We start from the raw sequence: 72,089 nt of genomic DNA on the forward strand, positions 1-72,089 counted from the left end.
TATTAAAAAGAAAATGGAAATATTGGAACCAGCTTTTGAAGGTAATTCCAAATGTTTTTCTTTTGGCTGACAACATAGATTTCTTCACCCCACCCCAGCCAACCTGTCTGTTCTTGCATAACCTCTTAGGCCTCCCCTCTCCTCTTTATTAGACATTACTCATTAGACCTTCCTCCTTTACTCTCACAGAGCCCCTCTTGCTCATCATCATAGGACTATCCTTCCAGACTTTCCTTTCCCAAGGCTATTTGCATTCCTTTCAATTAGTCCTAAATGAGGTCTTTCTAATCTAGTGGTTTAGGTTAGAAACAGAAACATCCTATTATCCAAAAGGGAGACCCTTCGCATGACAACTTCCAGCTGAAAAAAGATGATTAATGAGTGACATGAATACCTCTAGATCAAGCAAGCTGTGCTGTTTTTGATACTGGGTGGAACTATTCTTTTTTCTTTATTCCTTGTACCAATTGCATAATTTACTTAGAAAAGTCTGGGCCCATCTTTACAGTTATTATTTTATTATTTAACATTTATATCTCTGTAGCACTCAGAGCTGCAATCACACTTCCATTGTTATAGGTGCTGTACAAAACAAAGGAAGACACAGTCCCAGCTCCAGAGGGCAGGGTAGAGGTGGCCAAGTGTTCCTGGGATATGACCCAGGCCATTATAGTCTGGCAAACTTATGCTAAACCAAATGGTCAAACATGGTCATTTTTAAAAGACAATAACATTCCATATGTGGGAAATCAAGTCATTTCCATTAAGTGCATAAATGCCTACAACCCAATAGGAACATCCAAATTCAGGATATTATTAAGGCAAAGCTGATAGCCGAGGGTGCAGTGTCTTTCAGATAATTTTGTTCCTATTGATCTGTGAGTCAGGATGCAGCTACCTAGACCTGTGCATAAATACTAGTGCAATGGAGGAGCACTCTGATTCCAGATTCTCTCCAGTATGGGTGCACTACTCCGCTCTTTTCCAGTTAGTGTACATTATTAAAAGGTTGATCCTTTTAATATCTAGGAGTAACATCTACAATGTACCAGGAGCCATGGTCTCTCTCTCTCTCTCTTTCTCTCTCTCTCTCTAGGTTCTGCACCCACTAATTCTTTCAGACACACCAAAATATCCCTTGGATAGCTACCAGCATGTGTTCCATACCAGCCTTCAAGCCTGAGCCTCACAACTCACAGTCACTGTCCATCCTGCTTCCTTGTCTTGGGTAAAATTTTGATGTGATCTGAGGAGCCAAGAATCCTGATTAAGGACCCAATCCTACTGAAGTCAATGGGACTGACTTCAGTGGGAGTCAGATTTGGCCCTTTCTCTTTCTCTGATCTTTGAAACGTGCACATGGGTTTCTGCAAAGCCCATTGTGCCTCAGCACATCTGCTCTGTATCCAAGTAACTTTTAAGATGACTGCAAACAGTCCAGCTGCAGGAGGTGTACAGCCAGCCAACTTGCTGTCTCTTTTTCCATCTGCTTTGTGGCTCTATCAATACGCTAACCCCTTAAGATGGGGGCTCAACATAGTCGATTTGCTTTCCATTCTGGGTATATGTGTCCGTCATCCTCAGGCAACAACTGAGGGATTTGCACCTCATCTTCACTCTCTAACACTGCTCCCGATTCCTAAAGAGAACAGAGCGGAGTAACCAGGATCTCACTTGCTGGCAACAGAATAATGTTTTGTGCAGAAAGCGCTTTTTCTTTATGCTTCTATTTCGACTGTAATGGACAAACTCCTGGAGTTTAAGGGCTGGCATCCATGGAAACATAATATTTGAGGCTGGAGTCGTAGGAAAGCTGCGTGACTATAAATGCTCTGAAAAAAAAAATCCTTGTCATTATTTTAAGTGGAGGAGGTGGAAGGTTTCTGCTCCAACAGTTGTGTTGTTTGAAACAAATAAATGTGCATGAGGGCATGTGTATGCTGAACTAACTGTATCTCTCTAGACAGGTTCTGTGCAGGATACCGTTGCATGCAGAAAAAATTCAGTAAGAAATATCACCACAATATCAATATCTCTGTCTGTACGTCCATTGCCCCTTACTCCTTTTAGTGGAGATAATGCAGTGATAGTAATGGTGGAATACCTGTATTTTTCCCCTGGCACCTCATGCAAATTTTCTCCAAAAGAGGGGGAGGCCAGACTTTCAATGGGTTCAATTTAGGACTGTATTTCTCCCTCCCATCTTTCTCTCTGTCTAGCTATACATATCTGGGCACTTATCACCATGTTAATCTGATATGAATCTGATCACTGGTATGTTACCATACAAATAGGCTTAGGCTCCCTCCATTCCATGTCATCAACTTCTGGACTTTCTGCAGGAAGGCCAGGGTGACAGAGCTCATTCTACTTGAAGGAGCTAGCAAGTTAGCCTTGCTCCTCTCTGAAGTCTCTCCAAGACTGCTTCTGCTGAGCAGTTAGCTTGCCTTCCCGGTCTTCAGCAGCAGGAGTGGAAAAATACTCCTTCACTGGCATGTTGGGTAATTCCTTTTCTCATACTTATTTCATTCGACCAATACAAAAATCTCCCAGCAAACTGTATTAACTGAAGCCAGCAGGTTTCTCACAATTCTGCTCAAGACAGTGATCTCCCACAGCCTGGTTTGGGTTGACTCACAGATTACACAAGGGGTATGCGCCTAAAAATCACCATAGAGTGGTCTCCAATCAGACACATTTAAAGTCACCATACTACGGCACTGAGATACTCCCCATATTTCCTATTCCAAGTATTAACTCTTCAGGGCATGAGCCTTGTCTTCCCATGTGTTTGTACAGTGCCTAGCCCATAAGAACCCTGATCTCGCTCATGGGCCCTATGCATTGTCATAAACAACAAGAACTAAGAATATTACTGCTTTATGGAAAGACTTGTCTTTTTAAAATGGAAACCACTGTATCTGTTTTAATACAGTACACTACAGAAAGAGCAATACATGCTCTAAAGCATGGTTTATCCTTTCTTATTGTCATAGATATCTTTAGCACTACAGGCTACTAAAATTTCCAAGTGGACACTTCTTCTCTCATACATTTCCTGAAGGCCTCAACTTTCAGATGTTCAGCTTCTCAATTCAAGGGGGAAAAGAATTCCGTTTCCCATATTTTAACAGCTGACACCAAATCTTTCATTCTGTGGCTTCAACCTAAGTTCCAAAGTTATCTTAGTGATTTAGTCATACCTCTGGTTTATCCCCCCCATCTGGAGAATGTGCTTCTTCTCTCTATTTTGCTCTGCAGATACTCTTTGGTTTGGCCTCATGGAAGAATCTTAGTAAAAAAAAATGAAAAAAAATAAAGCTTTATAATCCTCTGTTTTTCTAACAAATGAGCCAACGGTATTTCAATTTCTTATGTCAAAATTCCTTTTGTACGCAAAATTAGGGACTGTGTTGTATCAAAAAGATATTCACTGCTCTCTAAAGGCAATAAAAGTCCAGCATACTTTAAACACAGATACAGCAGAGGCCCTGAAGTGGAATAATTGACAGACCTGGAGATGAGGTACAACAGCAAGGCCTTTCTGAGAAGTTAGGGGTGCTCATCAATATTGGGCCAAGTGACTAATAAATTAACCATCACCCCAAGGAAGGGTTTTCAAGTAGGTTAGAGTTAAAGAGCCAGATTCAGTCTTTTGGTAAGAGGAAACAATTCTGTTGCCTTCAGAAGAGTATCACATATATACACCAGGGGTAACATTTTCAAACACTTTTAAATCACTAATGAGCCTAAGTCCTGTTTTCAAAAGTGACTTAGGCACCTTCAGCTCATTGACATTCAATGTTACGTAGGCTTCTAAGGCCCAGACCCTCAAAGGTATTTAGGCTCCTAACTTCCGTTTGAAATCAGGATCTGGGCTTATGTGCTACGTCACTTTTGAAATTGGGACTTGGGTGCTTTTAAACATTTTATCCCAGGTCTAAATTTGGCCCAAGAGCTCTGGCTTAGCAATATGTGGTATATACCAGAGGTTCATATTCCTGATATTGGCATTCATCTCAACCCCTCCCCCGCAAAAATCTTCAAAATGCCAATCTTGCCCATTACAGACAACAATTGCCAGGAGCACTGATGACTATATTTTGTTGAGGGGACTGACATTTTAAGATTAAAGATGGTGAAAGCCGATAAAACAGCTGCAAGTGGGTAGACCAATCTGCCACACAATAGAATGCGGTCAATCAGTTTACTGCCAGAGCCATGAGTTTTCCTTTAACATTGTTTGAAGACAGCCAGTGTAAAGGAGCTCATTTGTCCATGTATAAATTCCAAGTAATTCTTGACAGCTTTCTGTAATACTAAATTCAAAGGAAACCATTAAGCATCCATCGTAAGGTTGCAGAGTGGAAGTCACTAGGAGAATGTAAATGCTGGGTAAGAAGAATGAAGGTTCCAACAGAAATATTAATTCAGCTGCAGCGGACATAATGGATGTTTTATAGTATATGTTTTCTGACATATATACACTATATTAAGTTGCACAGTTAGATAGAAAAAAACAACCCTGACTATATGTACAACGTAAATGAATTAACATAGCTGTTGGAACCTTAAATTTAAAAGCAGCCACATCCTATGAAAATTCCACTGCCAGTCAATATATCAGTATTCCCCGTAGGGTCAGAATATCTTTTCTTAATGGATTCGTTATACCGCACTTCCTCTCTCATTGCTTGTTTTAACTCTGAGATCTAGCAGCTTTGTTTTATAGGTGCCAAGATTTTTCAGTTAGAGGAATTACCTTCCAAAAATCCAGCATGTGCTACTTGGTTTCTGCCTTTTAAAGGTAGATCTTTTCTAATGCTGCATCTGATTGATGGGTCAGTGCCCATAATGAGATGAACATCGGGCATATATTTGTCCTTGCACATTGTCTCCCCTTTCACCATTAAGCACTGGCAAGGATGAGACATTTGAAATGAAAGAACGTCTTGTAAAACTTCTAAAGCCTCAATTTTATGCTTTAGGGAACATTTTAAAGACTTTAAGATGACAGAACTAGTTGCAATGATGTGAAAAATAAAGCTTTAAGGAGGGACTGCAAATAAAACCTGGGCATGTTAGTCACGTCCCATTATGCTTTGCAGATCAGCATTACCTAAAAGGAAGAAATTAAAGCAATGGAAGATTTGGGAGAGGTGATTTTTGTGGTGTAGTGGACAGGAGTCAAGACAGTTGGGTTAAATTCCTGGTTATTCCACTACTTTCCAGGCAGCTTTTGGCATGCCACTTCCCTCTCTGTGCCTCAATTTCCCCATCTGTAAATATGGGATAATGATATTGACCTCCTTTGTAAAGCGGTTTGAGATCTACTGATACTAAGTGCTGTGTAAAAACTTATTAAATATTCTTCACTATATGGTTGACCAACCATCAGGTAGATCAACAAAGACTCTTTTTAATTAGGGGTTTACAACCTGTGATCTGCAGACCCCTGGGGTTCTGCAGACTATGTTTAAGATTTCCAAAGGGGTCCATACCTCCATTTGAAAATTTTTAGGGGCCCGCAAGTAAAAAAAGTTGACAAGCACTGGGCTACATATAAGAAATGGGATAAACACCAAAAAACACCCAAGACATGGGCTTAAATGTAGCCAGAGCTGGCTCAAAAATTAAATGAAAAAACAAAATTTCCACACACAAAAATTAAACAAAATTCAAACCAGCCTCTGAATGAAGAGCAGCTAGAGCTGAACTGAGGCAAGACTGAGAAGATACTGGTAAGTGGGGGAAAGTGCTTCAAAGAACTTGTCTTGTCTATAACATCCTCCACTGGCAAGGGCTTTGTCAAGTCATTCCATAGTTTTGGGGACCTTTTTGGTGCTCACAGTGGTAATGAAGACCCAAAGAGTCATGGTGACAAAAAAAAATTCCACTTCTATCTTCAATGAGCTGGAATGTTATGTCTCAATCAATCATACACAGACCTGGACACTCTGATCCAGGCTTTTATGACCTCCAGGTTTGATTACTGCCTCTCCTATCTCACGATAAGGCCACATGCCCTGAGAGAGCTCCAACTGGTACCAGGTGTAGTAATTTGTCTACTCAGCAACACAAATTACAATAAGCGCATCCTCATGCTCCACCATCTGCACCAGCTCCTTATTGAATAGATCCAATTCAAGGTTACTGTCCTGAGAGTCAAAGCCGAGAATGGGCTTCACAACAGCTACCTAAGAAATATTCTATGCTTCTGTGACCATGACCTATCATGGGAACTCCAGTCCCTTGGTACCATCACTCTGTTGACCAACAATAAGAGGCTCATGACTTGTGAGACAGAAGTTTCACAGCAGCTGGACTTAGCCTAGCCTGATTTTCAGAGATGTTGAACATCCACAGATAGCATTAACCTAAGTGCCAGTTAATCTGATTGTTCAGCACTTCCAAAAATCAGTTTATTTACTAGGTGCCTCAATATGGAGTCAGATGCCAAACATTAGGCATCAAAATCTGAAAATTTTAGCTTACGTAATTATTATCCAAATAATCTTTCAAACAAAATTACACCCATGTGTGCAAAAACTTATCTTTTCTTACCACAGATGTTTGTGAATCTTAGTCATCACCACACTGGCATTAATCAACTATTCACCGTTCATTATTTTCAATTTAAAGATAATGTTTAAGAAGTAAGAATAAGATCGAAAACTGGGTTTCAGCCTAGATGTTAACTCCTTATTACCAGGAAAAGTCTCTAAAGTTGCTAAGGTTGGACATGCTATATAAATCAAATAAGTAAAATAAGAGATCTCTGTGGAATGGATAAGACTCTTTTTCCATGCTGTTTTTTCCATCAATGCTGGAGTGCCTCAGAAATGAGAAAGATGCACTAAATAGCAATGACTATTTAGAGACTCCTTATACATGGATCATTGGCAGAGCCATTACAGTGGGTCTATCATGCAGTTACCTACTAAAGGCCTCTCCAATAGGACTGTCATTGGCATAATAAACCCCGAGTCTGTGTATCACAGCCTAGGAAGAACTCTTTAATATGTGACCAGTTACTAAACAGTCAACCAGCCACATCAGCTCCTATGGCTCTCATTAGCCAGAAGATACCAGTCTATGAATTCTTGACATCCCGTCAAGGTATCTTAAGTATCAAACTCCACCTCACCAGCTTCAACTGGGTTCATGTCAGATCTCATAAACTAAACACGGATAGGTCTGGTGTGTGAATGGGAAGAAGCATTGGAGGACTACAAGTGGTGTTTGTAATTCAGTCGCTGGCAGATTCAGATTCCTTACTGAGTCAGTATCTCAGCATAGCAACAGGAACACTCCTGTCTTTAACAGTAAATGTGACGCTGATTTCCTAACCCAGGGTGCCCACCCATATAGGATAGGGCCAGAGAGGCAGAAAAACTTTGCAAGGTTCCCCAGCAAATCCATATAAAGTACAAGGATGGGCTGGAGGGGATCTGCATTTTCAGTTGACTGGAAAGTATTTCTGAATGTACATGAATTTGGTGAATAGTTTCGGGCTAGATTCACAAAATGGATGGAGGAGGTGCTGCCCACCTTATAATTTGTAGCCCAGCGGTTAAAGCACTCAGCTCAGGAAAAGGATTTGAACATAGGTCTCCTTACTCTCAGGTGACTGCCTTGACCACCAGGTACAGAGCCATTGTCACTCTCTTGCTCAATGACTATTCAAATATTTTATACAAAGTGGAACAGCTTCAACAGGAGAGACTGAGAGATTAACTCCAGCGTAGATAACTCAAATTAACTCACTGTGAAGACATAGCCTATGTGGTACTGCTGACCACTTGCCCCTTCCCTGCTGCACTGGCTAGGTCTCCCTAAAGTTGTTCAGTGGCAGCCAAAGAGAGGACAAAAGTCTGGTGGATCTTCTGGGGACAGTATCTCAGGATCCCCTCACGTTCCCACTCTGCTGCATAACCACTTCCCTGAGAGCAGTCACAAAAGGGCATCCTGGGTTGCTAGGGAACAGGGGATGGCACTGTGGACATAAAGGAATAACTGTTGAAAAACTTTATTGCATTCTGGAGCCTGACCAAATGGCCTGCTGCATCAGGTAATGGTATGGGCCCATGTTTAGGACTCTGCATTACCACACAAGAATCCTTCACTGGATTTGTGAACTCCATTCTCTTGTTCTCACAGGAGGGGAACACTGTGGAGTTCACAACAGACTTCGTTTTCACTGACCCAAAGGTGGTATTTTATAGTGAGCTAAATCTCGCACATTCATGATCTCACTGTAGAACCTTAAGTGGAGACAAGGCACATGTAGTTTTTGGTAGCTAGGCAAGACCAGCATCATATCCCCACCTGTGGTTGACGTTTCCTAGTTTACCCTGCGGTAGAAATACAGGTGCCTTTGCTCCATTTGGTTTTACAGTGGGCTAGCAAGTGCCCATTAGTTATCCTGTGGTAAAAACACGAGGTTTTTTGTCAGTGAAGACATAGCCTATTTTGTAACATAGACACTCCACACACATCGATTCTTAGTAGGAGCTTGCTCTTGGGCTCAGCATGAGGATTGACTATATTAGCATTTACAGTCCCGTTAGTTAACTCTAATCAATTGACAACTTACAACACATCTGAAAACTCTTATCTAGGCAGGGTCACTAATCTCATCTCCTATGGAGTGACAGGACAGGAAAGAAGTGCCCTGCAATGATCGTGGAGTAACATTAATACAAGTCGCTGGCAGGCACAATACATGGTTGAACTGGAATTTATTTATAGGCTTTTGTACAGCGCTTATTATTCACTTACAATTACCCCATGGGGATTTTGCTGAAGACTTCAGGTTCCTCTTGAAGTCCACTGAGGCTGCCTTAAATCTCTCTTCAAATCTACCCAGGGCTCCATAACAGATAGCTAAGGAACCCTTTACATTTTATTGATTGCAGCAGCCTGTACATTTCATCATCTTCCGGGCAGGGACCTGTCTTGTTATCCATTTGTAAAGCACCAGCTGCACTTTCGCACATCATCCAAATCCCCACTGAAGTCAAGGGAAAGACTTTGAATGCTTCGAAAGGTTTTGGCCCCAATCCTGCTTCTACTGAGTCCAGTGGTGCTGGGTCAAGCTCTATATAAATTAATATTATTCATAATGACTGTCACTAATTGTATCGGTAATTTTCTGTTGCACCCTTTATAGTTTATCACTATAAAGTACCAAAAGTTGTCTTTTATAATGAGTATGCTGAAGATGAGTTGCTTCCTTCGAATATTTTGCATAGGATAGAGAAAGGAGACAAGTGCCATTTTTCCACAGTTCTTTTCCATACTAAACTGTCTATGAAAAAACTAGAGAGAACATTTGGATACTGACCTGATGCTATTTCTCTTCAGGAAATGAAATAGCTTTTTGGATACTTTAACACCAAGATGAGCGCAGTTTGGATTCAAAACTGTAGACATAGTTTGCCATCTTGTGGCAAACATGTTTTTAAAAACACTGCACAGGGTCTTTGCTGATTAAATAGTCACTTACCATCACCCTTGGGCAAAGTCTAGTCCAAAGTTTGGACTCCAATAGAAGGAGGCACATTCTGGTGTAAGCAAATGAATTTCCATTTACTTCGGTGTGCTGTGGATCAGGCAGACTAAGAATTCTTACTATTTCTTTTTCTTATGTGCATGTATGTGTTAGCAATTTTTCTGAGAAATAAAATTGTCTGAGATGAAATAATGACTGCAGTGCTGTGCAAATCTCATCCTGTTCATTTGGGGCCTTATTCTGCCACTTCTGTTCTGCGGGCTATTGGCTGGAGGAGTCAGGGAGGAGTTCAGAGTCAGAGGGGTGTCTGCGTTGCTCAGAGGACTCTAAGGCCTGGTCTATGCTATGAGTTTATGTCAGATTTAGCTGCATTAAATCCGTATGAACCCTGCACCCGTCCACACAACGAAGCCATTTTTTCAACATAAAGGCTCTTAAAACTGATTTCTGTACTCCTCCCCAACAAGGGGATTAGCGCTGAAATCAACATCGCCGTTTCAAATTAGGGTTAGTGTGGATGCAATTCGAAGGTATTGGCCTCCGGGAGCTATCCCACAGTGCACCATTGTGACCGCTCTGGACAGCACTCTGATTTTGGATGCACTGGCCAGGTGTACAGGAAAAGCCCCGGGAACTTTTGAATCTCATTTCCTGTGTGGCCAGGCGAGCTCGTCAGCACAGGTGACCATGCAGAGCTCATCAGCACAGGTGACCATTCAGTCCGAGAATCAAAAAAGAGCTCCAGTATTGATCAAACGGGAGGTACTGGATCTGATCACTGTATGGGGAGAGGAATCCGTGCTATCAGAACTACGTTCCAAAAGACGAAATGCCAAAACATTTCAAAAAATCTCAGAGGCCATGAGGGACAGAGGCTACATCAGGGACTCAACACAGTGTCGCATGAAACTTAAGGAGCTCAGACTAGCGTGCCAGAAAACCAAACAATCAAATGGACGCTCCAGGCAGAGCCCCAGACATGCTGCTTCTACGCTGAGCTGCATGCAATTCTAAGGGGGGCCGCCACCACTACCCCACCGTGTCCGTGGACTCCGAGGATGGGATACTCTTCACCATGGCTGAGGATTCTGCAGATGGGGAAGATGAGGAGGAGGATGAGCTTGGGGAGAGCACACAGCACACTGTTTTCCCCGACAGCCAGGATCTTTTTATCACTCTGACTGAAATACCCTCCCAACCCAACAAATCCGGAGAAGGGACCTCTGGTGAGTGTACCTTTTTAAGTATAATACATGTTATAAAAGCAAGTGTTTTTTAATGATTAAGTAGCCCTGAGGACTTGGGATGCCAGTGCTGCTACTGGAAAAGTGGCCAGTACTGCTACTGGAAAAGTCTGTTAACGTGTCTGGGGATGGAGTGGAAATCCTCCAGGGACATCTCTATGAAGCTCTCCTGGAGGTACTCTAAAAGCCTTTGCAGAAGGTTTCTGGGGAGAGCAGCCTTATTCCGTCCTCCATGGTAGGACACTTTACTGCGCCATGCTAGTAGCAAGTAATCTGGTATCATTGCATGACAAAGCCTGGCAGCGTATGGTCCCAGTGTTTGCTGGCATTCAAGCAACATCCGTTCTTTATCTCTCTGTGTTATCCTCAGGAGAGTGATATCATTCATGGTAACCTGGTTGAAACAGGGGAATTTGATTAAGGGGACATTCAGAGGTGGCCGTTCCTATTGGGCTGTTTGCCTGTGGCTGAAAATAAATCCTCCCCGCAGATAGCCACGTGGGGGGGGGGGGGCGGGGCATTGGCGCTAAGCTGTTCGTGTTTGGCTAGCAGGGATCTTCCTTGATACCAGCCAGGCAGTGAGGGGAGGGGAAAAGTGATCATCCCAGAGAACTGGATGGGGGGAGGGGGTTAGTTTGGTTTCTGCTGCTGCACGTTAACAGGAAAACTGCAGTAGTAAATGGCCAACTCAACGGGCTTTGCTTGGTATGGGAAAGGAGGGGACTGCTGTTATGAAGGTTGCAGAAGCTGAAAGACTATGGCTTACCATGGCCCCCTGCAAGCCAAATTCTGTTGTCCGGCCCTGCGTGTGGAATCTCTAGCACCAAAGCCACAAGCACTCAATATAAGATGCAAAATGTGACCTTGTACCAAAATCACATGTGCTGTATAATGTGAATAGTGTTGTTCACCATGAAAGAGTATAGCCATTGTTCTGTAAAATGTATCTTTTTAAATACTTCACTCCCTTTTTTTTCCCTCCAGTAGCTGCAAATGTTTCAAGCCTCCCGCCTCCATCCCAGAGGCTATCTCAGATAAGATAGCGAAAAAACGCATGCGCGATGACATGTTCTCTGAGCTCATGCAGTCATCCAGCACTGACAGAGCTGTGTGGAGGGACACAATAGCAGAGTACAGGACGGTGGCCGATGAATGTGAGAAGAGATGGTGGCAGGAAGATCAGAGGAGGCATGAGGAAATGCTGGGGATACTGCGGGATCAAACAGACATACTCCGGTGTCTGGTGGAGGTTCAGAAACGGCAGCAGGATCACAGACTGCTGCTGCAGCCCCTGATTAACCACCCTCCCTCCTCCCCAAGTTCCATAGCCTCCTCACCCAAATGCCCAAGAACATGGGGCGGGAGGCCCCGGGCACCCAACACTACACCCCAGTGGACAGCCCAAGCAACAGAAAGCTGGCATTCAACAAGTTTTAAAGTGGCCTTTTCCTTCCCTCCTACCCTCCTCCCACACCCCACCTGGGTTACCTTGTGAGTTATCTCCCTATTTTTATAATCAATTAATAAAGAATACATGTTTTTAAATGATAGTGACTTTATTTCCTTTGCAAGCAAGCCGTGATTGAAGGCGGGAGGGCGGGTGGCTTACAGGGAATTAGAGTCAACCAAGAGGGCGGATTTTCATCAAGGAGAAACAAACAGAAGTGTCACACAGTACCCTGGCCAGTCATGAAACTGGTTTTCAAAGCTTCTCTGATGTGCACTGCTTCCTGATGTGCTCTTCTAACTGCGCTGGTGTCTGGCTGCATGTATTCAGAGGCCAGGTGATTTGCATCAACCTCCCACCCTGCCATAAATGTCTCCTTCTTGCTCTCACAGAGATTGTGGAGCACACAACAAGCAGCAATAACAATGGGAATATTGGTTTCGCTGAGGTCTGAGTGAGTCAGTAAACTGCACCAGCGACCCTTTAAACATCCAAATGCACATTCTACCACCATTCTGCACTTGCTCAGCCTGTAGTTGAACAGCTCCTGACTACTGTCCACGGTGCCTGTGTATGGCTTCATAAGCCAGGGAATTAAAGGGTAGGCTGGGTCCCCAAGGATAACTATTGGCATTTCAACATCCCCAACAGTTATTTTCTGGTCTGGGAAGTAAATCCCTTCCTGCAGCCATTTAAACAGACGAGAGTTCCTGAAGATGCAAGCGTCATGAACCTTTCCCAGCCATCCCACGTTGATGTTGGTGAAACGTCCCTTGTGATCCACCAGTGCTTGCAGCACCATTGAAAAGTGCCCCTTGCGGTTTATATACTGGCTGCCCTGGTGGTCTGGTCCCAAGATAGGGCTATGCGTTCCGTCTATAGCCCCACCACAGTTAGGGAATCCCATTGCAGCAAAACCATCCACTATGACCTGCACATTTCCCAGAGTCACTACCCTTGATAGCAGCAGCTCAGTGATTGCGTTGGCTACTTGAATCACAGCGACCCCCACAGTAGATTTGCCCACTCCAAATTGATTCCCAACTGACCGGTAGCTGTCTGGCGTTGCAAGCTTCCACAGGGCTATTGCCACTTGCTTGTGAACTGTGAGGGCTGCTCTCATCTTGATATTCTTGTGCTTCAGGGCAGGGGAAAGCAAGTCACAAAGTTCCATGAAAGTGCCCTTACACATGCAAAAGTTTCGCAGCCACTGGGAATCATCCCAGACCTGCAACAATATGCAGTCCCACCAGTCTGTGCTTGTTTCCCGGGCCCAGAATCGGTGTTCCATGGCATGAGCCTGCCCCATAAACACCATGATCTCCAAATTGCGGGGGAACGCGGTTTTAGAGAAAAGTGTGTTCATGTCCTCATCACCGCACTGCTGTCGCCTCCTTGCCTGGTTTTTCAGGTGCTGGTTCTGCATACACTACACGATAATGCGCAAGGTGTTTACAATGGTCATAACTGCTGCGGTGAGCTGAACGGACTCCATGCTTCCTGTGCTATGGCGTCTGCTCCTGCTTGGGCAATCCAGGGAAAAGGGTGTGAAATGATTGTTTGCCGTTGCTCTGGCAGAGGGAGGGGTGACTGACAACATGGCTTACAGGGTTGGCTTACAAGGAATTAAAATCAACGAAGAGGGTGGCTTTGCGAGAAACAGAATGGCCCCCTCAAGGATAGAACTCAAAACTGGGTTTAGCAGGCCATTGATTTCATGGAGGGAGGGAGGAGAAAATGAATACAAAACAAATCTGGTCTATTTTGGGGGGGAGGGATAGCTCAGTGGTTTGAGCATTGGCCTGCTAAACCCAGGGTTGTGAGTTCAATCCTTGAGGGGGCCATTTAGGGATTTGGGGCAAAAATTGGGGATGGGTCCTGCTTTGAGCAGGGGGTTGGACTAGATGACCTCATGAGGTCCGTTCCAACCCTGCTATTCTATTTCTTGTTTTGATCCACTTCATCTATCTTTATACATCTTGCTGGCAGCAGACTATGCAGTACGACCGCTAGCCATCGTCATCTCCTGGGTGCTCAGCAGAAGATGGTGCAGTATGACTGCTGGCCATCGCCTTCTGCTGGCTGCAGATTAAAAGACAGTGCACTGCTGGTAGGACTGAATTGCCATGAGATGAAACTTAAAAGGGAAATGACCTGGCTGAGTCACTCCCATGTTTGCCCAGGCGCCCCTGACCTCATCGAGGTCGGTTAAAAGAGCACCCTGGACTACGTCGACGACGGCTACCAGTCATACTGCACTGTCTGCTGCCAAAAGGCAATAAACTGTTGCTGTTTATTTAGCAATGCAGTACCGCATCTGCCAGCACCCAGGAGACATATGGTGACGGTAGCTGAGCGGGCTCCATGCTTGCCGTGGTATGGCGTCTGCACAGGTAACTCAAGAAAAAAGGCGCAAAACGATTGTCTGCCCTTGCTTTCACGGAGGGAGGGAGGGAAGGGGGGCCTGACAATATGTACCCAGAATCACCCACGACAATATTTTAGCCCCATCAGGCACTGGGATTTCTACCCTGAATTCAAATGGGCAGCGGAGACTGCAGGAACTGTGGGAAAGCTACCCACAGTGCAACGCTCCGGAAGTCGATGGTCGCCTCAGTACTGTGGACACACTCCACCGACTACATGCACTTAGAGCATTTGTGTGGGGACACACACAATCGACTGTATAAAAACGCTTTCTACAAAACCGACTTCTATAAATTTGACCTAATTTCGTAGTGTAGACAATGCCTAAAGCAGATTGCAGGGGTGAGTTCTTGCAGCTGTCAGGTGGAAAAGAGTAGGAGGTCCACTGATCAGGTATGAAGCCTATGCGCTGTCTTTCCTATAGTCCAGGCTGTTAAGGCTCTATCTGGGCCTGCGCTCTGTCTAGCACAGACTACCCCTTTCAAGAGTCTGTTTTGTCTTGTGTGCCCTCAAGTTTCACCTTAAAAACTTGGAAAGTCAGACATAAAAATATAAAAGTGTTATAGCATGTGATTACTGAAAAATGGTTGACGTTCTCATTTTTACCATATAATTATAAACAAAATCAATTGGAATATAAATATTGTCCTTGCATTTCTGTGTACTGTATACAGAGCAGTATGAAGAGGTCATTCTCTGTATGAAATTTTAGTTTGTAGTGGCTTTGCTTGTGCCTTTTATGTAGCTTGAAGTAAAACTAGGCAAGTATCTAGATGAGTTGATGTACCCCTTGGAAGACTGCTGCTTACCCCTGGCTGAGAACTACTGGTCTAGAACTCATTGCTAAGTTCCCTATTGCAGCTCTCCAGTAGAAGGAATGTTCCTGTCTGATTTCCCATTTACGTTCTCTGGGAAGAAGAGCTGTGTCTGCGCTCCCGTCTAAATGTTCTGATGGAAAAATTCCTTCCCTGGGCTCCCATCAGTTCCTTTTGCGAGGTGAGGGCACCCCCTTCACCATCTATTGCAGAATGGGGAAGTCATGCCAGACCCTGCAGCTGAATCCTAAGGGAAGGGCTCCTTTACAGAAGACTTTGTCAGTGGAAGTGGGATAGGAACTAAGGTCCAGACCCTCAAAGGTATTTAGATTCCTAACTGCCATTGAAATCAGTGGAAGTTATAAGGCTCAATACCTTTGAAGATCTGGGTCTTGTTCACTTCTTCTCTTCACTAAACTCCTTTGCTTGTTTTTAATGAACTCTCAAGTTTTTAAAACTGATCCGTAGGTTAAGCTACAAACACCAATAGTCTGGACCAAATATTCAGGGAGCACTCAGACAAACTTTGCAAACCTGTTAACTACTGGAGCTGTGTGGGAACTGGGATTTCTGTCCCATGGAAAGTTTTGCATTTCCGAGATTTTTTTTCATTCCAAATCTGACCAAAAACTTGGAAATAAGAACGTTTCCATAAAATAGAAATTTTCAAAAAATTCTGTTTTTAATATTTAAAAAAAAAATCTGGGAAGGCAAGCTGGCTCCCTGGCTGTTTACCTGGTGGGTAACCCAGGGTGGACAGCCTGGGAAGCCCACCTGTCAGAACAGCAGAAAATCAAGCAGGCAGGTGCCTGGTTTCCATGAAAACTTTGGATATAATCATCACATCACCATGGAACACTTTGATTCTATCAAAACAGTTGTCTAGAGGAAAATGCTGATCAGTTGGAACATATACGACCAGCTCTGTGTCAAGCTGATTCGCAATCAAGTAACCCAAGATAAAATTTCTAGTGTAGATGGATGAGTCTTTGCTAGGGAAAAGGTGTGTTCTTAACTCAAGTTAGCTGATGTGAGTTAAATACTAGAAAAGACAGGGCACGAGTTAGCAACCTGCTAACTTGTGTGACAGCTGCATACTGTCATGTCTTCACTCAGATTTTACCTTCAGTTAGTTAACTCAAGTTAAGAACACACCTTGTTTCCTAGTGAAAACAAGACCTAAGGGTTTGATCCAAAGCCCATTAAAGCCACTAGGAGTCAGTTGACTTCACTGAGATTTAGAGCAGGCTTTTAGGCCAAATCCTCAAAGCTATTTAGGCACTTAACTCCCTGGAGGTAGGCACTTATATAACTTGGAGTATCTGAGTCTTAGTTCCCAAAAAACATCCACTTGCTGTTTTCAGATTCTCAAGTGCATGGACTGTTAAAAAGGAGAAAATATTTATCAGAGAAAAACAGACTCTCAGCAGCAAGTTATTTTCCACAAGGGAATGGATTTTAGTATTACAAACTATTAAGGATAGTCGAAAAAACTGGAGGAAAAACAAAGGGCACTGCATACACTTGCTCCAACATGGCTAAGATTTCCATGACAAACAAGTTAGTGCTACCACAGTGTATAACATACTAGCTCATTTCAGGATGTTGTATGATACGGGTCTTCAGATGACTTCTTTCCCTCCTTCAGCTTAGAAAGAGTTCACATCTGTTTTGGATGAAAGATTCAAAGAGACTACACAGTCCTTTCTCAAAGACAAATAGGTCTGTGCAATCTTCCAGTCTCTTTTGCACTGGAAATTTTTCATAGCTTCTTCCCCCCACTTTACTGCCTGTATGTACATACTGCACGGTTTGCTTATTTTCTGCTGATTGGAGTGCTGAGAAGCGACTGGATTTTATTTTCTTCTCCCCGTCACATGACATAGTAACAAATGGTTAATAAATACATTGGCACATGGCAAGAATCTGGATCCAGTGACTCTAGTGTGGTATTGCCATCTCCAAGCATTAAAAAATCATAAATGGGGATTAAAAAATCATGAGTTTTTTTGAAAATAATACGTTTGGGGTTCTTTTTATTTGCCATCTGGTTTTCTGAGCCTTATGCACATGGATCACATTTTCAAACTTCACAATCATGTGGGTTAGAAACTGACTCTTCTCAAATGAAAGTTGAGATTTGTCACCTAATTGCATGAATCTGAGAGCTAAGGCATTAAGAAAAACACCAGAACCTCAGTGGGAATCTCTGAGAGAGGTACATCACCCTCTCTCTTGTTAGTGAACCACACAAACCACCCAATAAGTTTATTATTGATGCCTTCATTTTTTCCTTGGTATAGTTGATCTTGTTACATTTTTGTGGATTCCTCCAGGATTTTGTGGGTTTGCTTTCTATGGGATAGTAATATTTTTGGGGAACTTTGAGAGCAAAACCCACAACTTCCTGCATACTTAGGAAGAATTGCCTTGTCTGGCATTTGCCTTTGGGAATTTTTAAAGCAATTTATACCAAATAATTTCATAAATAGTTTATGTTTATGTAAAGGGCACATTTCTAATAATGTTATATTTGTGAACAAACAAAGGTTAATACTCTCTCGCTCTCTCTCTCTCCCACACACACTTATTTAAAATGGCAGATCGCTGCTGTTTTCCTATAGGCTAGAGAGGTGAGGGAATCGACAAGACACATTGTTGCAGCTATTGTTGCAGCCAGGATGCAGTTTTGTTTAACTGAACTTAATTTAGTGTTTAATTAAATGCTCCACAAAGCAGCTTGAAAGTTGCCAGAGAAAAAGGAAGCTGGATTCTTCTTTACTACTGGTTTCATCTCTCAGCTTCCTAGAAACTCACAAAAAGTGCTCTGACAGTCTCCTGATGAGCATCTGACCATGGTTTCCTGATGCTGGAGTATGGCTCACTGATTTTCAGCTTCATTTCCCAAAGGTCTTGGCCATGTTGTGCCTGGTTATGGAAGAGTAACAACCATTAGCTTTTTAATCTTCTAAATACGTTATATGTTCTTAAATCGTCTAAATATAACCATACTCATCTAGACGCCCAGGTGAGTGCCCTTTTCCCGGGGACCTTTCTCCTCCCACTCACACCAGTGAGACACCGCTGATGCTAATGGACTTACAGCAGAAAAAAATCTGGTTCAAGAATCTCTACTGTTGTTATTTCATGGGGGGAGTTTGAGGGTGGGGTATGTTTGCTTTGCTGAGCAATAGCAGAATTCAGAACTTTGCAAGGGCAGTTTGGAGCAGAAACCAGTGAGGTGGAGGCAGGTATTTTCCGGGTTATTGTTTATTTACAACATGTACATGGCCAATTTCCTGAAGCAAGTTGTAACAAATGGCCCACAAGCCATTGCAGAAGCCTCAGGTAAAGCACTTCTGCTTTATTCCCAGAGGATGCTGCCTTTACATCTGTCTCTCTCTAAGGCCCCCTTTCCTCCCTCAGCCACTGCAATTTTATACCTGGGAAATCCCCAGTCTCAGGATCCCTGCCCACTGCCTATCCTGGAAAGATGAATCTGGGTGGCAACAGTCCTTTTGCATAGCTACCCTGCAAGGCAAAGCTACCTCCTAAAGACAAAGAAGAGCTCTTTAACCCACACAATCCCCCTAGCAACTGTCTGGAAGTAATTATTGCATGGCATCTCTATATCTATGGAGAGTTTCGTCCTGGGTGCTTATCCATCAATAACTTCTAATCAGTAAGACATTGGCATCTGTCACTAGAACAGTATTTAGTGTCTTCGAAATCTCTTGTTGCTGCTTTGTCACTCTGCCTCTCCTTCTCCCTCTATTATGTAATAAATCTATCCATTAAAGTAAGTGGAGCCATTTCATTCCACATATCTAAATAGACACAGTATTCCATGGGCTGAAGGAAGGGTATTATTTTAAAGACTCTTAACATCATTTTCTAGTGTCATGCTACCACTCCTCTTAGTCTCTCGTCATCAACAAAGAGAAATCATTTTGTATTCAAGTCTATTTATACACATAGGAGACTAAGAAGAAATGTTTTTAAACAGGCGCAACAGGGTGTTACTTAAATGTGGTTTCCAGTTTTAAGTGATTTACTATCTATAAAATGAAAGGGTTTGTTCCAGAAGGCACTAGGACTTTATATTCTCCCTCTTCATTTCAAGCAGTGGTTAAGCTAAGATTACAACAGGTGAAAGATCTAATGTCTGTTCACCAGACCTTATAAAATAATGATATCTGGGAGCCATTTGGTTCTCATTAGATCCGAGACTGGAGCAATGAAAGCTTTTGAAAAAAACACATCCTATGGCCAAGTTCTTCCTTTCCTCAAACAAAAATATGCTTCGTAAGCACAGAAGGCCATTTCCAGGGATGTACCACTGGTTTTTAAGCTGCCTCTGCTTGCTTTTCCCAGGTCACTACTCATTAATTATGTGCCTTAGTCTTGCCAATGGTTTCCCCCTTGACCACTACATTCTGAATATCTGAAGTTTTTGCATAGTTGGCTTCTGTCCCTCACCCATGTGCTCTCCCTGTTGCTCATGGTTGTTCTTCCCAGCACTGTCTGGGCTGTCTTGTACCTTAGCCCTTGAGTCACATGACTAGTGGATGGAATGACCATCACACATGTAAAGCATGAAGGGATTTGGAAAGATGAGAGGCACAAGGTGGCTGACAGGGACTCATGTATGTGTAATTGGGAATGGATCTTTGCAATGAGGGTAAAGTGCTTTGACTACTCCTTGGCTTAAGGTACGAGTAATGATTTTCTCAGAGATACATTATCTATTGGATGGCTGCACTAGGTTTAGCACTTTCTATTATCAGGGTATTTTACTGGCATGATAGGCACCTACAGCCAGATGAACAAAAGTTTTGACTTCCCATCATTTCAATGGGACTTAGGTGCCTAGGCACTTTCGAAAGTCTCACTAGGCACCCATCTGCTTCTTTAGTTGCCTAAATACCTCTGGAAACCTGGCCCCTTGTCTGCTGCAGCTTCTTACAGAAGCCGGCTTCTGCACTATTGGCCCAATCCTGCAAGGACTGCGGCCCACATCCTTAAAGGTATTTAGGCTGAAATCAGGGGGAGTTAGGTGCCTAAATATCTTTGAGAATCCAAGCCTGAGTCCCTTCAATTCCCACTGATTTCAGCCAGATTTGAAACTGCACAAGGAGTTGCCTAAGTTGCTCAATAGCTCTCAAGTTCCAGCCTTAGATTTGTCGGACCAATGTCACAGCAGCGCACAAAGAGATTTTTCTTACTGGTGCTCTCAATGTAATTGAAACCAGTCAGCTTATTAGCAAACAGGAGGGGCAGAGGCTGGATTGTTAAGGTGAGCCTATGTAGGTTTGTTTGCCCACATTCATAAGTCACAAGGCAAACCGCTAAATACATCTCATCCTGTATAATCACTGGTTTAATTACCTCTACGGAAACTTTCTCAGATGGCTTTTGTTAGGGACCTTCAAGAATAATTATGGTGAAAATAGTGCAAAAGTACAGTTCATGGTGGGCCAAGAGATATATGGCTACTCAGAACAATAAGAAGCTAAAAATAGTCCAGTTATATCCTTTCTACCACCAAGAAGATGAAGAGCAGCTGTTGCAAAGTGCATGTAAGTGCAGTTCAAGGCTACCAAGTATTGCTTCCTTGCATTATAGCACACATTAGCATTTCTGTGGCTGATTGTTCCTAACAGATGAGATATGCTCATCATCTGTAGCCATCCAGTCTAGAATCCTACAGGCAGTGTCTGGGATTCAATGCTTTTAGAGATGATGAAACCATCTTCTTTGCCAAATAGAAAGCTCCTTACAGCTCCTCTACAATTTACAGATGGAATCTATGTTTTTTAAAGCGTTTTCTTTTCCCTTTTCAGCCTACTTGTAGGCAGTGATGAACTGGAAGCTCTGTCTAATCTATGTATTTGTATACTTGTCTCATCATCAACTCCAGGAAAGCCTTGTTAGAAGTTTACCACCTTAAGTGAAGGGAAAAGACAGATGATTTACTCCCTTTTTTAATTCTACTATCATCCCTGCCAAGGAGGAAGGATAGAGCAGTGGTTAGGGTGCCCACTTCCCAGCCCTGGTCAGTTCTTCATCTGTAATATGGAGATCACAGCACTTCCCTACCTCATAAGGTTGCTGTGAACATAAATACTTTGAAGACTGTGAGGTGCTCAGAAACTGCAGTGATGAGGGCCACATAATAATATCCAACTTTTGTATAGCCCTTCTCAACAGTATATCTCAAAGTGCTTTACTATACAGTATCACTATCCCCATTTAACAGATGGGGAAATTGAGGTGGAGGGACATGAAGTGTCTTGCCCCAGGTCATCTAGCAGGTCCATGACAGAGCCAGGAATAGAACCCAGGATTCCTAAATCCTAGTCCAGTGAGCTACCTGCAAGAACATACTGCCCTAGATCATTTACTTCTGTGGCTATGTTTTGAAGAGCAGTATTTTTGCTTTGAAATGCACGAATATCCCAGGTGTGTTCCAAAAACATCTGTCTGGAAAGGATCCCCTTCCCCATCTGCCCGAAGAGGTCTCCCTCCCATTCCCCAGGATCAGTTATACAACGCTATCCTAACTCTATTGCAGTTTCCCCTCTCCCTAAGGACGCAGTCATTATATTCAACATCACTCTCTAGCAGCATCTGCTATTTTCAGGAACAAAGTAACAGTTCCCAGCAAAAGCACTTTAGATAATTTGTTGTCGTCGTTGTTCCTTCACTGGTTATAACTTATGGATGAGCATTTGTTTTAAATAGGAAAATGAATGAAACCTCCCAGGCTTCTCTTCCTCCCACCCCCTTAGCAAGCACATACACCCCTCATGCCTGAGGTTTATCATAAGCTAAAGAGAGGATCTTTAAAATATTCCCAACACATCATTGCTTTTAGCTATTTCCCTCATTGACAGGGAAGCAGGGGAAGGAAGATCTGGAGTAAGTGGCTGTCACTGAGATGTAAGATTGCAGCAGCCCAATAACGGTTGCTAGGAAATGCTCGCAAATTGCCTTGTTGACTGGATGGTGAGCAATGGCTTCCATCAAGCAGAGAACCTGGAAGATCTGTTGTTACCATTTGTTCATAAATGTCTACCTTCCTGACGAAAGCAGAGGATTCCGGGATGTCACGGATAATCTTCATTTATAGTAAATACAGGAAATTATTTCAGATACAAATCCTCTGCCAGTGAGAGCTGAGTTGTCCATGTATCACCACCAAAGTTTACAGGACTGTGCAGATTAAGACACCATTTTAGAAGGTACTTAAGCACAGGGCTCACTTGAAGCACATGAGTAGTTGCATTGAGTTCAGTAGGTATATGGTTAAGAACCTTACTAAACTGGGATCTAAAACAACATGGCATGTCTGGAGCAATAGGGAAATTCATGTCTTTTAGAGTGGTATGAAGAGCTTCTACAGGACAGGCCTACAGGAAAAGTGCCATGGGAACCCCCAAAAGCAGTAAAAAAGCAATAAATGTTTAATCAGCAAGAAGTTGGAAGGGTGTGCAGGCTCGGTGAGGCCTCAGGATGTGTTTTATTATGTTAACTTTATTGTCCAGTCCCTTTTACAGAACAGTGCTGATGTACAGGGTTGCCAACTGTCTAATCTCACAAACCCAAACGCCCTTGCCCAGCCCCTGCCCCGTTCCTTCCCCAAGACCCTGCCCCTCCCTCCAGCACTCATTCTCCCCCACCCTCACTCACTTTCACCAGGCTGAGGCAGGGGGCTAGGGTGCAGGAGGGGGCACAAGCTCTGGGCTGGGGGGTGAGGCTGAGGGGTTTGGAGTGTGGGAGGGGCTCGGTGCTGAGCCTGGGGCAGAGGGTTGGGGAGCAGGAAGGGGAGATGGCGGTGGGCTCCAGCCGGGCGGCACTTACCTTGGCAGCTCCTGGAAGTGACCGGCTTGTCCGGCTCCTTGGATCAGGGGTGCCCAGGGGTGTGCACTGCCCCTGCCTGCAGGAACTGTCACTGCAGCTCCCATTGGCCGCAGTTCCCAGCTGATGGGAGCTGAGGAGTTGGTGCTCGGGGTGGGGGCAGCATGCAGAGACCTCCTGGCCGCACCTGTGCCTAGGAGCCAAAGGGACATGTTGGTCGCTTCTGGGAGCCGCACAGAGCCAGGGCAGGGAGGGAGTCTGCCTTAGCCCCACTGTGCCACCCACCAGACTCTTAGTGGCCTATTAAAATCTCCCGGATTGGTTTCAGGAGCCACTGGGAGATTGATTCTGATTCCGGGAGACTCCCAGTCAATCCAGGAGGGCTGGCAACCCTAATGTTAAACTGCATGTTTTGTTCAAAGTGAAAGAAACATGAAGTGTAATTCCAAACTGGTAACAGGGGAAGCTACAAGTTGTGGCTCTCCTCCGGGAGGGAAAGGGAGCAGGGTGCAGAACATAACTGGCAAGGGGGGGTGCAAAAAAGGGAGATTGATGCAACCAGGGTGCATAGTGAGGACAGGGCCCTTCAGTGTGGCGAGGGCTTTTCCCCTTTACTATGTAGACTGTTCGACAGTCAGAAGACCGGCCCAAAAGCTCACTCCACAAGGGCATCTGGGCTACAGGAAGTGAGCCCTCCCAAGGGACGTTAACAGTGCTACCAACTCTTTGCATTTTAGCCTGAGTCCTGCTATCTGGTGGTCCTTAACGCCCCAGTTCCTGGAATCATGCGACTGTGAGCTCAGCTTTCTTGAAGCAATACCCCACATATCTTTCCGGCGCTTGTGATTACAGAGAAATGCCGTAAATATGACACAAAAAAGCAGAAGGGAAAAAACACATTTATTTAGCTTCTGATGATTGTTGGGAGCCTGAGCCATGATTTTCGAATACTTGGGGTGGATTATTGAGTAAAGGAGCAACCAAGAGAAGTTCCTGTAAACAACTAGTTCAGTCTCATTGCAATGAGGTTCCATGCAGCTCATAGAATCATAGAATATCAGGGTTGGATAGCTCCTAGCTCCTCAAACTAGCTCCTCAAACTAGACTGTTTCTGTGCCTTGTATGTTTTCCCCCGACTTTCCCTGCCGCTCAGAGTGTGGCACCTGCCTCTTTGCACCGATTCCTAACAGTTTGTTGGGAGCTGATTATTTGAAAACCCTGATAGTTTAAAAGGAACAGCCATACCCGCCTACCTTTGCCAAGGAAAAAAATGTCGTTGCAATGTAACAGAAAAGGTGACAGGAGTTTAACAGTGATTATTTATCAGATACTGTGCTTTGGTTATCTGGCTTCCACCTCTGTCTCTATATGTCCCCCCATGATTCAGAGGAAGCCAGCCAATACAATAATAAAATGAGTAGATGTGATTTATAATGCCATACCTTCTAGGTACAATGTAATCCTGTAAGGACTGGAACAAATAGCCACTGATCACTAAGGGCATGTCTACATGTGGGGGGGGGGGCACTAAATAACCATGGCAGTGAGTCTCAGAGCCTGGGTCTACAGACTCAGGATGGCAGGGCTCATGCTGTGGTCCTAAAGATAGCTGTGTAGACTTTCCAGCTCAGGCTGGAGCTTACGCTCAGATACCAGGCAAAGGTGGTGAGCTAAAAGAAGAAACCTACCTAAGGGTATGTCTATAATGCACATGAAACCCGGGCTCTGGCTCAGGTTTTACCCCAAGCCCCCCTTCCGTCCACACACAAATCAGTCTGGGGTCAACAAGCTTGGGTTAACAAGCACTCCTGTGGTCCTGCTATAGGGGGTGGATCAGAGCCAGAGTCTTGCAGTGTGCACTTGCAGTTGCAGTGTGGATGCAGGTTAAGCCGCAGACCTGAGTCAGAAGGTCTGCATAGTCCAGTTTGGATGCATTAGCATGGCTCCAGCAATTGTAAACCCAGGTTTACAATGCAGTGTGCATGCTCAAGCACAGACTGGGACACACTGAGTCCAAACACCTGGGTCCCACACTGCTGGGCTTAGTGTACAGTGTAAATACTGCCTTAAGGACACGGATAGACAAATTACTATAGAGGAATGAGGTTTGATCTGGAAAAGAGGACCAACCACCTTAGTCTGTAGCACAATGGAAGAAAATTTCTTTTAAGGTACTGTTTCAGTGGGGTTAAAATAGAGAGAGAGATTGAATGGGGATAAGTGCTGGAGCAACCATGTGAAAGAGGAGATTTTAAGCAGAAATGGTGGACATGTCTAGTCATTAGAGAGTAATGAGATGCAATCTGTAACTAAATATCACAAATTGCTGAATATCTATTACCAAATGATCCGTTGGTAATCCTCCCGGGGCTTCCCAACTGAAACGGTCACACAAGAGGAAACGACAAAAAGAATCTCTCATCTGCTAGTAGCTGCTCGGCGTTTGAGAGCCTCTAACTAAACAGAAATAGAGAAAACCCACCCACCCCCAGTTCAAAAAACATGGGAGGTTGTGGTTATGGAAAAATTAACACACCAGCTACATGCCAGCAAAACAGACAGAAGACAAATGGAGACTGGGATATTTGGTTACCTTTTATTTGATACTCAGACACAGCATATTCATCAGCAAACAACCAGCACACCTGTCTCATTTTTTTAATATTAACTTTTGAGAGACATATTTGGTTTGTTAAATGTGTAATACAAGATTTCACTTAATTTAATAAATTCACTAGAAATGACATATTGTAGGTGGTCTAATGATGCTCCCTCTCTAATATGGTAATACCTTGTTCAACGGGTAGATCTGATAACTGTATGTCTGTGTAGGGTCTCTTTAAACAAATGATCACTTTTGTAATGATGATTTTGTTTCTGCTGTTTGCATGGCAGGGATTTGTAAGCCTGTTCATATTTCCTAATTAAATATAGTAAAAAAAAAAAGGACCAGAATTAAGAGTCTGAGGCTCAGAAAGCATATGTTTTGCTGAAACCCACTCAGAGCAGAGACTGTTTTTACCTACAAGTTAAAAACTAAACTTGCAAGAACTAGTCTCAAGGCGGAATTAGAAACTGACAAGCACCTACCACCCAATTAGTCCTAGTTATTTTTGGCAAGGAAGTTACATGTACAGACTCACTGTACAAATATGCAATATGTTATCACCACCTAGTGGCTAACAGGAACTTTTGCATCTCTGCTCCTCTCCGATATTACCTTTCAGATAAAGATATAAGCCTCTTTGTATATTCTAAAACTTCTCAATGACTCAATCACATGAGAAAACAGTGTGCCCCAATAAATACATACAATATGTAACAAAATGATATGAAGATATCAAGAGTAGAGAACTGGGAGAATGTTTTAAGCCATAGGAGGAGAAGCTTGCCTTTACAGATAAGCTGTACAGCAAAATAATGTGTTCATACCCTATAATCCTTTCTGATAAGTAATGACAGCCTGGTAACATTTTATGCTGCATCCTTCCAACCTTCCGGGAGCAGCCTAGCAGACAGCCTCTTTCCCAATTTACAGTCTTTAAAGATGATCACATCAGGTATCTCATTTGTGTTACTGTAACACCAGATAGTCCTTGCCACAACCTATAAAGGACCAGAGACAACAGATGGATTTCTTTAAAAAAAAAAAAAAAAAAAAAGACAGGGAAGCACAAGGACAGCACTGGTCAGCGTAAGAAAGCGTGGTCACACCAACAAGCTGCCCAGACATTGGTGTTTCCCTTCAATCTGGTCTTGGATTGGCCTAGCATATTCACTCCCCTCTACTTCAAGGAGTGGCCTGCAGATTCCTCACTTCAGAAGATGGGCATGTGGTTCTGTTCCCATCCACTATTATCTGTCGGTGGACAGAAATACTGTTAGAATGGCTTTTCTTGTGGTGATTAGAGCCCATCTTCAGAACTGGGTGTGAAAAGTAAACGTGGTCAAACATTTCAGAACCTGAAATGGCCTGGAGTTCCCCTCCCCCCCCCCCCATCACCCCCACCCCTCTCTGCAGAACGTCCAGGTCTCCTGTCATATTCACATGGGATTGGGTCTTCTCTCCATGATTTGTTTTATGGATGTTGTTATTCCTCATCTTTGCAGGAGATTACCCATCTTTGGCACCATATTCTGGTTCTTTATTAAAAAGCAAAGAGAGACATGACAACACTGTCATGCAGCTCTGAGTAAGGTGGATATTATTAATATTACAGTAGCATCTCAAAGCTATCACCAAGATCAGGGCCCCATTCTGCTGAGCACTCTATATGCATGATGTAAAAGACTGGCAGCTCTTTAGGGGAAGGACTATTTAGCAGACCAGGAAAAGGGTTTGAGAAAAGAATCATAACGATCCCTACTTTACAGAGAGGGAAACCAAGGTAAAGAGAGAGTAGATGGCTTCCCTAATGTCCCACAGGAAGTATAGGATAGAAACAGAAATTGAACCCTGGTCTCCTCAGCCCTAAGACCATGCCATAACCCATAAGGCCAACCTTTCTCTCACTCATTTCTATTTCACCACAGAAGTGCCTTAATTCCCTTAGGCTCCTCTGACAATCCCAGCCCTTAGTGCTCCTGCCTTTACACATTTCTAGTCTCTTAAGCTGTTGGTATCTCTTCCCAGCTACTAAGGAGAAGTACCTAGTGCATCAGAGTTATAGCATCTAGGAGCCCAGCCAGAGGGAAGCTTGAGTAGGTAAGTTGAGATGACTATCATAAAAGAAACAGAGCCCTGTAATAAGTGTCACAAAAATGGATGCAGGGACAGCAAATGCAGGAGAGTGTAGAAAAACATGGGACCCAGAAGTATTCTGGAAAGAAATTAAGATTCAACTCCTACCAAGTTTAAATGGATCATTTTATCCAAGATCAAATGAGGAAAGCAGAATGGGCAGCAAAGAATTTTAATCTATATTTAGAAGCAAGACCAGTTGTGTCTCAAACTCCTGGGAGAACGAGAACAATGAACATAAACTCCACCTGAGCTACAGAACTCAACAACACATGCTCAGGCTGCTGATTTCGGAGCTTGTACTTAGTCAACCATGTCAGAAACTTTTGGCTTCTCGGCTTCAGCATCCTTATTTCGACACCGGGGATCATAGTTACCTAAGTGTCACAAAGCACTTTGGACTTTTAGGGCATGATTCACCACTGTCACTCCAGCTTTCTGGGGAGTTTCAGGCCCATTATTATTTCAAGTACTAAATGGAGGATAATCTACTCTCTGGGGTGGTCCTCCCCCATCAAAAAGGTCAGGACCTTGGCCATGCACTGTGGGGAAGCTGACATTGCAACCCCTGTGTAGTACCTGCTCTCTGGTTAACGAGAAACTGCCTGGAGGACTGTAAATCAGGCACCTTCCAATAGCGTTCCATTCACTTTAGAGGGGAAGTGATCTCTAAAAGCCATTCTTTATATTACAGCTGAAGCCGAGGACCCTCCTCAAGGATCAGAGCCTCATTGTGTTAGTCAAGTAAAGACAGTCTCTACCCTGAAGAGCTCACAGCTTTTGTCAGGTCAGGCAGAATACAGTAGTATGACGATAGAAACAAGATGGGGGTGAGGTGGAAAGATGAAGTTTAGCAGATGTCACCCTCACCCCTTTGCATAATGAAGGTCTAAAGACAGACTAGCACATGCCAAGAGGCTAACCTAATATGACTTCTAGAGTGACACATTTGTTCTAGACTGGCACTTCCGTACAGCATCTCAGCACAAACAGGAGTCTTACCCATTTAAGAGTTACAAAAAAAAAATCTAAAGATATAGGCGACACTGGCTCTCTAGTTTCTGTATTTCCAGAGAAACCAGATGATCCACGTTCAGATCCACTGCCTATATAAATATGCACAGGCCCATGGACTTCCAGCATCACAAATGTACCTCAATATCTTTGAAGATAAAATTCCACTCCTCATGTTATCAAAAGTACTTACAAGAGGCAGAGAAACTCAGTTGGTAAGACTATGTTAATCTAAGTGTATAGAATTTACACCTTCCAGCTCTCCAGATCCTTAGCTGGTATAAATTAAAAGCAGTGGAGTTATGCCAATTTATACCAGTTGAGGATCTGACCCTCAATATGTAAGCTAGTGTAGCTGCAACTCCCCCGCCATAGACTTGGTCTAGATGCTGCATTACTTTGAGTTCTCTGTTCCAGTTAGTAGTTTTCCCTGTATTTCATTTCCACCTACAAGAAACCAACTGGCTAATTATGGCAAGGTTCCGAGATCATCATGGTCACGTGAACTTGGAGCTAGGAAGGTTTACAGCAGCTGCGAATCTGGCCAAATGCATACAAACAGTTTGGCTGAGTTTTGGGGGCCTTCTTCATATTCTAGTATAAAACATCCCACTTCACAAAACACGATGGACAGCCCCGATCCTGCAACTTCCAAGGGCCAAACACAGGATTTCCTACAGTGATTAGTGCTATTGAGATCCTGGGCCCAATAGTAAATGTTTGCAAGATTTGGTCTTGGGTCCCAAACCAGCAAACTGCTGTGCTTGGACAGGCTCCAGCATCCACAGGGAACCTAAAAGTCCACAGGAGTCTTGCAGCAATGGGGCCTGTGTTCACTGTTCAGCCCCTAGAAATTGATGCTGTACTGTAATCCCACTTGGAAATAGTCAGATTAGAGCTGCCTGTCTTGCCTGTTTCCCCCTGTAGGTTTGAGAGTCTGCACTGCCTGAATTTCGGCAGAATATCTTGCGGTCTGTCTTTGGGACCCCTCCCCCCACCAATGCCGCTGAGCTTGTAAGTATTAGGCACCTTTTGTGCTGCCTCTTCACCGTACTTCTCTGTTTTCCTTGCAATTGTTCTGCCTGCCTCCTCCAGTTTAGAGTCTTCCAATGAACCAGTGACATCTGGCATTTCTTTTATTAATCCTCTGTTGTAATTCATTTTTAATTATAGCAGCATATCATTGTTCCCGTACCTGCACAGAAATGTACTGAAGTGACAGAGTTGTTTGTCTATTTGCTTGACAGCTTGTCTCTTGCTTTGCCAGAGATATTTCCTTAGAGAAGCAGTGCTTAAATTCGGGGCTGGAAACAAAGCAGGATTTGTACAATAGATGTGTCACTGCAATAACGTGATGATTACAGCGTGGAGACAAATTCAGGTTCTCTCAACTTTTGCTAACACTTTCGACTTATATTAAACTTCCAACCAAGGATGTTTAAGTCACTTTGCAAACTTTAATTGCTGAAGGCTCAATGCATGCTTTTCAGTTTACAGATCAGGAAACTGAGGCCCATGACTCACCCATGTCCAAACATAGAATCAGTACCTGAGCCAAAAATTCAAGAATTCTCTATTTATGGTACTTATCTGCCTCCTCCCCCCAATCCCCATAGTATGTTTAATACACTTACCCTCAAAAATCTCCTGTGAGGTAGGGAAGAACTATGATCCCATTTTACAGATAGGTAAAATGAGGCAGTGAAACTACGTGACTTGCCTGAGGTCACACGGGGTGTCTGTGGTACAGCTGGGAATTAAATCTGTCTCTCTCATCGCCCAGGCTAGCACCTTAAGCATTGTACCGAACCAGTCAGTAACCTGCAGTGACAAGACTATCATAACCCCTGCACTACTCTATCTACACATCTGTATTGAATTCAGACAAGCTAATTTCCCTAAAATACATTCCCTTGAAGGGTATTGAAGAAGACAAATATCTCAGTGTCTGGCATTCGAGTGAGACTTCTCTACAATATAAAAGCTAGGGAAACGTTAACTTCATCCTTAGCCTGAGATTCCAGCTCTTGTGGGATTTCCCAAGTCCTCAGGCCTACCTCCATTATCTCAGCAATGTTGGCCCTTCATCCGTGAAAATGCCATTGAGTGCAGCAGCAGAGGAAGAGAAATGTAGGTTCTGTCCAGGCAAACTCCGAAGATGAGAGCTCTTGATCGAGACCCAGCATTGTTCAGTCATTTATTGCTGGCAAAGTTTTATTTTATTTTCCTTTTTAGAATAATACTTTTTTCCTGTTCAAGAAGAGAAACCCTCAGGCCATGGGGTGCTGGAAGCAGCCAAGATTAAAATCTCAGGGTTTCCAGTTGTCCATTATAGCAGGCATGGCTGAATGTGAAGAGGAACATATATTCAGCAAAGAATGAAAGCCCATGTCTCCTCTAAGCGATCCTTGGATTTTGCCCTTAATGGGGCATGCAGATTTGGCATAATTCTCTGTAGTTTAAAGACAGCTTCCCCCAAGGGATGGTTCACTAACTCAAAGTGTGTGGACCTTTGCCTTAGCATAGACTACCCACACTGATATTCCTGATCACAGCTGACTGGTGTGGGGGAGTTTGAAGCTGGATGATTTTGGATTCATTCAAAATATTAAATACATTTGACTTTGGCAAACTTTCCCCAATTGGAATCTTAAGCTTCCTTTCCCTACCTGTTAACACATATGCAAGGCTGGATAGATAGGGTGCTGAAGACAGATTGCTCTACACCCCTTGGTCTGGCATTCTGCTACTCCAAATTCCCTCCCTGAAGCTTTCATGGATTCTTCATTGTCTGGCTTTCTGACCAGACATGTGGCCATATGATCACAGAAGAATAAAAGCCCCACAGCTTGCAGTAACTTTTCACCAACAGAGACCTCAGGTCAACCTTAATTCATAAATGAAAGTAACTGATTCTCTTAACCTAAATAGCAAGAGTCCACGGAACCACTGCACAGCTGGGCACAATGTGGCATGATCAGGATAGCAGGGTTGTTCCTGTTACAGAGAGGATCACTATGCATTGGCCAAGTTACAAGAGGCACTTTGTATTATGTTTGGTTACACTTTTGCTTGGCTCTCACTATTGATTCAGTATTGGAATCTTCAACAACTGCCAAACTCCCTTCTGCCCCAAGCTAAGATACAGAGGTCAAGTGTATATGCAGTCTGAAGATATTCTGCCAGGGTGTTTACAAAGCTGCCTGTAATTGTAAAAGTAGCTGTCCATGGTACTAGTTTGATCCACATGTCTTGATTTGTTCGAACTCTAATAAAAAATGAATGTAGAAATTACAAGTTTAGCATCTATTTCTGTTTTTTTGCATAAGGCTCTTGTATGTCCATCAATGGGAGGCACAAAGTTTAAAGAGAAACAAAAACTGGTTTATTAGAATGTTAGATGTATGATGAGTAGCCTTGTGGTTTGAGACAGGACCATACCCTCAGCTAGTCAGAAGGTGGTATACTCCCACTGAAATCAATAGAGCTACACTGATCTATACCAAATGAGGATCTGGCCCCTAGGTTTGAAATTGAAATTCAGTGTGAGTAGTTACACTGAACTCACATAGCAAAGTTAACAGAGTTGTTTGGGAAGTTAAACTTTCAGCAAAATGATAAATTTTCATTTTGAAATTATTGAAAAATGTTGGGTTTTGTCAAAAAACAGGTTGAAAAATTATGGAGTTCTGTTGCCAAAATCTTTTTATAAAAAAATAATGAAAACCAAAATATTTTTGTTGAAACATTTTTTGGTGGAGAGTTGTGTTTGACAAACCTGTTAATTTAAAAAAAAAACAGACAATGTTCAAACCTTGCTATTCAGTGTGCCTCAGCATTTGCAGGATGGGAGCGCAAGGCCCTCTGACACTGACTCCAGGTTCTACTGTGGGCAAGTTGCAACATTTGTGCATCTCTAAAATACGTGCAATATTACTTACCTGCCTCAAAAGGGGTATTGGGAGGATTACTGTTTTCCAAGCGTTTCAGTAACCTCCTGTGAAATATGGTAGATATCAGCACTGTTACTATTACTCTAACAACCACACTTCGAAGGTGCTTTTCAAACGTATCTCACAGCTACCCTGTTATATAAGTAAGTAGATCTGTTATATAAGTAAGTAGATTTTGCAGATAGAGAAATGGAGGGAGATACATTAACGGATTTGCCCAAGGTGACACAGCAAGTCAGTGGTTGAACAAGAGGCCAAATTCTGATCTCAGGTGCAGTAGTGTAACTCTGGAATAATTCCTCTGAAGACAACAGTATTAATGAGATCATAACCCAGCCTATGGACTAAGACTCAGGAGCCTTAGTTCCCAGGCTAGATATTCTCCTGCTGTAATTCACACTGATTCTTTAATACAGATATATAAAATTATGGAAGGAGAGGTTCCACTGTACATATCTATCTTGTGGGACTGAGCCCACACTTTCTGCTATTGCATCCTACTATTTCCCCAAACGTCTGAGGGAACACAATGCTCTGCAGCAAGTCATTGTGCAGCTAAGCAATTGTGGAAGCACTTGAGAAATGGATGTGTGTAGCCTAAACACTGGAAAAGAAGATTCCTTGTCATATTGGGATTATTTATTGCTCTGTTTAAGCTCATTTTCATGGGTAATATGTCAAAATTTAGACATGTAGCAAAGCACTGTAGTAATTTACTGACACAGAATGTGTTGTCACGTGGAAGGTCAAAACCACCATCTGAACTGGTGTAGCATAGGAACAGCCTTTCAGAGACTGCCATTCAGTCCCCAAAATGCTTAGAGTTAGTTGCTTGGCCACTTAGGAAATGATGGTCTCTGTAAAAATCTTATAGAAATTGGCCAGATCCTCAGTGAGTGAAAAAAATCAGTGCAGCTCCATCAGTGGGAGAAGAGCAGTGATCTGGTCATTTACACAAGCTGAGGATTGAGCCTAATATCTTTTCTTATATTGTTCTCTTATATAATTTTGATGCTATGCCTTGCATAGGGATGGCTGAATTTGTTCAGATTCAGTAAGTTAATTCTCTACTGGCCCAATTCCATTATTCCTTTGTAGGTACAGCAGAAAAAAATAATTACCCCTACCTATGGGACTGAGCCACCGAGTTAGGATCTAAACCCAGCTCCAAGTTGTTTCAAAGTTTCAGGATGGTTCCTTGTGGGGGTTTCATCTGGAGCACCATAGAGACAGGAGGAGATTCCAGCTTTTGACATCCCACTTTTTCCCTGGTTGAATGTCCCAATGAGTAAAGGAAAGCTGATCATAAAAAATATTGTATTTACAGTTGAGGGAATATAAGGGCTTTCTGAGTCTCCAACCAGTGAAATCTTATTGCAGATTCACTTATCCCCTGCTCATTACGAAGTGGTAGAAAGTCAGTGCTGATGGTGGCTCTTTGAGCACTGTAAAGTAATGTAGCTGAGTGCAATGCCAGACAAGGCTGGAAATTGATTTTAGCGACAATGGCAATGTTTTAGTTGGGATGCTGATAAGATCTCCCATCTGCAGCTTTCTCATTCTCAGATTGCCTTTAGACTACAAAATGTGGTACTGAGACTGGAGCACAGTGATTCATCTTTGGTTTGGGTTATAGAGCTGGGAGGTTATTCATGTCCTTTGCTTTAGTCCTGTTTGCACATCCTTTGTGATGATTATTTATGTTGCTCTGTTAAGACAGCAGCAAGCTGCAATTTCTTAAAATACAGGTCACTGACATGTAGCCATTAACCCTCTCTGTTGCAGCTTCCTCTTCCCATGTAATCACAGGCACCATGTTTACCCTCCATCCATAATGGCATGTGTCATTTTATCCATATTGGTAACAACAGGGTCCCAAGGGGGCAGTGGAGTCAGACTATCCAATCACCTAACCATCCTCTACCATCAGTCACACCCTGTATACTCTAACCTGCCATTAGCCTCCGTAAAGCTTCTGCTTTAACTTAAGATTACTACACAGTAGCCATTACCCCTGTACACTTCAGTATAGGTATAGTATTAAGTTCAGTGATGCTCAATGAAGGCTCTGGGGTCTGCCTACATGCAGGATCAGGGCCTAAATAAAATGCTTTTATGGTCAATAGCATTTGCTATTAATACTTTGCCCTGATGCCTGCAACAAAATACTTGGTTAGACCATAGCCTGTCATGCTGACAAATATTGTCTCATTGTTTGCATGTAATCCCCAGTCTGTCTGTATCCATTGAGTATTATTCTTAGCTCCTTGCATAGGGAATTATTTTTTCTACAGTACCTGGCACAATGGGGTGATCCAGGGGGAAATTATCACCCTTTCTCAGCAGTATAGAAAGAAGAGAAGGAGACTATATCCTTTTCACCCTCTCCCTTGCAATAGTCAGCTGAAAAGCTTAGAAAAGTTAGGAAATTCTCAGTGACAATATCATAGAATCAACTGACTTATCCTGCTCTGCTGGAACACTGCAGCATAAAGTCATCAAGCTAAGACCTCTGCTTGATTTCCCTATCCACAGAATCCAGAACCAGCCACAATGGAATTGGGCTGCAGCTATCATGGCAGCTTTAACTCAGAATTTTGTCTCATGTTATTTTAACAGTTACTTGATATTTTCTTCTTCTTTTTTTTTCCCTTGGGATGTTGGGTTTCTATCCTTTATCCTTCCATATCAAGTCGTGCTGGAATGTATTTCAAGTCCGTAACAGTTATCAATATCAATGACTCATCACTATAATTGAAATACCACTGAAGTGACATCTCTTAAATAAGAAGTGCTAAGAGACTTGACATTTTGGTAGTTTTATACCCACTTCCTGTCCACTAATTTCATCAGCAATGACCACGAGTCAGTGACCAAACCATCTTTCTTGCCAGACATTATCCTGCAGCTCTTTGCAATAGCTGTAAAATAAATGAACTTCAGAGCCCTGATCCAAAGTCTATTGTAATCAATAGCAGTCCTTCCACTGACTTAAATAGGCTTTGGATCCAGGATCATCTGGCACTTTATTAATGACAAAAAGAAGATGTACAAGTCAGTCTAGTAGCTTCACCTTCTAGGCTTCTATTTTACTAAACTATATCAGAGGCTAGGAAACGTACCCTAATAAACCACAGATACAGTCTTTGTGCTGTCTGAATAATTTGTATAAAGCAAACATTGAACTGACAATTGAACTGACTGAATTAAATCTAAATAAAAATCAATAACCAATACAGTCGACTAATTTCAGCCTCTTTTCTGATCTACAAACAGATCCACTGTTTTCCTGGTTAGAGGGAAGGAAAAAAAATCTGTAAATTATTGTTCTGTTGCTTTTTTAAGCAGTTTTTATGTTGTATGATATAACATTCAAACTTTTGATTAGACACAAGTCACATGGGTATTATTTTGACTGGATGCATAAACTTTTTAGTCAGGTTTCTGGCATAAGTGCACTTTATTATAAATTTGACACTATCAACAGTTACCTAAAATAGTCACCTAAGATTTACTGTTTCAGTGAGTATTTCTGCCAGGAAGTTTGTTCAGAGTATTGAAGGAAAGCAAACAGTAAGAAGATGGCAAGAGAGCGTAAGTGAATTCATCTCAAAATGATAATGAACATTTGAAAAACTTTTACAGCACTGGCCAGGTCTCCCAGCTATTAACACAGCTTTTTGTATCGAATGTGATAGTTAGCCAGAGGCCAAAATTTATCACGCTGCATTTGGATAATAAAACCTCAAACCACCCATTTGGAAAAATCTTACAGAATTTAATAAGTACGAGTCTAAAAGGATTGGACTGACATTTCATAGGATTCTATATAAAACTTGATAGAGAGAATGATCTTCATTCCTTGAACATTCCTGTAGAATTTTATAGCATAGGTATTTTCTATTACATTCCAGAGGATGATTCACATCTTCTACGATTTTTTTTTAAAAGTGACCCATTATAGAAAATCCTATTGAGTTGTCTATAAAGGGCCCTTGGTCTTGATATTGGTACTGCAAAATGAGAGCCATCCTGGCTTCACTCATCTATAATTCTAGGTCCATTTATTTTCTTCCAACCTACTCAGCTGTCAATTTCTCACACATTACATAAATATAGGTTATGTATTATGACAATATATCAGCAAAGGTACTGACACTCAGTCCCCTTCGATATAACAGAGTGGTTGGGACCTGGCAGGGCCTTCTTCATAAGGGCCCCAGGGCTTGGAAATATCCCTTCAACCAAGCAGCCAGGCATAAACACTCCATACATTGATGACTGATCCCCTTACTTTTCTTCAAACGTCTTTTTGGAAAATAGGCCCTGAAATCTGGGCTCTATTAGGCCAGGAGTGGTGGGGAGGGTATTTCAGAGTCCTGAGACCCTTATGGAAAACAATTACAAACATTTTGTAAATTTGTTGGCAGGACTCTCATGGTGTGTATGAGCAAATTATTCTAAATTGAAAAACATAAGTATATGCTGTAATATCCTCACCCCTTGCCACCATATGCCCAGCACAGGAAGCTACAGGGGTAGAGGAATAAGAGCCAGCTCTACCAGCGATCTGTTTGCTGTATTTCCCAACACTGGAGCATCCGCAGAAGGGGACCTGAGGAAGACTTGGGCCTTTTGAATGTACCTTTTATCTTTAAGGACTCTGAATGGTAGATACAGTTTGAATTTCACCTGGAAGTCTCAGGACCTCATCCTGCAGGGAGTTAAGAACCTCCTGCAAGGTGCCAAGTTACACCAATTCCCACTGAAATTGGGTGTCCAGTATTTTGCGGGAGGTACTTAGAGCTGCAGATATCACAGCAGGAACAGTTAATGAAAGTTAGTTTCAGTCTTGTTTGGAGGACCTAGCTAAGAGGACAGAATTCAGAGTTTTCCCTTCAGAACAGTAAAATTTTCTTAATACAAAAAATTGTTTTACTGTTACTATTTAAAGTTCATAATATTGGTTTATGAAATGCATCCATGCTGCAGTGCAATAATTTCCATCTCCTCCAGGAGGAGCCGGTATACAGGTTAACTGCAACGTACAATTCAAGATTTTCCGTGGACAAAATATTTGCATTCACACGATCTATCTTACGATGACACGCAGTCTGAGTTATAATAAATGGGTTAAAAATATTGCATTGTGGAAAGTAAAGGGAACCTACTGAAGACAATGAAATAGACCTATGAACCCTACAGTGTTTTATTTTTAAATCAAATACTGTCTCAAGACTTAGCCAGAAACAAAGATCTGTTTGCTATCTAAAGACTGAATGTGGGCTTTTGATTCATATCTGATAGCCATTGACTTTAGCTTGTTCGAAATCTGTATCTAGATTAGAATTCTGCCGCTCACAGTTCTGCAGCTTCAGTCCATCTCCATTGTAAGCCAAAAGAGGGTGCACTGAAGGAGAGATTAAAATTCCAAGTTGACCATTGAATAAGATGGACAAGACTGATTATAAACTCCTTTTATGCAACTACCCAGGCTTTTACCTATTGAAAACATCAGACATGTGGGCAGAATTAAAATCAGCTCTTTGCTTGATTCATAGATACTGAAAGTACTGAACAAGTAGCCAGCAAACCTATGTTTCATATGCAGACATACCCCTTACCAATACCTCCCCCGCAAAAAAAAAGTGCCCCAAATCAAAGCAAAATGTTTTGGTCACACTATTTGTTTTGTTCACCTGAAATGAAATTCCCAACATTTTAATCAATCAAAAATTCAAAAAGGATAGTGGTTTTGGTTCAAGCCAAACCATTTTTTTTCTTTTTTGGAATGCCAGTGAACCAGAAAGTCAGGGATTTGTACTGCTGTACCTATAGATTTTCACAGGGGGCATTGACTCTTAATTTATGAAAGTTTATAGAGCACTTTGAAATACTCAGATGAAGCGTACTATAGAAACACAAGATTTTAACTGACTAAAGTCTGTAAGCAACCTGCTACGTCCCAAGTATCATGCTCCAGAGGGAATTTTTTTAGCTGTGTGAGTGTGGATAGTCTCCTTTTTATCTATTTAAAGATCTGAGTTATATACATATGTTAGTGTTCTTATATACCACCAAATGCTGATATTTGTCAAGCATCAATAGAATCCAAAGTGTCTTTATTGTAGATCAGTGTTTGATGTAAGCTTGTGTTCGCTTGGGCTAATATTGCTGTTACAAATAGTTTTGAGTTGGGCTTTGTTGAATTCTCTTGGCAGAGATTTCAATTTTCACAAGGAATAATGGAAGAGGTTTTATTTTGCACTGCCAAACTTCTTGCAAATGAGAATGAAACCAGATGCCAAATCAGAAAATGTCTGAAGTGTCAGATAAAATGCCTTTAGAGAGCCCGCTCTAACATGCATAGCTAGCTAGCTAGCGGGGCTCTGTTCCCAACTGCATTGAAATCAACAGAGACTCCCACTGACTTCAAAGGACACTGGATTAGGCCTCAGTTGAAGTAGTGAGGCTGCTTATGCAAATAAGGGATGCAGGCAGTGGTGGCATCGCAGCGGGCTGCAAGGCAGCAAGAGGTCCCCTAAAAGCAAGATCTGGCCCACTGGGAGTCAGCTGCTCCGTCCTGCTCAGTGCTGCCCGGGGCTCCAAATGGCATCCTCCGCACAATGTGACCTTGTATGCATTGTACCTGAAAGGTCACTGGTAGACACCCTGGAATTGAGCTTTACAGCCCCCCTCTTTTGCCCCTGGGACAAACTCCACCTCTAGTTGTATCATAGAATCATAGAATATCAGGGTTGGAAGGAACCTCAGGAGGTCATCTAGTCCAACCCCCTGCTCAAAGCAGGACCAATCCCCAATTTAATCATCCCAGCCAGGGCTCTGTCAAGCCTGACCTTAAAAACTTCTAGGGAAGGAGATTCTACCACCTCCCTAGGTAACGCATTCCAGTGTTTCACCACCCTCTTAGTGAAAAAGTTTTTCCTAATATCCAACCTAAATCTCCCCCACTGCAACTTGAGACCATTACTCCTTGTTCTGTCATCTGCTACCACTGAGAACAGTCTAGAGCCATCCTCTTTGGAACCCCTTTTCAGGTAGTTGAAAGCAGCTATCAAATCCCCCCTCATTCTTCTCTTCTGCAGGCTAAACAATCCCAGCTCCCTCAGCCTCTCCTCATAAGTCATGTGTTCTAGACCCCTAATCATTTTTGTTGCCCTTCGCTGGACTCTCTCCAATTTATCCACATCCTTCTTGTAGTGTGGGGCCCAAAACTGGACACAGTACTCCAGATGAGGCCTCACCAATGTCGAATAGAGGGGAACGATCACGTCCCTCAATCTGCTGGCAATGCCCCTACTTATACATCCCAAAATGCCATTGGCCTTCTTGGCAACAAGGGCACACTGTTGACTCATATCCAACTTCTCGTCCACTGTAACCCCTAGGCCCTTTTCTGCAGAACTGTTGCCGAGCCATTCGGTCCCTAATCTGTAGCGGTGCATTGGATTCTTCCGTCCTAAGTGCAGGACTCTGCACTTGTCCTTGTTGAACCTCATCAGATTTCTTTTGGCCCAATCCTCCAATTTGTCTAGGTCCCTCTGTATCCTATCCCTACCCTCCAGCGTATCTATCACTCCTCCCAGTTTAGTGTCATCTACAAACTTGCTGAGGGTGCAATCCACACCATCCTCCAGATCATTTATGAAGATATTGAACAAAACCGGCCCCAGGACCGACCCCTGGGGCACTCCACTTGATACCGGCTGCCAACTAGACATGGAGCCATTGATCATTACCCGTTGAGCCCAACAATCTAGCCAGCTTTCTATCCACCTTATAGTCCATTCATCCAGCCCATACTTCTTTAACTTGCTGGCAAGAATAATGTGGGAGACCATGTCAAAAGCTTTGATAAAGTCAAGGAACAACACGTCCACTGCTTTCCCTTCATTCACAGAGCCAGTTATCTCATCACAGAAGGCAATTACATTAGTCAGGCATGACTTGCCCTTGGTGAATCCATGCTGACTGTTCCTGATCACTTTCCTCTCCTCTAAGTGCTTCAGAATTGATTCCTTGAGGACCTGCTCCATGATTTTTCCAGGGACTGAGGTGAGGCTGACTGGCCTGTAGTTCCCAGGATCCTCCTTCTTCCCTTTTTTAAAGATGGGCACTACATTAGCCTTTTTCCAGTCATCAGGGACCTCCCCCGATCGCCATGAGTTTTCAAAGGTAATGGCCAATGGCTCTGCAATCACATCCGCCAACTCCTTTAGCACTTTTGGATGCAACACATCTGGCCCCATGGACTTGTGCTCGTCCAGCTTTTCTAAATAGTCCCAAACCACTTCTTTCTCCACAGAGAGCTGGTCATGTCCTCCCCATGCTGTGCTGCCCAGTGCAGTAGTCTGGGAGCTGACCTTGTTCGTGAAGACAGAGGCAAAAAAAGCATTGAGTACATTAGCTTTTTCCACATCCTCTGTCACTAGGTTGCCTCCCTCATTCAGTAAGGGGCCCACACTTTCCTTGACTTTCTTCTTGTTGCTAACATGCCTGAAGAAACCCTTCTTGTTAATCTTAACATCTCTTGCTAGCTGCAACTCCAGGTGTGATTTGGCCTTCCTGATTTCACTCCTGCAAGCCCGAGCAATATTTTTATACTCATCCCTGGTCATTTGTCCAATCTTCCACTTCTTGTAAGCTTCTTTTTTGTATTTAAGAGCAGCAAGGATTTCACTGTTAAGCCAAGCTGGTCGCCTGCCATATTTACTATTCTTTCTACACATCGGGAAGGTTTGTCCCTGTAACCTCAATAAGGATTCTTTAAAATACAGCCAACTCTCCTGGACTCCTTTCCCCCTCATGTTATTCTCCCAGGGGATCCTGCCCATCAGTTCCCTGAGGGAGTCAATGTCTGCTTTTCTGAAGTCCAGGGTCTGTATTCTGCTGCTCTCCTTTCTTCCTTGTGTTAGGATCCTGAACTCGACCATTTCATGGTCACTGCCTCCCAGGTTCCCATCCACTTTAGCTTCCCCTACTAATTCTTCACAGTTTGTGAGCAGCAGGTCAAGAAGAGCTCTGCCCCTAGTTGGTTCCTCCAGCACTTGCACCAGGAAATTGTCCCCTACATTTTCCAAAAACTTCCTGGATTGCCTGTGCACTGCCGTATTGCTCTCCCAGCAGATATCAGGGTGATTGAAGTCTCCCATGAGAACCAGGGCCTGCGATCTAGTAACTTCTGCGACTTGCCAGAAGAAAGCCTCGTCCCCTCATCCCCCTGGTCTGGTGGTCTATATTAGACTCCCACCACGACATCACCCTTGTTGCTCACACTTCTAAACTTAATCCAGAGACTCTCAGGTTTTTCTGCAGTTTCATACTTGAGCTCTGAGCAGTCATACTGCTCTCCTACATACAGTGCAACTCCTCCACCTTTTCTGCCCTGCCTGTCCTTCCTGAACAGCTTATATCCATCCACGACAGTACTCCAGTCATGTGAGTTATCCCACCAAGTCTCTGTTATTCCAATCACATCATAATTCCTTGACTGTGCCAGGACTTCCAGTTCTCCCTGCTTGTTTCCCAGGCTTTGTGCATTTATATATAGGCACTTGAGGTAACCTGCTGATCGCCCCTCTTTCTCAGTATGAGGCAGGAGCCCTCCCCTCTCACGCGCTCCTGCTCGTGCCTCCTCCCAGTATCCCACTTCCCCACTTACCTCAGGGCTTTGGTCTCCTTCCCCCGGTGAACTTAGTTTAAAGCCCTCCTCACTAGGTTAGCCAGCCAGCCTGCTTGTAGGATCAGATCCTGTGACTATTTAGTGTCACAGTTTTGGATCTGTTTTCTTTAAATCCCATCTCGCACAGAAGGAAAATAAAAAGAGCTAAGTGGATTCGTTTTTAATCCCTGTGCTGCAATTGCAAGCTGGAGGGGAAGAAAAACCCATCTTATCAGCAACTATTCCAAGCAAATAATACACGCATTTACTATTACCAATGCAATTTGTATCATATAAACAACTCAAATACTGTTATAAAAAGAGAAAACAAAACTTGCAGTACTACCATATTTTCTCATGCACTAATTTAAAATTCAGTAACTGTAGGCACCTTACTTTGTGACAATGAAAAAAGTCGAAGCACTCGTCCTATAGTTCCATTCACTTCTATGTGAGTTGTGGATATTCCGCGCCTTACAGAATTAAGGTCAGAGATTCCAAGTCCAGAAGGGACTATTGTGATCATCTAGTCTGACCTTCTGTATTGCAGAGGCCAGAGAACTTCCCCAAAATATTTGGGTAGCTGAAGTTGTGTATCTTAGGTCGACCCCCACCCCAGAGTAGATCAGGGCTAAGGGTATGTCTTCACTTCACGGCAGGCAGCGATTGATCCAGCAGGGATCGATTTAGTGCATCTATCTAGACACTATAAATCGACCCCCAAGCACTCTCCCGTCGACTCCTGTACTCCAGCACCGTGAGAGGCGCAGGCAGAGTCGACAGGGGAGCGGCAGCAGTCGACTCACGGCAGTGAAGACACCACGGTAAGTCGATCTAAGTTCGTTGACTTCAGCTACATTATTAACATAACTGAAGTTGTGTAACTTAGATCAATTCTCCCCCCAGTGTAGACCAGGGCTAAGCCCTGGTCTACACTACTTGACGTAAGGCAGCTTACGCTGACCTTTCTCTGTAAGCGTCTACACTAAAATATAGCTCCCACGGATATAACTCGCCCACTATACCGACTTACTAACTCCACCTCTGCAAGAAGTATAGCGATTAGGTCTATGGAGTTAGGCCAATGCAGAGTCAGTGGAGACACTGCATTGCTTACATCAACGTTTGCTGCCTGTCAGAAGCCGTCCCACAATGCCCTACACTGGCAGTTAAAGCGGTGCAAGTGCTCCTGGTGAGGACATGCACCGCCAACACAAGGAGCATAGTGTGCACATGCAAAAGCAACGTAATTACTGCAGTGGCTATACATCAGTGTAACTTAGGTCGACTTAGTTTTGTAGTGTAGACTTGCCCTAAGGCTCTGTGAGAGCCGTTTCCATTTTTCTGACATTTTTTGCATTACACACACAGGGATATGTTTCTAAAGGGGAAATATAGCGGTGAGTAATAGACTGCTTAAGGATATGACAAACGTTATTGCAAGCTGATAAGGACATGATGCTCGTTTTCAGTTTTTAAAGCTGCACCACATCTGGAATATGATGCTCTGGTGGTTGACCTTTTTATTAAAGCTAATAAAGCTCAAACACAACAGTCCTAAATGCTTTAATTGTTTTGCCTCTTCTCCAGCAACTAGACAGACTCTGGGAAAAGAGTTAGCCATTGTTTTAAGAAACTGTTGTCCCAAGTTCTTAGGACTTGTGACCTTAACTGAAGTCACTGAAGAATTCAAAGGCATGAAGAAGATAGGTGTCAATAAATATCCCTCTGTCCACTTTATACCCGCACCACTACACACAAGATTAATCCAAATTGAGGACAGAGATCTTCAGCTAGTGGTTATTTATGCAAGTCCAGCTTACAGAAAGCTAGGGAATGTCACATGAAGAAGGTGCAGGTTTGGTTGGAGTACTTAAATGCACTTGGTCATTAGCTACTTGAGAGTATTATGATCTTACGTTGACCCTACTTTTGAAAGGAATTCTCTGCAGTGACTCCTTTCCAACTCACCCCAAACAAACAGCACATGGCATGTTTGACTGGGGCCTGGCAGTGATATGTTTGGATTCAGGCTAGCCACCTAGCTAGACAGATTAGAGTAGAATCACCCTCCACATTTGAAAGAGTAAGACCACAGATTGCTCAGTGAGCCCTCATGTGCTGCTGGCAAGGTAGCTAGTTGCCAAATGGATTTAAATGAAGAAAGCAAATGAGAAGGTTGTGGTGAATGAAGTAGCTCAGCTCTGTGGTTAATTTAAATCTTCAGGTTTCCTTGATCTGTTTTGGGCATAGTATACTTGGTCAAGGAGACTTCTGGGGTGAAATTCTAGCTCCACTGAACTCAAGAGGCCCAGAATTTCACCTCTATTGATCGTCAAAGGGCAGCTGACCACAGAATTTTTTTAAGCGGTCTGTTGGCTGCTGAGATATAGTGGGGGTGGGGTTGATTCTGACAGGTTGCATTTCAGAGGCTCAGTCTTTCCTTCAAGATATTCCAGAAGATGAAGCAAGATGAATACTCACCCTCCCTAAAGCATTTGTGTGGAACTCCATTCTGATGTGCCTCGCGCAATGTATAGACTATTAGGTGGGGTAGGGGCAGAAGACTGAGAGCTGTTTTAAGTTGCAATGCCTGTCAATAAGCATCACTCCAGAAGATGCAACGCACCCAGTCTCTCCACAGGCTTGGATGAGGTAAATTACATGGCTCTCATTCCAGACAAATGACACAGTGCAACTGGGGAGCTGGAAGCCTTTAGGAAACCCTTCGGTCTAAATCATCTATTAAGAGAGTGAAAGTCCTTAGTATTGCCTAGCTGTTCCTTTGGATGCCATTTGCCCTGGAGTCCCAAGTAACACCGTTAGCCAAGCATGTTTTCCTCTCATCTGGGATAGGCTAGGACAGTGGTTCTCAACCAGGGGTTCGGGGCCCCCTGGGGGGCCGCAAGCAGATTTCAGGGGGTCTGCCAAGCAGGACCAGTGTTAGATTCACTGGGGCCCAGGGCAGAAAGCCTAAGCCCTTCTATACAGGGCTGAAGCCTGAGGCCCTGAGCAGAAGCATGAGCAACTTAGCTTCATGGCAGCCCCTGTGGTGTGGGGCCCCAGGCAATTACCTGATTGCTACCCCTTAACACTGGCCCTGGCTTTTATATGCATAAAACAGTTGTTTTGGCACAGATGAGCCATGGATTTTTTAATAGCATGTTGTGGGAGAGACTCAGAAAGAAAAAGGTCGAGAACCCCTGGGCTAGGAGATTGTATTTTTTTTAAGGGCTGGCAGGTAAATAAATCCAGTCCAGAAAACATTTCAAGGTATTTAATACTGGGTTTTATTCTGCATGTGAACATGTCCCATTTCACAAAACATTTGAAAAGGTTGTAGATAAGACACCCAGAGTCTTCATACTTTGGTGATTAAGGTAGTGAGCAAGAATGTGGGAGACCCAGGGTCAATTCCCTATTCTGGCTGGTTCACTGTAGGGGTTTTCATTCCATATCACTGATTTATCAGATTAGGGATATAGCTGTGTCTTTTGCATTCAAGGCCAGTGCCCTCTCCACCGGGCTATTGAGACTTCAGCCTCTCAAAATTTCGTCAAAACAGCAAATATGGAAGCAAACGTTTTCCAGAAAAGAAAGTACTCAGATCGGTTCTAATTATTTTCTGTTGCAGACCTTACCACAGCTATTTGTGCTCTTCTCACCTTTGAATGAGAAAGATGATCTGAGGCTATCCTTGTACACTGCCTGGAACCTTCAGTTATTGGAGAACATGTCAACCTATTTGTTTAGTAGCACTAGCTTTGAACAAACCTACATCCATGCTCTAAACTTACACCCATGCTGCAGTGGCTTCCTAGTACAATTTAAGGTTTTAATGTTAGTATCAAAGTCCTATGTGATCTGGGCCCTAGCTGTCCTAGGCACCATCTCTGCCTTTGCCATTTGAGATCAGATAACTTGCTTCTGATGGAAGACTGAAATTTAAACTCAAAGGTTGGATAGCAGAGTTTTAGTTGAAGAACCTTACTCTGGAAATCACTCCTATTTCTGGTCCACCAGAGGCCAAGTTTGTATACTTGATTGTCTCCTTCAACTCTCCACAAATGATCTTGTGTCCAGATTCTTTTTCTAGAAAGTCTTTCCTACATATTAAACACCAACTCAAGTGGCAAAAAAACTTGAAGCATGGATGATGAAAAAAGTGCTTCTTTCTGGCCTGTTATTTTTAGAGTGACACTCACTGTAATATCTAAGCAGGCCTTTCAGTTTCTGAAAAGGTCTGAAAAGAGAATTGAACAGTGCTGCAAGCCTTTATTTTAAAAAATGTAGCAGGAACAGAGAGAATGATGCAATTAAGAGTAAGATTTTCAAAGCTGTCTCAGGAATTTGAAAGTTCCCCCCTCCAAGTATTCAGAAGACAAAATTCCCACCCAGAACACAAACTCCTGTGTTTTTTCTCCAATTTTCTCCAGCTCAGAGTCTCCAAGGAGACAGTTTTCTCCACCAATATTAATTAGGTTTGCCTGAAGGATCCTGAGAGATGATTTTTTTAAATTGAACTTGCTCACCAGCTGGGTTTCTCCAAGAGACCTCTAGTCCAAATGTTTTAGTTTCAAAGCCACCAGCAAATTTACACCTGTGCTTTAGCCCCAAAGCCACATTTACATAGGCATGTGCTTTGGATACTCAAAAATAGAAAGATGTCATGCAGACAAGGTCAGAAACATTACATAGGCTGGAGGTTACCTTGGGCTAGGAAAATCAATTAAGTAGGGCTAACTGCAATTTTCCTCTCCTTTAAAATAAGCACACCAGCTAAGAGCCAGAATATGCCATTAATAGTCCAGCCTCTGATGGGAGGGTGGGGCAATGCATTTCCTCAAAAGGAGCTCTGGGAAAGACTGTGCCAGGGCTCTACAGAACTCTTGCATGCCACACAATTTTGCCATACGGATGCAGCCCCACTACCTCCTACCCAGTTCTCGAGCCCGATTTCGTGGGAAGAACTAAAGTGGTGACTAACCCATGGGGAGGGCACAAAGAGGATCCTTGTGCTCTTCATCCCACTCAGGCACCTAAACAAGGGCAAGTTCCAATCTAGACTTAATCCGAAGTCATATAGCTGTGAGCTAGAGATTCAAACCTTGATGAGAGAAAACAGTGGTCTAAGTACAGGACAGACAGGGACTCTAGAATTCTGTTTCCTGCTGCGACTGACTCCCTCTGAACTCAAGTAAGTCATAGAATCATAGAATCATAGAATATCAGGGTTGGAAGGGACCCCAGAAGGTCATCTAGTCCAACCCCCTGCTCAAAGCAGGACCAATTCCCAGTTAAATCATCCCAGCCAGGGCTTTGTCAAGCCTGACCTTAAAAACCTCTAAGGAAGGAGATTCTACCACCTCCCTAGGTAACACATTCCAGTGTTTCACCACCCTCTTAGTGAAAAAGTTTTTCCTAATATCCAATCTAAACCTCCCCCACTGCAACTTGAGACCATTACTCCTCGTTCTGTCATCTGCTACCATTGAGAACAGTCTAGAGCCATCCTCTTTGGAACCCCCTTTCAGGTAGTTGAAAGCAGCTATCAAATCCCCCCTCATTCTTCTCTTCTGCAGGCTAAACAATCCCAGCTCCCTCAGCCTCTCCTCATAACTCATGTGTTCCAGTCCCCTAATCATTTTTGTTGCCCTTCGCTGGACTCTCTCCAATTTATCCACATCCTTCTTGAAGTGTGGGGCCCAAAACTGGACACAGTACTCCAGATGAGGCCTCACCAATGTCGAATAGAGGGGAACGATCACATCCCTCGATCTGCTCGCTATGCCCCTACTTATACATCCCAAAATGCCATTGGCCTTCTTGGCAACAAGGGCACACTGCTGACTCATATCCAGCTTCTCGTCCACTGTCACCCCTAGGTCCTTTTCTGCAGAACTGCTGCCTAGCCATTCGGTCCCTAGTCTGTAGCTGTGCATTGGGTTCTTCCGTCCTAAGTGCAGGACCCTGCACTTATCCTTATTGAACCTCATCAGATTCCTTTTGGCCCAATCTTCCAATTGGTCTAGGTCCTTCTGTATCCTATCCCTCCCCTCCAGCGTATCTACCACTCCTCCCAGTTTAGTATCATCCGCAAATTTGCTGAGAGTGCAATCCACACCATCCTCCAGATCATTTATGAAGATATTGAATAAAACCGGCCCCAGGACCGACCCTTGGGGCACTCCACTTGATACCGGCTGCCAACTAGACATGGAGCCATTGATCACTACCCGTTGAGCCCGACAATTTAGCCAGCTTTCTACCCACCTTATAGTGCACACACCCCGTATTAGTGTTCCTATTTTACAGGTGGCAATACTGAGGCTGTTAGCTCCTTACTAGTAATTGATACTAAGGTTGTGGTGCTGGCAGACCAAGCGCCAGCTAATGCCAAGACTCTTAGGCTTCACTGAACACTGACAAATGCATAGCTGGAAACCAGTCTGGCTCACCTGTGTGTTAGTGTTGTTAAAGTAGGTATTAGATTTATAGAGCTGTGTTTAGTATTTGAACTTTATGAAATGCTTGTCAGTTGCTGCATGCATCCATTTCACTTATAACATCCGTATCCTATGTTATAAGGTAATATTTAAGTGTTTGCTCTATAATTTGTAAAAGTGTTTGCTATAAAACTGGAAACCCCACAGTCAGGAGAGAAGCATTACTGAGCGTTAAATACTAGTTTACCAAATGAGGAGTCATCTTCTGCCCAATAAAAGAAGGCCTCTGGACACCAGACAAACTACTGTGGAACATCAGTGCACAAAAGATTTTGTTGATTGTTTTCCCAGCCCCCCAGGAAGACCAGGTGTCCACAAATGCTTATCCCATCACAGCTTGAACTCTGGGGGAAGATCCCTGTCAAGAACAAACTACCATCACTATGCTGCTTGGAATATGGAGAGGGCAATATTTCTAAGCATAAGCAAGGGATCCCCAATCTGCTTAGATTGGGTTAGGACATAAAGTGCTTATACATTACAGCAGCTTCTATTATTTTTTGGAACCTAAGACTTTAACTCATTTGTGTGTATATGTTTACCTGCTGAAATCTTGTAAATAACTTGTTTCCTTTTCTTAGTTTATAATTCTTTAGTTAGTTTATCACAGGCTACAAGCGTGCTCTTTGATACATGATCTGAGATGCACTTGACCTGGGTAAGTGACTGTCCTTTGGGACTGGGAGTAAACTGGATATTGTGATTTTTGGTGTAAGGCAAGGAAGTCCTGCCTGGGTAGCAAGTTGGACTGGAGTGCCCCAGGGGATTGTCTGACTCCATGTTAAGATTGCTATGATGCTTGATTAGTTCACACTTGATTGGTGAAATCTAATTATAGAACACACAACCAATTTGAGGTTTGTGCCCTGTTTGTAACAGTCTGCCCCGAGGTTGGCAGCCACATTCATGAGCCTTTCTAGACAGCCTGACAAAGGTTTACAACCCACTTAGAGCCCAGCTTATGCTGTTAATACCTCCGATACCAATGCCAGAATACAGGCATTTTCTAATGTAAATACACCTGTGTAGTGCCAGAGCTGGATCCTGCCATACAAACTATTGACTTCTTTGGAGTTACTGGGTATGAAAATCGGGCTAAAGGTTAGCTCCAAATTCTTCTATTTTCTGGCAGTTTTCACAGCTCCATTGTGACATTCAACTTCCATCTTTGCTACATGAAAAATGCATTTCACTACTCTGCATTTTAGGTTCTCTTACTATGCCCATCACCATGTTGTTGTTTTTTAGCAGCAGTGGAAACAGCATCTGGCCACTAGATTTCTGACATCACTGTACCAAATTGTTATTCCTTGAGTTCAAGGCATTTGGCAACGTCATGAAATAAAGTTTTGGTTTGAAAGTTTCAGGCGAATCATTACTTGAAATTATCAGCATTCACAGGGGACAAAGCCACATGCTGGTGTTACAATTTCCTTCGATAAAATGCACATTGAACTCATTGCCCTGTCTGCCAACAGCCAATCTGAAGCCCTTGACAGCATGATATCAAAACCCCAAATACAAAGCAATTTTCCTAGGATACTGTAGCTTCTGGCAATGTACATAGCTTGACACAGTCATTAATTTTTATGCAGTTTTAGAGCAAATGTTTTACTAGGAACCCAATTTATTTCTGACAGAAGAGACTATTAGGTAACCGAAGCATGAAGAGTGTCAAAAACTCCTTCCAATTGAAACATGCTGTTGACAGAAGGTGCCTTGCAATCAAATCTATATGCATAGACTTTGTTTGCTTCGATTGGCTGATTTTTTAATAATTAATTTAACTTCGTATGATCCACCTGCATTGGTGATATTTAAGATCAGCTTAGGATTTTTTTTAGGGGAGTAGTGGAGTGACAAGGGTGATATGGACTGCTTTGGATTTGAATAGGTAACTGCATTGCATTTCACATTCTGAAAGGACAGCTGGCACAGCATGTGGGCTGTGAAATAAGGGGGAGGGTTGATAAAATATATACTGAGAGAAAACAAGGTTAGGAGCAATGAGCTGTGACTGAGTAGAGTTCTGGGAGCCTGGAAACATTCCCCTCAGACAGAGAAGGTGAACCTCATGCTTTGCTATTCTCTGGCACTTGTTCTCCATTCCCAAAAGTTGGTGTCCCGAGTCAAGATAAGCAAAACTTAACTGCCACTTGCTTGGGACATACTGTATTGGAATGTTAGATAAACAACACTGTGCTCTTTTAATTGCAAGTCTTCATCAATATGTAGGTAGGGTTCTTGCAATACTAATCCTATTTATTACTTAATAGGCTGTATTTGGGAATTAGGAAAGCCCAGACCAACATTAAATACTGTACACCAAGTCAGGCTGGTAACTCTTTACTTCATGTGATTAACTACTCACAAAATGATTGGTCCTACTGGAGAGAAGGGAGCCCCATTCTGACACAGACAGACACCATTTACTCAGCAAGTCATCCCACTGGTTTCAATGGGACAATTTACAGAGCAAAGTACATCTCAGAGTGTAAGGGTGCCAAAATTTGGCCCTAGGGTAGGAGTGACAGGAACACTAGGGCCAGATTCTGCCACCCTTACTTGTTTGGAGAAATAATTTAATACTTACATTCGAGAATATTGACCTTATGTAGTCTCACTGAGCTCAACTGGTCTCACTGATATGGAGCTATTCAACATGAGTAAGGGAATGAGTATGTGGATCTCTGTTCTTAATGTTACAATCTAGCACGTAAAGTAAGTGTGGTACTGAGCAAGGAGTGACCTCAGGAGTAGCCCTGGGAGGTATCATGCCTCAAACACTCCTCTAAGAGTCAGAATTCCTCCCATTTTCTTCTTGCTCCGGCTGCCAGTATAGGACAGCAGCAGCTTCCAGACACCCTTACTTCGTGCTGGCTCAGCAAGGCTCTGCAGAGTGAGAATAGATCCTAGAACTCCTGGACATAAGGACCAGGTAGCCCAAATAGGTGTTAAGGGGGCATTATACTTGCATGTGTAAGTCAGTCTAGTTCAACAATTTTGTTGCTAATACAGGGCCAAGAAGAGAATCCAGTTCATTCTCCCATAGGCCTATTGGCTTGCTAACAGGAGTAAGTAGCATTAGTCTTAGCTGTGTCATGAAAGTAAACTTACAACTGAATCCACACTAACAATCGATGTGGCAATTCAGAATTGCTATTTTCCCCACAGTCACTTTTAGCATAACTGCCTTTTTAATGTACTTGCCTAATGCTGAATGTCACCTTACAAAACGATGCTTCTAGCATGAAGTGTCTGCTAAGAGGCAACCAAAAGAGTTTGGCTCCAGAGGGGAGCGTGCTTATACCTTTCACTGACTTGCCTGGGATATTTCCCATTGAAATGCTGCAATGGGATCTTGCTTGGGATATTTCTACCGAGTCTGAGGAAGTGAGGACAGTCAAGGAAGAAAGGCACAGACTTCAAGGCAAACGTTTTCTATATAGATACTGGAGGGATACTCAGTGCATGAAAAGATGCACATTTATTAAAATTAAATAGATTAATCACACAGGTTTGGGGCCAGGTCAAAATAGAACCATTAGATGGAGGAAGGACTGAAATGATAAGTCAATGAGATGCTGTAGTTTGTGCTCTGTGGTCCAAAGACAGAATTTGTAAGCCATTTTCCTTCATCCCATTTAGGGCAAATGCAGTGCTATGAACAGAATAGATCAGGACTGATTAGATGAATATGAGATGCATTCAGAAAATATAAATTTACAGAATTGTGAAGTGTGATCATATGCTTATAAAAGTTAGATAGAACAAAGGAAAAGTTATTCTACTCTCTACCAAATCTGTCCCAAGTCTGTACTAGATAACAGGGACAATGGATTTTAGAAATTCCTGTAATAGCGATGTGTATTTAAACAGAACTGGCAGGAATTACACCAGACATTTTTAAACTTGATTTCACGGTATGGCAAAAGCCAAATTCTGCCCCTGGGTGAAGTTGCCATTAGATTCAATAGGACCCATGTGTGCATGTCTAAAAGCAAATTCTAGCCATTAGAGGAGATATTGGTTTTGTGTTAACAGACCTGTTTATAGTACGAGATAATTTTAGGTTGAATTACCAACCGCTGCATCTGTCATTTAGTTGCAGAAAAGCTATTAAAAAACACTCTGCAAACTCACATTTAAAACTAGTAACATGATATAATTTAGCCAGTTTTGGCTAAGAGAAATAATTCACATGGTTAACGTGGAAAGGCACAAACATTATTTGTTTTGTTCACTAGAAAAAGTAAGGTTTCAGAGTAACAGCCGTGTTAGTCTGTATTCGCAAAAAGAAAAGGAGTACTTGTGGCACCTTAGAGACTAACCAATTTATTTGAGCATGAGCTTTCGTGAGCTACAGCTCACTTCATCGGATGCATACCGTGGAAACTGCAGCAGACTTTATATATACACAGAGAATATTTAAAAGAATGAGGACCACGTTTTATTCACAGTAGCACTGACATAAACCCAGAGTAACTCTTGTAGACAATGGTGTTTTGCTGAATTTATTCTCTGTGGAAGGATTTGCCTTTCTTCCATGGGTAAAAGTGCTATTGTAGCCCTTTAATCTGCCAAGGAGAGTTAGCCCGGGCTCAGGCTTTGTGCAAGTCAGCTTCCATTTCCTGCAAGCCCAAATACAGGGGCCATACTAACAGTGGGAGGGGCAGGCCCACCACAAGCACTTTGTGCTGTGCAGCAGAGAATCTCATCCATAATCTAACACATTGGTGTTACATTGCTATGAAAGTGTAACCTTTGGGTAGGCTAGAGTTTACTTTACTACCCCTCTCCTAGTGCTTCAACAAAACTCCTATAGAAAAACACATGAAGACCAAGAATTCAGTCATTGAGGATTTTCAGCAAGGATTCTGCAGGGTCCACATGAGGAATGAACTTAATTCTTAAGTACCAACTTTATAATGATAAAGAAAAATAACAGCTTGATTTCTACTAAACAACAAGGCTACTTTGTAATCCACATACACTATCTTCAGTTATACGTAAATATGCATACAAATATCTAAACAGGTCAGACCCCCACAAAAACACTGTGAGAAGTAACTCAGAGTTCCAACAGCTTAAATTGAATTCACCTAAATCTCAGTCTTTGTTCATCAGCTCTATCCAGGCTGCTGTATCAAAGCACGGCAACACTCCTCTTTCTTGCAGAAGCCTCCCTTTGGAACCCACGCTGACTTTCTCTGGTTCTGCTGGACTGAGGAATCACTCAGTTATCTAGTTAGGTAGGTAATTAACCAACCAATCGGCATTATGAATAGCTCTGCTTCAAAATGATCCAGAGTTAGGGACAAACATCCTGCTTTCTGCTCCTGGGCTCAGCTTCTCTCCCAAACCACACAGGTCACATGTCCTTTTGAAAAGCAGCTGCCCTGAATCTATGGAGTCTATTAATCCATCTACAGGGAACCTATTGAACATGCCCAAAAGTATCATACCCAATTCCAGAAACTTCTGGGTGTGGAGTGCTAACTGTGCATATGCAGAGCAACAATGACCCAACTACAAGGCTCATTCCTCCATCCCCCATCTGTTTAGATCTCTTAAAAGAGATGTCTCCCTATTACATATGTGGGTTACAAAAGCAAGACAGATTAGATCAGCGGTTCTCAAGCTGTGGGTCGTGACTCCAAAGTGGGTCATGACCCCATTTTTATGGGGTCACCAGAGTTGGTGCTAGAGTTGTTGGGGCTCAGGGCCAAAGCTGAAGCCCAAGTCCCACTGCCTTCAGCCCTGGGCGGCAGGGCTCAGGCTTCAGTTTCAGCCCTGGGCAATGGATTACAGGCCTCCTGCCTGCAGCTGAAGCCCTTGGGCTTTGGCCCCCTCGCCAGGCGTCGTGGGACTCGGGCTTTGGCTTTGCCCCCTCCTGCCTGAGGCAGTGGGGTTTGGGTGGGGTCAGGTTCCCCTCCCCCTTCCTGGGGTCATGTAGTAATTTTTGTTGTAAAAAGGGGGTCGTGGTGCAATGAAGTTTGAGAACTGCTGGATTAGATGAAAAACAGGTCTATTGTCTATTTCTTATCTGTAGTTCTGAATTACTAGCAATAGTTTCTCCACCACCCAAAAAAAAAAAATTCAGTTCATGCTTTTCTTCAAAACTCGCCTTGTCTGTTGATTTTAGTTTCCACTAAGTTACAAATATATAGTTCAGGTGTTTTAAAAAAACAAAATGATGTTTCTTGTTTTATTAACTCTGGAGCTCTAGACTTGAACATGTGGTTCTTATGGTCAATCCTTCCATCAGGATTTGCTGAAGAGTTTGAACTAGACCTGACTAGGAATTCACTGCATACTTAAGCACTAATGTGAGCAAAATGCAAAACAAAACAGACAAACAAAACATGAAAGACATACACACACATTCTTCTCCTACCACCTCTAGGATACATTGATCAGCTTTTCTTAGATGGTCATAAAGGATAAAGGATATACTAGGAGGAAAACATTTAATTAAAGGGAAGGTAAATTCTGGTGATGAGCTATGCTCTGCAGTAAAAGCAAATGTATATATTTCTGATAGGCACTCATATACTATGCAATATTTTGATAAGCTTGAACAGAAGGATCTTCAGTGGTTGCAAAAGGTATGGAAATTAGAACCATTAAATCCAGTATCTGTGGTGTATCTGAAAACTGTGTTCAACTGTAGGCTGTCACTTTAATTTATACAGGGTTTCCTAGTCCAGCTTGTAAACTAGGGGACCCTGTAGGGAAACATGTGACTCATGATATACAATCAGAGTCAGTCTGAAAAAAGACAGTTCACAGCAAGGTGGGGTGAGTTGTGCTTCTCTGCCTTAGGGAGAAGCCTGTGTTGTCTCTCTCTGTTCCTGGTGCTTGTGTATTAGTGCTAGATTTTACGAAATCAAGTAAAGTTACACTGCAACCCTTCCTAAAAGGTTATTTTATATCTTTTAATCTACCTTCTGTTTGTATGATATGAACATAATATCAAAACTGTATAGTTTTAGAGCATCTACTTAGGAAAAGACACAAAAGTTAAATTCAGTGTAGTTAAGTATTTCTGCACGCATTGATTTCCAAACAGTGGGTAGGAGTGTAATACTCAATTTACCCCTTCTCTATCAGCAACCAAGAGAGACAATTTTTTGGACAGGGCCAAGTTGTCATCTCTTGCTCACAGTAGTGGCCACTTACCTAAATAAATTGACTCACTGAAGTCAATATGGCTATTTGTCTGAGAATTCCTCTCCAATGTAAAGCAGTCATAATCTGGCCCATATTAAGTGCTATGTAACTCCATAATCTGGCCCATATTAAGTGCTATGTAACTCCTGATGTGTATGCCTAAAACATATGAATCCAAGGCCCTTTTATCTGTGTGACATGGTTGTATCAGGTGATACAACTATACTGCAATTGCACTCTGCACCAGATGTGAGCTATAATACATATAGGTTAGCACCTTGAAACTGCAGCGTAGAGGCAAGAACAAATAAGATTGTTAGACTACTGGGAAAAAATTACTTACTGGAAAAAAAGCCTAAATGTTAACCTCTGGAAAATGGGACTGCTCCAGACTTCGGAAATCAAATAAATTACTCCTTATGATGTAGAATTTATGGTTAATACCCAACAAATAATGAAAAACTGATTAGTCTGATCCATCACTTAGAATGCTCTTTCCAAAACGATAGGGAGTAGAGATGGGCAAAAAATTATCAGTTTTTTTTCCAGCAAAAAGCACAGCTTGAGCAATACCAAAGCATTTTGTGAATTAATGTTGATCATGCTAATAGAAAAGGAGTACTTGTGGCACCTTAGAGACTAACCAATTTATTTGAGCATGAGCTTTCGTGAGCTACAGCTCAAGTGAGCTGTAGCTCACGAAAGCTCATGCTCAAATAAATTGGTTAGTCTCTAAGGTGCCACAAGTACTCCTTTTCTTTTTGCGAATACAGACTAACACGGCTGCTACTCTGAGATCATGCTAATGTTTCTGTTGGGAAAAAAACCTGAAAAAATGGTAAGAATTGAAACATTTCAATTTGACATTTTTGAAATAGAACGTTTTGATTTTCAATTACCTTGTTTCCAAATTTCCTTTTGATTTTACTAAAAAAAAAAAAAAAAAAAATGAAAACGTTAAAAAAAATCTCCACATTGAAATGAAATGCTTTGTTTGACCCAAAACAATTTGATTTTGTTGGAAATGCCAGAAAACTGAGAAACTGTGTTGTTCCTCCAGCTGTCAGAGTGAGTTTATTGCTGGGCTCCAAAAGAAGTGCTGGATATAAATAGATTCTTTTGAAAGTGTGTCCTCTTCTTCCCCCTTTTGCTTTTTAACAAAAATCTCTGATCTTCTGCTTTTTCTTTCAGTGTTGGACTACATTACACTCCACACAAAAATACAAGGGCAGGTTAACCCTATGGTACTTACTGGTGCTTTATGTGTGTCACGGGAGAGGCTTATACCAATAATGTGATACAGAGACTGTGCCTAAGTCTGTTCCGATATGGCAGAGTGCAGGGGAGTCTGCTGAGAGACTCCTGGTGACACTGCCACATGCACTGTGGGGGAAAGAGAGAGAGGAGCCTCCACGCTGAGGGAGACCTGGGAGGAAGTGAGCAGGGACTTGAATGAGGTCCCTGCTGGGGCCAGAATGTGCCCTCTTCTCCCCAAAAATATGTGAATTGGCACCACTGATATGGGCAGGCAAAGCCTGCACTCCACATCCCAATATGCCAGTCTACACAGCTCAGCAGGTGTGACAGAAAAAGTAACCTGCGCCAGGTACAGAGGCTAGTGCCTATTGATTATCCCCCTGGAGCATGCAGGGAGCAATATGCAGAGACAGTAACAATATCATCACGGGTTTGCTCCTGGGGCTACAAAGCTATGCACTTCCACTTACTCTGCCCTGGTCATAAAAGCACAATCTAGCCCTAAGTTTGTATTCGCCCTTTTCTATTCAGGTCAGGTTAGTACTTTGACTGCATCTGCAGTGCCACAACAAGGGGAGCAAATCCATTCTACAGGTAGCCAAGTCTTAAGCCATTTAGGTCTGTGCTGTTCTAACAATGAATGCTGCCGCTATATTCCAGCAACAAGCAGCAGGAGTTCTTTTCAGGGCACTCAAAGAAAAGTTAAAAGCTAGTCCAGCTCCAATGCCCAGGAGGAAAAGTGTTTCCCTCCTTACAATGATAACTGCAATTAGAATCCTCATGGACTGATCTTCCCTGTGCAACATGAATATTCCATGGGAGAATTCCTTCATTACCAAACATTCAGCAATGTGAAAATTAAAATCCTTCCAAGTCATTTACTATAGAATGGATTTTCATGTTCAAAATAGACATGGTTTTCCTTTGAAGAAGCTCTCCTAAGCAGAGTGATGATACCAGGACTGTATTATGTAACTGTACCAGTATCACAATCCTACCGTATGTGGATGATCTTGCAGTGATAAAATGCATGAGGTAGCGGTTAGAGCACAGGACTGGGACAAGAAATCTGCATTTTGTTTGTTCCTGGGTCTAACTCCAACTTGTTGTGACCTTGGACAGTTCACTTAACTTTTGTCTCAGGTTCCCTTTAAAGCAGAAGCATGAGCAATAGTTCCATAGTGTTTGTCTTTTGTGAATATTGCAGCCATCTTTGGCACGCTAAGAAATCCTTTCTACATATTCTGCATTCTCTCCATCATCCTATTTTCCTGTGAGGAAGTAGTACGCAATTCTGTAATTTGCCTATGGGCAAGGAGACAGAATTAAGAGTTGCTCAGTCAATGTTATGGGTGGCATTTCTTAACTTCTGAGTGCTTGATTTTTCAAGCTTAGCATTTTAATCAGTTTATACGTTCTGTTCACCTCCACTACACTGCTGAAAAGCTGACATTTAACTGCTGTTACCATTACTTACAGTCAGCATTATGTGGTAACAAACAATGGTGATACCAAATAATGACACCCATTTTTAACATACTTTTAGAAACATATGGGGGGAGGGGCGGAGGGGTGTCTCGTTTTATTGATGTCTTCCTGATTTGAGTTTCTCAAAAGTTAAGAAACAAACCCCTTCTTTATTGTAGGTAAGCTCTGCTATATAGTAAGTACAGTAATAATTGGAACTAAAGTAAATAGGTGAACAGAGAATTGAGATTATTAGTTTTATATGGAACTTTATGAGTACCTATCCCATTAACACAGTTATTTGATTTAAAAAGAGTTGTATCATTCAGGGTAAGCCAATTTTGAATTCAGAAAAGATCGTGCTTTGGGTTTATTAAAATGATATAAATATCAATAGGCTTTACAGGACAGTGGCCATTGGTAATTCACTTTTTCAAGCTGGTACAGTTGAAAAGCAATATCTTGCCTTGACAAATTAGATCTCCCAAGAGATCTTAAACCTAGTTGGAGTATAGGATCAGGGTCAGGTTATGTTCATTCTATCCTTAGAGATGTCCCTCATTCAGAATGTGCTGCTTTTAAAGTAAAAGCTAATAGAAGATAGTTACAATCCTCTATTCAATAATCCTGAACTCAAGAGTCTAGTGCCACAAGTGCCAAGCAAACCAAAATGGGGGGCAAGAGAAGCAAGGATATTTCATTTCTAAGATCACTAACAGCAGTCAGTAACATTTACCCTAAGAATAAGGGACATTTTTTTTTCAAATCTCGCCTGACTTAACCGTATATCTTTATGGAAAGCTCTAGCCGCTATTTCAATTCAGGTAGCAGTTAATGTACAAACAAAACTGGTCTTGGACCATCAGTTCTACACAAAGGCCGAATTAAAATTGCCAAAAGCTCCTCTACACCTTTACCTCCCATATTGCACTAGTTTATAGTGCATATTTCTTTTTCCCCCCTCCAAAAGAGATCCTTATCATGTACATTGGAGAATGTCTGAGTTTTTAAAAGCCATACTCTACACTGACAATTTAAATTTTATAGGGATTAAGGGGAGGAGAATGCCCTGGGATATTAGTTTTTATTAAAGATAAGCCAGAGCCTCAAAGATCAGATCTGGATTTCAAATAAGCCAATATTCCATGTCAGAGAAGTGGGCTTGGGTACAGCTCCATCATTTCAGTTTAACCCTTCTGGAAGCAGTTTGCCAAACTGAAATACTTCTCGTCAGTCAGATGGGGCCATGGAATAATGGAGGGACTCTGGGTTTCTATTCCTGGCTCTAGCCAAGTCGCAATTAGTGGCCATCACTTTTATCTTTGCTTCCCCTACTCACTGTGTCTGTCTAGTCTATTTAGATCGTAAGCTACTTAGGGCAGAGATAGTCTTTTATGTGTATGTGCAGTGTGTAGACCAGGGGTCTCAAACACACGGTACGCAGGCCGCATGCGGCCTGCAGAGTTATTTCCTGCGGCCCACCATAGGCACCAACCAACTCCACTGGCAGCCAAGCTCCCCTCCCCCCCACCTCCCCCCATCCCCAGCACACCGCATCCCCGCTTCTCCGTTTGGCAGCGCTTAGGACTTTCCAGGAGGGAGGGGAGAGGAGTGGGGACACGGCGCACTCAGGGGAGGAGGTGGAGAAGAGGCGGGGCCAGGGCAGGGATTTGGAGAAGGGGCTGGAATATGGGCAGGGAGGGGATGGAGTTGGGGCAGGGACTTTGGGGACGGGGTTGGAATGGGGGCATGAAGGGGTGGGAAGAGGCGGGGCAGGGGGTGGGGCCTCATGGAAGGGGTGGAGTGGAGACGGGGCCAGGAACAGAGTGGGGGACTTTTGTATTGTTGTATGAAAAGGTTTCAGTGATGGGGTCCTCGGGCCAATGTACTAGTCCTCATGTGGCCCTCGTGGTGATATGAGTTTGAGATCCCTGGTGTAGGCCAATGGGTCTAGGTGCTACTGAAATACCAATCAAAAATGTTTGTCAAACATAAATTCTATATGTAATTACTCTTTTTTTTAAAAATAATGCAGGCTTTTCACTCCACTAGCTTGTTTTAGGACAGCTATTAAGATAGCAATCTTGCTCTGCTTACAGCTAATTTTGCCTGTTAGCTGGAGGGGACAGGCAAGTAACTTAAGCAGTACATTGGAGATACAGAAATCCTGAACCACATGTTCAAACCCACGTGTGTCTGTTCCATCCATTATCTGTCTGTGAAGACTCAGTTCCATGCCATTTCCTGTGATGGTCTTTGAAATAAAATAAAACTGCTATCATGTACAATGGATGGGCATTCAAGACCCGATAGTATTTTATATTAGGGGACTGCCCCCTCCCCTGCCCACCTGTCAGGATTCCTTCCCCACTCTGAACTCTAGGGTACAGATGTGGGGACCTGCATGAAAGACCCCCTAAGCTTATTCTTACCAGCTTAGGTTAAAAACTTCCTAAAGGTACAAACTTTGCCTTGTCCTTGAACAGTAGGCTGCCACCACCAAGCGTTTTAAACAAAGAACAGGGAAAGAGCCCACTTGGAGACGCCTTCACCGCAAATATCCCCCCAAGCCCTACACCCCCTTTCCTGGGGCGGCTTGAGAATAATATCCTAACCAATTTGTTACAAAATCATCAAAGACCCGAACCCCTGGATCTTGGAACAATGGAAAAATCAGTCAGGTTCTTAAAAGAAGACTTTTATTAAAAAAAAGAAAGGTAAAAATCATCTCTGTCAAATCAGGATGGAAAATACTTTACAGGTATTCAGATTCAAAACACAGAGGATCCCACTCTGGGCAAAAAAACCTTAAAGTTACAGAAAACAGGAATAAACCTCCCTCTTAACACAGGGAAAATTCACATAAAACAAAAGATAAACTAATCCGCTTTGCCTGGCTTACCTATACTGGTTGCAATATTGGAGACTTGGATTAGGATGGGTTGGAGAAGATGGATTTCTGTCTGGCCTCTCTCAGGCCCAAGAGAGAACAACCAGGTAAACAAAGAGCACAAACAAAAGCCTCCCCTCCCAAGATTTGAAAGTATCTTGTCCCCTTATTGGTCCTTTGGCTCAGGTGCCAGCCAGGTTAGCTGAGCTTCTTAACCCTTTACAGGTAACAGGGTGTTGCCTCTGGCCAGGAGGGATTTTATAGCACTGTAGACAGAACGGTGGTTACCCTTCCCTTTCTATTTATGACACCACCATTGCCATGCATGTTCCTAGTTGGAGCTACCCTCTTCCCAAGAGATAGCTGCTTTTCAGCTGACACTATGTGGGCTTGATTCTTCAGCTACTCTATGGGTCTAGTGCACACCTAAGAGTTTTACCTGCTACTTACTTGAATGGAGCTGCACCTGCCAACACAAAATTCTAATTTGGCTCTCATTGCATTGAGAGATCTGCAGGCATACAGGCTGCAGGGCCAGGGCCTATAGGTACGGGTGGGAAGGCCCATCAAGGTCCGTTTCATAAATAAAGACATGTTACCAAATGATTTATTGCACCTCAGCATCTCCTGTATATGAAAGGACAGATGCTTATTGTACTTTCTAACAGAATTTATTCAACTGCAAAAAGAATTCTCTGCTGAAATTTTGAAATTTTGCTACCTGCTGTATTCACTAGTCTTTGATATGCAGCTCCTCTTATTTGCTTCCTTCTGGCTCCTTTGCATAAAAGTTACAACATCATGCATGTATGTTGGCAAAGCACAATGGCGGCATACATTGCCTTTGAATCTGGGCTTAAGATTGCCATTTTCCTTTGCATTTTGGGGTAAAGGAGAGGAGAAAATTAAGCGATGCTTATGCAATTGACTCTGTGCATACATTGTGGTCTACACACAGAATCATAATATTGGGAACTAATTTTTTTAGTATTAAGGACAGATTCTGATATTCTTATTCATATGCTGAATAGCGTCTTATTCAATTGAGTGGTTCCACTGACTTCCAAAAGACTGCTAATTCAGTAAGGGCCCTTACTTAGATGTTGAATAGTACCATTAGCATCAATAGTACCATTGAATAGATGCATTAGCATCACTCTTTCAAGGCCTGAATGTCCTGTCTTCAATGCGATTCAGAAGTAGCTCCACTGAAGGCAGTGACATCACACTGGATCAAGTGAAAGGAGATTAAGGCGTTGGCGTTTCAAGTGAGTTTTGTACCAAGTTCAATTCAGGATCCATAGCCTGGGTATGACGGAAGTACAAGTATTGTTCTTACTTGATTCATTAAGTCTATTACTTAGGCTTTATTTGCTATTACTTAAGTGAGCGGACATACCAAATAGGAATATCATAAGCTCTGCAGCAAAATTTATTACATGCCATTAGATCCAGGTAACACCATATAGGGTAAATCTATTGGTCATTAACCCAGACACTGAAAAGTTTAGAATGTCCATACCAATTAAGTGTGGCCAGATGCTGCCTTGCACCTGATTCCTCAAGTAGCCCCCTTTGAAACATTGGGCTGAACTTACATTATGGTGCCACTCAACTGAGGTAATGGTATCTGAACCTGACCCTTAGCCTGAATGCCGAGGAAGACCTCAGATATTGCCTACACAACACAAATGCAGCAGTCCTACAAATTGCAGTGCATGGTTTCAGAACTATCACTTACTAGACAGCCTGTGGGAGAGGCAGTAATATACTGTCAAGGTTCCTCCCCCACTCTGAACTCTAGGGTACAGATGTGGGGACCTGCATGAAAAGCCTCCTAAGCTTATCTTTACCAGCTTAGGTCAAAACTTCCCCAAGGTACAAAATATTACACCCGTTGTCCTTGGACTGGCCGCTACCACCACCAAACTAATACTGGTTACTGGGGAAGAGCTGTTTGGACGCGTCCTTCCCCCCAAAATACTTCCCAAAACCTTGCACCCCACTTCCTGGACAAGGTTTGGTAAAAAGCCTCACCAATTTGCCTAGGTGACTACAGACCCAGACCCTTGGATCTTAAGAACAATGAACAATCCTCCCAACACTTGCACCCCCCCTTTCCTGGGAAATGTTGGATAAAAAGCCTCACCAATTTGCATAGGTGACCACAGACCCAAACCCTTGGATCTGAGAACAATGAAAAAGCATTCAGTGTTTTACAAGAAGACTTTTAATAAAAAATAGAAGTAAATAGAAATAAAGAAATCCCCCCTGTAAAATCAGGATGGTAGATATCTTACAGGGTAATTAGATTCAAAAACATAGAGAACCCCTCTAGGCAAAACCTTAAGTTACAAAAAAGATACACAGACAGAAATAGTTATTCTATTCAGCACAATTCTTTTCTCAGCCATTTAAAGAAATCATAATCTAACACATACCTAGCTAGATTACTTACTAAAAGTTCTAAGACTCCATTCCTGGTCTATCCCCGGCAAAGACCCAGCATACAGACAGACACAGACCCTTTGTTTCTCTCCCTCCTCCCAGCTTTTGAAAGTATCTTGTCTCCTCATTGGTCATTTTGGTCAGGTGCCAGCGAGGTTACCTTTAGCTTCTTAACCCTTTACAGGTGAGAGGAGCTTTCCCCTGGCCAGGAGGGATTTCAAAGGGGTTTACCCTTCCCTTATATTTATGACATATACCAACAGGGAATCAGTTACTGAATAATAGCCATCTAGGGAAAGGTTAAGAAAAGGATAATTGAAAGATCAGCATGGCTGTGTAACTATACTTTTCCGAAAGTGATTCAGCCAGAAAACAAATAGAGTAGGCAAATCAAAGGTGGCTAGGTTCCTATTGAGCACAGTGGGTAGATCTTGAGCTCCAGGAAGTAACACTGTCCTTGAGCACAATGAATTTTTCCCCATCCCCATCAGCTGTGCAGTATGGGCCAAAGTTCAGCTCCCAGTTAAGCAGCAGAAGTGGCTACAATTTCACAATAGCACACCCCCTGGCAACACCAAAGGGAGCCAGTATCTGCATAAACACCAATGGGAACTGCCATTTGCAGTTGTAGCCATGTCAGTCCCAGGATATTAGAGAGACAAGGTGGGTGAGGTAATATCTTTTATTGGTCCAACTTCTGTTGGTGAGAGACGCAAGCTTTGAGCTTACAAAGAGTTCATCTTCAGATCAAGGTGGTCTCTTTCGCTAATAGAAGTGGTTGACTAAAAGATATTACCTCACCCACCTTGTCTCTCTAATGGGAATTTGCTAGCGGTTGAGCACTCTTGAAGACTCTCAGGTTTCAGGGCTGAAGTAGCTTTTAAATGTGGTTATTTTATATATTCAGTTCCTTATGTTTGCATGGTGCTTAACGGACATAAGAGTGACAGGTTCCTGGTCCAAGGGAGCGGTGATCAAAAGGGTTGATGAGCAATCTACAGATGACTTTCCCAGGTACTCATGCCATAAGTAGTCTGGTATTAGAGAGCAACCACTGCCACATTAGCCAAGTAACATCATGACAAATGTACTACAATTGCCAACTCAGTTTGCCTATGTTACATTCCTCCACAAGAAGAATGGTTGATAGATCTGGTTGAAAAAAATGTTTCAAACTTTGGGGAAAATGTTGGAGTGGTGACTGTTTCCTAGGGTTCAAGATGGACCCTTTTTTGCATTTAAAAATATCAAGGTATCTTGACAGGTCTATTGAAACTTATCAAAACTCTGCTTACTAAAACCAGGCTCAGTGAACAAAACTTTAATGACATCTGCAATAAAAAACCTGTTGCAAATGTTAAATAAGTGTTCCCATATGGCTTGACAAATCCTGTAACCAGCCTCAGTCAAAATGTGTCAAGAATTACTGTTGTGGGCATATTAAACAAGTTGGCTGGTATTTACCCTTAGGGGAAGATAGCAGGGAACAGAAAGCAAAAATCACTGGAGATTAAAAGTTTACAGGAGCATTGAATCCTAAGAGATGCATGGGCAATAAGTTACAAGACAACCTACATACTACATTAAAAGAACATACCATTGCAAAGTCAAGCACTCAAAAGTTAGGAAGTATCTGATTTAAGGTTGCATATGCACACAATTAAAACCAAACTTTCACAAGTGGTTACAAGTGACTTGCCAGGATCACACAGGAACTGTATGATGAAGGCAGGGAAAGAATGCAATCCTTCAGAGCGGCATTCAGATTCCTTAACTCAGAGACTCTATTTCCCTCTTTATTTACTACACACCTTCCAACTACTGCAACAAATGAGGCAAGGACCTACAAACATTCTAATTACCAACCAGTATTCCAGACAATCCAGTATTCATTCCCAGAGTACCATCCATCCTGTGCACTGAGACAGGAGATGTGGAGAAATCTAGTGGTAATTGTGTAATTAAAGACTAACAGAATGCCAAGGCACAAGGAGGGTAAATCAGTGCTGCACAGGTACCCTTAATTCTGGCATTTCCTAACCTGAGTGCTTGACTTTGCAATGGCATTGTTCTTTTAATGTTGTTCTTGTGTAACTTTTCAGGCTTAAGAAACCAAAGTGAAAATCCCATCATATTGACACCCACATGATTCATCAGCCGGGTTGTAACCTTGAGATCCACAGCACAGACCTCCACCACTTAAGCAAATGTAACCAATAGCAGTAGTATGATTCTTCCTCTATGTAGACCAGCAGTTTAGGGCAATGTGACATTTTGCCAGCAGGTTTCACAGATTTTTAATGACAACAGAGGAGTGGTGAGCCTCTGGGCTCTTGGGTTCCATTCCAGGTTCTGGAGGCAAGCATGCTCCAATGGGCAGACACTCTCCTACAGTCTGTCCCTGTCTTAGTCCATCTCTACTCCCTCAGACTCCTCAACCCAGTCCTAGTCTCCTCATGCAACAATCCCAGTCTTCCCCTCTGGGCTCTTGTTCAAACACCAGAATTTCTCCCCACTCCAGGCTTCTTGCCCAGCCAGCCTTAGTCTTTCTACCCCACCACCCACGTTATACGAAGCACTCTTCAAACACGTCACTCCTGCCCAGGTACTGGTGGGATTCTCCAAGAAACATGCAGTAAAAAAAGCTGTATATCGGGGAGGTTCAACCTTTTTCTTTCTGAGGCCACCCAACATGCAATAAAAACTCCACAGCCCACCATGTGCCACAATAACTGGTTTTCTGCATATAAAAGCCAGGGCTGGCATTAGGGAAGAGGCAAGCAGGGCAATTGCCTGGGGCCTCATGCCACATGGGCCCCCACAAAGCTACATTGCTCAGGCTTTGGCTTCAGTCCCGGCGGGAGGGTCTCAGGGCCCAGGCTTCAACCCCATGCGGCAGAGCTTCAGCTTTTTGCCCTGGGCCCCAGTGAGTCTAATGCTGGCACTGCTTGGTGCCCCCCCCCATTCCGAAACCTGCTCACGGCCCCCCAGCGGGCCTCAGACCCCTAGTTGAGAACCACTGTTGTATATGGCACATTATACAACCCTATTCAGCAGGCGCACTAGTGCAGATTGCAAGGTCTTCATGGCTGTAATATGGAGTTTTGTCTGTTAGCACCCCTTTGTGGCAAGATAGAGAGCTACACCATCCTGGCTCCATCCCCTTATGTCACCACACCCAATTCCGCAGTAGTCAACTCTATACTCCAATCAGCCCTAGGTTTCCTGGGTTTAGGACCTTCTTCTCAAAGGTCTGGCTGGAGTAGGTAGGGGAACCCAGGCACACCCACTCCACTCAGTGCCAGCTCCGGGTCCTTGTCTGGGACAGCCAGAGGCTTCTCTGTCCCTTGCTGCTACCTCAGCTACTTCCTACCTCTTCTGCTTTGTGGGCTTCCCAGACTCTTGTCCTGCTTCTCCCGCTTGGGGGTATTGGTTTATCTGGCAGCGTCTCATCAGTCAGCTGAACAGATCCTTTCTCAGCAATCCCTCTGCTTCCCTGGCAGCCACCCCATCCTCCTGCCTTGCAAACCTTTTATCCTCACAGTGGTGGTGGGGCTACCAATCAGCTCTGGCTGAGAAGGTAGGCAGTTGCTTCTTAACCCTTTGGCTGCTAAACCAGCATGGAGTGAATAGACCCCAAGACAGGGGCACAAACTGCTTTTTGTTGTGTGTCCAATGTTAACCCCAAGTGGAACTTTAAGGCATTACCTAACAGTAACAAGGACAGAGGCAGCCACTAATCTCAATGATGCTTTTCGGGGTAAAGTAAATTACAAAGGTGTCATTGAAAGCAAAACTTATTCTAGTTTCAGATGGACCAAAAGCATAAAGGACTGGTCCTTGTAGGTCTGTATAACAGACATCCTACCTCTCTGGCATGGAGATGCATCTTCTCCCTTGTTTACCCTCCAATGGTTTTCCTACAAGATGTGTGACAAAAGTCACCTCACCCACTGTGCTTGTATGGTCCCCATTTTTTTCTACTTTGATTATAAGCTTTTCGGGGAAGAGTTGTGCTTTCTTACATGTTGTCATAAATATAAAGGGAAGGGTAAACCCCTTTGAAATCCCTCCTGGCCAGGGGAAAGCTCCTCTCACCTGTAAAGGGTTAAGAAGCTAAAGGTAACCTCGCTGGCACCTGACCAAAATGACCAATGAGGAGACAAGATACTTTCAAAAGCTGGGAGGAGGGAGAGAAACAAAGGGTCTGTGTCTGTCTGTATGCTGGTTTCTGCCAGGGATAGACCAGGAATGGAGCCTTAGAACTTTTAGTAAGTAATCTAGCTAGGTATGTGTTAGATTATGATTTCTTTAAATGGCTGAGAAAAGAATTGTGCTGAATAGGATAACTATTTCTGTCTGTGTATCTTTTTTGTAACTTAAGGTTTTGCCTAGAGGGGTTCTCTATGTTTTTGAATCTAATTACCCTGTAAGATATCTACCATCCTGATTTTACAGGGGGGATTTCTTTATTTCTATTTACTTCTATTTTTTATTAAAAGTCTTCTTGTAAAACACTGAATGCTTTTTCATTGTTCTCAGATCCAAGGGTTTGGGTCTGTGGTCACCTATGCAAACTGGTGAGGCTTTTTATCCAACATTTCCCAGGAAAGGGGGGGTGCAAGTGTTGGGAGGATTGTTCATTGTTCTTAAGATCCAAGGGTCTGGATCTGTAGTCACCTAGGCAAATTGGTGAGGCTTTTTACCAAACCTTGTCCAGGAAGTGGGGTGCAAGGTTTTGGGAAGTATTTTGGGGGGAAGGACGCGTCCAAACAGCTCTTCCCCAGTAACCAGTATTAGTTTGGTGGTGGTAGCGGCCAGTCCAAGGTGTAATATTTTGTACCTTGGGGAAGTTTTGACCTAAGCTGGTAAAGATAAGCTTAGGAGGTTTTTCATGCAGGTCCCCACATCTGTACCCTAGAGTTCAGAGTGGGGGAGGAACCGTGACATGGTGGCACAGTGGTGGGATTAACCTGAAATCATTTTGAGATCCAGTTGAGATTTTTTGAACTAGAAATACAGATTTTAAAAAGGAATTTTTAGGAAGTCCAGAAAGCAGCTTTGAAACTGAAAGCAGCTTGGTTTCTCTCTGCTTTGTGGCCAAGCAGAGACAAAAGGGGATTATCTTGTGAATTGCAGGTTTTCTTTGCCTGGAGGCAGGGTACTTAACTCCTGCAGGGAAATTCACAGTCTTCCAACCCAGAGGGTTTTTTTTTTTTCTTTTCTTCCTAAAAGTAAATAGGGGGTGGGTGCTCTACCCATTTGCCTGGAGACAAAAGTGGCAGGGTTTTTTTTAGGATTTTGATTTTTTTTTGTTTTACAAGGAGCACAGGTTTGAAGAGGATTTTTTTTTCTTTGGGCTGGGTAAGCAGGTTTCCAAGTAGTTGGAGGTTTTTTGCTTTAATTTGGGCCCAGAGCAGAGACAAGGGAATTGTCTTTTTCTGTAGGCTGACAGTCACTATCAGAGAATAGGTATTCTATTCCAGCACAGCAAAATTTTACAGCCACGTTTTGTTTGTTTATTTCTAAACCTCGGGTGTAAAGTTAGTTAAAAACAGAGAGGTTAGAATGGCCAAATCCTCGGCTCGACTACAGCTGGAATTAGCCAAATTTCAGGCTGAGGAAAAACAAAGGGAACATGAAAGACAGATAGAACTCATGCGGCTGGAGAAGGAGGTACAGGAGGCTGCCCACAAGAGGGAAATGGAGGCAAGGAAGCATGTGGAGGAGATGGAGAGGATAAAGGCCCAGCAGAATATACCAACAAACCCTAGCAATCCTTCTCCAGGTACCACTTCCCATCCCAGAAAGTTCCCCACCTACAAGGCAGGTGATGATACTGAGGCCTTCTTAGAAAACTTCGAAAGGGCCTGCCTTGGGTACAACATCTCTACTGACCAATACATGGTAGAGCTGAGGCCGCAGCTCAGTGGACCCTTAGCTGAGGTGGCAGCTGAAATGCCTAAAGAACATATGAACAAGTATGAACTGTTTAAATCCAAGGCGAGAGTCAGAATGGGGATAACACCCGAGCAGTCTCGTCGGAGGTTCCGAGCCCTAAGGTGGAAACCAGACATGTCATTTACCCGACATGCCTACCACATTGTGAAACATTGGGATGCCTGGATATCAGGAGCAAGTGTTGAATCTCCAGTAAATTTGCCCTTCCTAATGCAAATGGAACAATTCTTAGAGGGTGTTCCTGAGGAAATAGAAAGATACATCCTAGATGGGAAACCCAAAACTGTAATCGAGGCAGGAGAGATTGGAGCCAGATGGGTGGAGGTGGCAGAGAAGAAGAAAACTGGTCGCAGTTGGAGCGGAGACCAGAAGGGACCACCCCAGACCACACCCTATTACCGGGGGCCGCCCAAAGCCCCACCTACCTCCCAAAGAACCCTCCAGACCCCTTATCGTCCCACCACCCCGTTCTCCAGCAACCCACCTCGCCCCGGTGACCCGTCAGCTGGACGATGTTTTAAATGTAACGAGCTGGGGCATGTAAAGGCCAACTGCCCCAAGAACCCCAACAGATTACAGTTCATTGCACCGGAATCACACCAGAGGTCCACAAGCCCAGATACCTCCCAGATACCCTTGGAGCGGAGGGAAACTGTGAGTGTGGGCGGGAAGAAGGTCACTGCGTGGAGGGACACCGGAGCACAAGTGTCAGCTATCCATGCTTCCTTAGTGGACCCCAATTTAATCAACCCAGAGATCCAAGTGACGATTCAACCCTTCAAGTCCAACTCTTTCAATTTGCCTACAGCCAAGTTGCCTGTCCAGTACAAGGGCTGGTCAGGAATGTGGACTTTTGCAGTCTATGATGATTATCCCATCCCCATGCTGTTGGGGGAAGACTTGGCCAATCACGTGAAGCAGGCCAAGAGGGTGGGAACGGTCACCCGCAGCCAGGCTAAACAAGCCGTGGGGCCTAGCTCTGTTCCGGAAACTTCTATCAGGGCCCGGTCAGAGGTGATGGACCCGGACCCCAGGCCAATGTCTGCAACAGCAGTAGTGGATCCAGTCCCAGAGACCCAGACGGAACCAGTCCCAGAACCGGAACCAGCCAAACAACCAACACCAGACCCCGTGCCAGCACTGAATCCAGTACTTGCAACCTCAACACCAGAGGGCCCCACCGAACCTGAACTGGCAGCAGCCGATAACCCTACACAAGAGGCTCAGCCGGAGCCTGAATCCCAACATAGTGCACCAGCGGAGAGCGGTTCACAGTCAACAGAAACAGCTCCATCCCCTATATCGCTTCCAGAGGGACCAAGCCTATGTCCCCAATCCAATGAGGAACTGATGTCTCCAGCATCAAGGGAACAGTTCCAGACCGAACAGGAAGCAGATGAAAGCCTCCAGAGAGCGTGGACGGCGGCACGGAGCAACCCACCGCCTCTCAGCTCTTCTAATCGATCCAGGTTTGTTGTAGAAAGAGGACTTTTATACAAGGAAACTCTTTCTGGGGGACACCAGGAAGACTGGCATCCTCAGAGACAGTTGGTAGTTCCAACTAAATACCGGGCCAAGCTCTTGAGCTTAGCCCATGATCACCCTAGTGGCCATGCTGGGGTGAACAGGACCAAAGACCGTTTGGGGGGATCATTCCACTGGGAGGGAATGGGCAAGGATGTTTCTACCT

This window comes from Lepidochelys kempii, chromosome 1 (assembly GCF_965140285.1).
Source record: "Lepidochelys kempii isolate rLepKem1 chromosome 1, rLepKem1.hap1, whole genome shotgun sequence".
NCBI lineage: Eukaryota > Metazoa > Chordata > Testudines > Cheloniidae > Lepidochelys > Lepidochelys kempii.